This window comes from Photinus pyralis, unplaced genomic scaffold (genome assembly GCF_008802855.1).
Source record: "Photinus pyralis isolate 1611_PpyrPB1 unplaced genomic scaffold, Ppyr1.3 Ppyr1.4_LG4, whole genome shotgun sequence".
NCBI classification, from domain to species: Eukaryota; Metazoa; Arthropoda; class Insecta; order Coleoptera; family Lampyridae; genus Photinus; species Photinus pyralis.
In genome coordinates, this window is record NW_022170511.1 from 19082829 (window position 1) to 19135676 (window position 52848).

Consider the following 52848-nt stretch of genomic DNA (forward strand, 5'->3'; position numbering starts at 1 on the left):
AGAACAAGAGAGGGATAGTAAATAAATAAAAATAATAAAATCAATAAACGCAGCCAATAGCTCTAAATAATTGATGGGAAAGAGGCCTTCAACTGCAGACCAAATCCCCTGGTAGTTCTCCTTATTGTAACCCGTTTTAGAGGCACCGGAAAAAATTTCCAGAGATAAGTCGGAATTTTCAATACCAAGAGAACTACGTTTTCCAACTTATGTTGAATATTGTGGCCACTCTCCCCGTCCGTCCGAGGTCTTAACTACTCCTACAGTTTGCAAGATATTAAGTTCGTTTTCTTTTAATTCGGTAGCTCTGGCACCTCAACCAAGAAAAATCTTGACGATTAATGTGCGCATGCGCAATGTCCATTTTCTTATTTATAAGATGGATTTTTTGAAATGTTAACCATAGATGTTTCTAGTCAAGACAAGCATACCGCATATTGTAAAAATGAGACGTGCGCATGCGTACACTGCGCAATGTCAGCTTTCGTATTTATGGAGATATTTCATTAAAATTTTAACCACAGATGCTTCTAGTAAAGATAAGCGTATTGCATATTGTAAAAATCAGATGTGCGTATGCGCAATGTCCGTTTACTTATTTATGGAGATATTTCTTTGAAATTTTAACCACAGATGCTTCTAGTAAAGTACTGATCAATTCATGGAAAATGCGCTAATGTTACTCGCCTTCTTTTCATTGCTTTATTTTTTAATCCACCACAAAAAGCACGGTCTTATGTGTGGTTTAAGTCGCACTTCGTAAGGCTAATCTCTTTCGAGGAGTTTTAAATGGCTGGCGAGGTCGGTCAGAGGGGCACCTTCGCGGGGGCCTACCTCTTCAGCGGGTAAGTCGAGAAACTTCGCGACTGTAACGGAATAACTTCTCCAATCTTTTTTGGGACGGCTCATCTGAAGAAAAAAACACATCTAGAGAACAACAAATATAAATCACACTGCACTGCACAAAGCAGGAAATAAGAATGTTATAATGCGCAGATCATCTAGTGCAGAGTTTTCACTCTGCTTTTAACACACCTACTGAATTCTATTACCAATGATCATGTAGTGAAAGGGCGGGAAGTATAATATTTAAGCACAAACCTTTTTTGTTTTTTTCTTTTTTGTAAAATTAAATGAATAATTTGGCATTTTTTAAGGGTAGCGTTGCCGTTTTGCCATCCCTAACGGTATCTCCAAAAGTATTGTTATTAAATTTGATGTGAAGGAGAAAAATAAGATTACAAATGAAGAAGTGCTCGTTTGGCATCCTAACGCTATCTTCACTAAGATCACGCCTTTGTTACAAGAACCTGCTTAAAATTATTAAGGATCCTCAGATCCTTTATAGTTTTGTAAAAGTTTTAAAAATTGAGAGGGCATTTGACACGTTACCTAGATCCTTAGTCTTGAGAAAACTCAGAGAATGTGGTTTGACCGAAAATATTTTTTCCTTCGTCAATAACTTTTTAACTAACCGCACTTTTGAAGTGTCAGTCAATGGAAAACTGTCTAAGCTATTTACACAAGAAAATGGTATGCCACAAGGCTCAGTACTGAGCCCAACGCTTTTTAGTCTTGCCGTCTGCTTGAGCCTTGCATCCCCCATAAAATACCTTCTTTATGCGGATGATCTAGTCATATTCTGTCCTGGAAAGGACAGCATAACTACAGGGAACCTAATTCAGGACGCAGTGAACCAACTCTCACGGTGGACCTCAAATAACGGGCTTTAATTTTCTGCTGCCAAATCTAAGGTAATGAAGTTCTCCAAAAGACGTATCAAAACCCCCGATCCAGTGATTTTACTTTACAACAAACGCCTCTCCATTGTAAGTCATCACAAAATATTAGGAATCACTTTCGACTGCAGACTAAACTGGAAATACCACATTCAAAATATCAGAGGAGAGGGCTTAAGTAGACTGAACCTTTTGAAAACACTCGCCCATCATCAGTATAATATATAGGTCACTAATCCGTTCACGCCTAGATTACGGATGCTTCATATACTCCTCAGCGTCAAAAAGTGATCTAAAACAACTAAACATAGTCCACAACACAGCCTTAAGAATATGCCTTGGTGCATTCAGAACCAGCCCTGCTGAAAGCATGTACATTGAGGCTAATGAGCCCCCTCTCTGGCTTAGATGACAACAACTTCTCCTAGCTTACTTTGCCGAAGTATCAGCCAATCCTCAAAATCCACTCTTTCCGATGTTCAATCCTATTCCCCGACTCTCTCATCCATCTCACAACCCAATCCCACTACCTGAAATGCTCCCGCCGCTTCTCGCTAATGTTGACCTTTCTAAAACATTACCCCACCCAGTTGCAATAGACCCTCCATGGAGGAAAACAATTCCTATTATCGACACAACGCTTAGCATACTTCCAAAACTCGAAACACCAAGTGAGATCCTTAAGCAGACATTTACAGAATTAGTTACCAAGAACCGTTACGACAGAGTCCTTTACACTGACGATTCGAAAAGCGAACTTGGCGTCGGTTGTTCAGTTATCAATGGCAATGACATCATTAGGTGCATCTCACTGCCAATCACTACCAGCATCCACACTGGAGAACTATACGGCATCCTAGAAGCCATAAATACGCTAACACCAAGATACACCAAGGTAGCAGTATGTACAGATTCCCTGGCTTCTATACATTCGCTCGAAGATGTATACACCCAAAATCCGCTCGTGCAATCCATTCACGACTCCATCAGACATCTTTCTTCCCAGGGCGTATCCATAACTCTGGTATGGACACCTTCACATGTTGGCATTCCCGGAAATGAGGCAGCAGATCGTGCCGCAAAGAAAGCTTCTCTGAACAGGATTCAAAAAAACACCCAACTTTCCACAGACTTAAAAGCGTTCTATAAGAGCCACATACGCAAAACCTGGCAGACGCACTGGAACAGTGTTCACTCAAAACTTCACGAGATCAATCCAACAGTAAAGCCATTTAAAGCTGCCCCCATGTCCAGGAAAAGTAAAATTATCATCCGAAGACTGCGAATCGGACACACAAGATTGACTCACATGCATCTCTTAACCTCCGATCCACCCGTCTGTAAACACTGCAACAATCCACTGACTATAAAACACATCCTTATCGATTACGAACATCATGCAAATACTCGACGCTTCCACACACTGAAGAACAGCTTAAATGAAATTCTAAACTCTACCGACCAACTCCACCATGTGACCAACTTCCTCCAAAGTATCAATATATATGACAAAATTTAGCGAATATCTCTTAAGTTTAGAAATGTGATTGTTCCTGTGTCAATGACCTTTGATGTTGAGACACATTAATTTTAAATAAAAAAAAAGACCAAGAGCACTATCTCAATGCCCATGACATGAATTTGATGCATTTTTCGACCTCAATATGTATTTTGTAAAATTAAAATGTTGAAAAAGTGATAGTAATACTGAGGATCCTTCGATATTTTGTTGTATCGGCTTATTATATAAAAAATGACGAAGTTAATCATGTCCAATTTATGTAATAACATCTCTATTTACTTCAACGTTACTATATCATTTTTTTAAAATGATAATGCCCCTTTAAATAATATTATTGACTGCCATTTGAAAATACACACTTCAATACTCCACTCATCAATTGACAAAGTTGTTTTAAAGGTGGTGCGCCTTTTGACATGCTCGGGGTAAACTACTCCCACCCATCTTTGACATTATTAATAAAACAAAAAAAATGAACTATTCTCTATTTGGAGTTGATCACTACTGAGCCTAGTCTTGAGAATTTACTGGGATGGATTAAATGCGACGCTTTGCCCGTTACGTAATACTGTTACATTTGCGTCTACATAAAATTGAATCAGAAGTTTGCTGCATTAGTAATGGCTAATCAGTTTACAGACTTGCAGTAGCAGTAGATAATCCCCCCTTTGAATATGAATATGAAGTTGATCAAAACGGGCGTTTATAACACGAGTTTTTTTTCTAAGTTTTGGACTTTTCACTCCTTTACTTAAGGTTTACTAGTTAAAATTAGCCACAAAGTTTCGCACTTAAAGCGGATTATACGCTTTTCCCCCATAGAAAGCCGAGTTTACCGTACATTCGAGATGCAAGGAACTACAGCGCAAAACAGCGAGATAAGAGTAGTAAAGATTTTAAAACTTCAGTGCCTATCATTGTTCCGCTTGGGTGAAAAACGTTCCTACGTGAATTATGGCTTATTATAAATCAGGTTTCTGGGGGATTTAACAAGAACTGAACAATTCCAGTACGGTTGACTAAAAATGCATGGCGGGCACATTACATATATTTAATTACAATAGTTTTTTTGGAAGTAATTCTCAAACTTAAGTTAAAGTTCAGTCCTGGTCCAATTTAGGGGTATTTGGACACCAATTATTTCAAATATTTCGATTGATATTAAATATATACATTTTCTTGTCGTTTTTCGTAGGTACGCGTGACAGACAGGTTAAATTTAGGCGTAGTGTTGGACACATACCAACCCTTAAATATCGCCAATAAAATGTATATGCAGATAGCCCGAGTAAGTCCCTTTTCTGACGTACATGCAGTGGAGATATTTGGACACTAATTGATATTAAATCAACACAGCTTTGTTTTCGAACTTTTAGAAACTACTTTTGGATTTGCTATTTTCAAAATGAAAAAAAGTGCAAAGTTAGACAAGATGGCTCAATTTTATTAAGGATTGCGCAATGTAATATTTCCTATATCGTACTGTAACGTAAATTAATAAATTTATAACAGTAATTATTATCTATCACTTACAATTTTATAACACAACACAAGTGCATCGAAGTTGGATCTGTCTTGAAACGCAATTCGATTTGCTAATAAAGTAAACCTGAGTGTTCGCGAGTCTGTTCGAATTTTCTATAAATAAAAAAGTCATATTCGTTCTTTATCGCCGATATCATATCAATCGAGATTTCTGGAATGTTCGCTACAGTACTATTCCTTTTGTTGATTGCAAAGGCTTTTTGTTGCTGAAAGTCTGGGAAAGTTGGTTTTTTAAAAAAATATGAAAGTATGGTTCTGTGCAGAACCTTCAATTAATATTTTTTTAGTATGTTTTGACGTTTGACACCCAGGAATATTTGGCTTACAGCGATATTTATAATAAAGAAGTTAAAATAATAATGTTACGGTAAATGTGGGAATCGCGGTTAAAAATAAGGCAAAAAAGGTTCATATGCATAACAATACAGAGGTGTGTGTAAAATATGTTACTGCAAGTGCCTAGCTTGCGTGCAGCATGTATCGCCTTGTATTAACACGTAAGTAGTTATTTTACATGTAGTGCATTGTCGGTCGGAAATCTGATGTGGGTAGGATATAAAAATGGTTGCAAACCTTTTGATACGCGAGTTAAATGTAATCGGGAAGTTAATTTTTTTTGTATTTCGGGCGATATGTCATTATCAAACAAACCTTGTTCGTGCTACGGCCACAATTAAAGCGAAACACGGTCGAAGGGTATTTGCCAAACAATGGTGCATAATTTACTACCCCCAAAATCATTACTCAGATTTCCATTCCAAACTAGAACGTGACATGGGCTTCCGTATCGTATGTGATATAGAAAGAACCCCCTTTTGATGAGAGTAACGAAAGCATGCAACATTCGTGTTGTGCGATTATTACTGCGTTCAACAAATATGGTTGGGGTGGTCTCACAAAACACTTTCGCATCTGTATAAAAACGCGACATTTTAAGATATCGATTTCCAAAAGTCAAAAGCATTACGCTACACTGGTAGAGATGGTCTCAGTAACAAGTGTTGTTAATAATCCCAGTTTCGAAGTTGGATTTAGTTTAACATTTGAAAATGAAAAGTTGATTAAGTCTTTCCAACTTTCCGAAAGACAAAGCAAGTTTCGTAAAGTTTGGATAAGTGGTTTTTTGCTTCAATTCATTGACTTTGCTAAACTTTCGGCGAAAAAAAAATATTGCGAACGCTGAAGTGTATTACACGTTTTTTTTCTAGAACGCTTGCACGGTAATCAAATTTGAACTCATTCAATTGAGCCGTAATGAACTTGTTTCGGCAGAAAAAAATGTTTTTATAACAAACGTGTAATTTACTTCCATCCTCGTATCTAAGTCGCATAATGGATTAAATTTGATGTTACATTTCAACTTCACGTCATAAAGTTGACATGCGTAAAGGATATTCACAAACAGCCACAAAAGCAGGTATTAATGCAAATATATTTGGGAATTCATTTGTGGTTCCTCGATTGTCAGTAGTATCCGTGTTAACAGCCGTGGTATCTGAGACTGACAACTGTCAATTATTATGGCAACAAATCTTTTAGAATATTCCGTTTTTCACTATGGAAGCATCTGGAATTCCTCAGCATCTAGGTGTACACCACCTTGGGGTAGGAATTTTGGTAAAATATCAGAAAGGGACGTAGGGACTGCTGGGGGTGTAGCTCCAAAATGAAACATTTATGACATATTTAATTGTTACGCCTTGTACATAGTTCAACCTAAAAGCTAAGGTAGAACAATTACCTATGCGGTAATGGTAGATTGACACCTGAACTAGCAACTCCAGAATCCTAGAGGGATTGATAATTACAAACCATTTCAATACTTAACAAGTTAAAAAGTAATCGTAAACGATTTACATAAAGCGCATTTCCACTTGCATTCATTTCCCATTTGTAAGATGCAACTTCTGTTAAAATCGTAAAATCCGGCCACAAATATGAAAGATAGCGTTGCACATGGGCAATCCATTGTTGACGTGCTACTTCAATTTCAGTTTATGAAAAGAATTTCATTTCAATGCTTTTCTAAATAAGAAAGTTGGAACTGCGCATGCGCAAACCTAAATTTTAAAACTAATTTACTATAACTAACTAATAAACTAAGATTTTCCTTTGTTCCAAGCGCCTATGTATCAAATTTCGTTTAAATTCTTCCATAAATAAAAAAGTTGGCACTGCGCATGCGCAAAACCAAATTTTGAAATTGGCGTTTAATTTTCCTTTATTCGAAGTGCTTATGTATCAAATTTCGTTTAAATTCTTCCATAAATAAAAAAGTTGGCACTGCGCATGCGCAAAACCAAATTTTGAAATTGGGGTTTGATTTTCCTTTATCCCAAGTGCCTATGTATCAAATTTCGTTTAAATTCTTCCATAAATAAAAAAGTTGGCACTGCGCATGCGCAAAACCAAATTTTGAAATTGCCGTTTGATTTTCCTTTATCCCAAGTGCCTATGTATCAAATTTCGTTTAAATTCTTCCATAAATAAAAAAGTTGGCACTGCGCATGCGCAAAACCAAATTTTAAAATTGGCGTTTGATTTTCCTTTATTCGAAGTGCCTATGTATCAAATTTCGTTTAAATTCTTCCATAAATAAAAAAGTTGGCACTGCGCATGCGCAAAACCAAATTTTGAAATTGGCGTTTGATTTTCCTTTATCCCAAGTGCCTATGTATCAAATTTCGTTTAAATTCTTCCATAAATAAAAAAGTTGGCACTGCGCATGCGCAAAACCAAATTTTGAAATTGGCGTTTGATTTTCCTTTATTCCAAGTGCCTATGTATCAAATTTCATTCAAATACTTTTATAAGTAAAAAAGTTTGCAATTCGGTTTATAAATGGTCGAGATGCGAAAAAGGCACTGTGAATTTTGAATCGATTCGATTCAACTTTTGGCATTGCGTATTATATGGCTAAATCTATGCCCATATTGAATTTCATGCAATTCAGTTCATAACTACCTAACGGAGATGTAAAAGCGATCGAACATTTCTAAACAAAGTTATCGTTCACACGGACAGATAGATGGACAGGCAGACAAAGGAACAGACGGAGAGACCAACAGGCAGACGACAGATAGCAATGCAAAATTATAAACGATCTCATCGTTAATAAACGGCAAAAGTGTAAAATTATGGAACATGTAAAAAACGGTTTTTTGTTTTTTTTACAATAACTTTTTTTGTAGCGGTACAGAAAAAATTCCTTCCTTGGTACAAGACTCGACACCATAACGAACCAAATAGCGAAAAAAGTAGAACAATAGCTCTTAAGATAAACAACTAGTAGCGTCGCAAAGTTAGCGGACGGACGGACGGACGGACGGACGGACGGACAAAGTGGCCCCAATAGCGCATTTTTTTTTTTTTTTTGTGGAAATGCGCTAAAAATGATGAAAAATACGCACACGTGCGGACCGCAATAGGGCATTTTTAGCGCATTTCCACAAAAATAAAAAAAAAATGCGCTATTGTGGCCACTTTGTCCGTCCGTCCGTCCGTCCGTCCGCTAACTTTGCGACGCTACTAGTTCTTTATCTTAAGAGCTATTGTTCTATTTTTTTCGCTATTTGGTTCGTTATGGTGTCGAGTCTTGTACCAAGGAAGGAATTTTTTCTGTACCGCTTACAAAAAAAAGTTATTGTAAAAAAAACAAAAAACCGTTTTTTACATGTTCCATAATTTTACACTTTTGCCGTTTATTAACGATCCTAGAGATCGTTTATAATTTTCATTGCTATCTGTCGCCTGCCGGTTGGTCTCTCCGTCTGTTCCTTTGTCTGTCTGTCCATCTATCTGTCCGTGTGAACGATAACTTTGTTTGGAAATGTTCGATCGCTTTTACATCTCCGTTAGTTATGAACCGAATTGCATGAAATTCAATATGGGCATAGCTTTAACCATATAATACGCAATGCCAAAAGTTGAATCGAATCGATTCAAAATTCACAGTGCCCTTTTCGCATCTCGACCATTTATAAACCGAATTGCAAACTTTTTACTTATAAAAGTATTTGAATGAAATTTGATACATAGGCACTTGGAATAAAGGAAAATCAAACGCCAATTTCAAAATTTGGTTTTGCGCATGCGCAGTGCCAACTTTTTTATTTATGGAAGAATTTAAACGAAATTTGATACATAGGCACTTGGGATAAAGGAAAATCAAACGCCAATTTCAAAATTTGGTTTTGCGCATGCGCAGTGCCAACTTTTTTATTTATGGAAGAATTTAAACGAAATTTGATACATAGGCACTTGGGATAAAGGAAAATCAAACGCCAATTTCAAATTTGGTTTTGCGCATGCGCAGTGCCAACTTTTTTATTTATGGAAGAATTTAAACGAAATTTGATACATAGGCACTTGGGATAAAGGGAAATCAAACGCCAATTTCAAAATTTGGTTTTGCGCATGCGCAGTGCCAACTTTTTTATTTATGGAAGAATTTAAACGAAATTTGATACATAAGCACTTGGGATAAAGGAAAATCAAACGCCAATTTCAAAATTTGGTTTTGCGCATGCGCAGTGCCAACTTTTTTATTTATGGAAGAATTTAAACGAAATTTGATACATAAGCACTTCGAATAAAGGAAAATCAAACGCCAATTTCAAAATTTGGTTTTGCGCATGCGCAGTGCCAACTTTTTTATTTATGGAAGAATTTAAATGAAATGTGATACATAGGCACTTGGAATAAAGGAAAATCTAGCGCCAGTTTCAAAATTTTATTTTGCGCATGCGCCGTGCCAACTTTTTTATCTATGGAACTATTTAAGTGAAATTTGATACTTAGGCGCTTGGAACAAAGGAAAATCTAACATTAGTTTTAAAATTTAGGTTTGCGCATGCGCAGTTCCAACTTTCTTATTTAGAAAAGCATTGAAATAAAATTCTTCTCATAAACTGAAATTGAAGTAGCACGTCAACAATGGATTGCCCATGTGCAACGCTATCTTTCATATTTGTGGGCGGATTTTTACGATTTTAACAGAAGTTGCATCTTACAAATGGGAAATGAATGCAAGTGGAAATGCGCTTTATGTAAATCGTTTACGATTACTTTTTAACTTGTTTATTTAGGTTCTAGGTGTTTTTTCCTTTCACTGATTAAAGAAGATTTTACACTATTCACTTAACCAAAAGATGAGAAAATTAAAGATTTTAAAACGTTTTAGGAAAATTTTTGGAAACAATACTGGGCAGAATGGGAACAAAATGAAGCATTGAATAAAGATTCTGATTCTTTATTCAATGCTAGAAGAGAAAAATATCTGATTGAGCGTTACGAACTATTTTGGACAAACATGGGAAAATAATTAAAAAAAGACTGTGACGTAAGTTAAGATGGTACTACTTCTTCCCAAACCCGCCGCATGAACGACTACCTATTGTTCAGAGATTTTATAAGCGCATGAGATACTCCAGACTAGTAGCCAGGAAGTAGGGCATATAAAATCTTCGTGAGCTTCTTCGTCACTTACCATAGAGTTGAACGCCACCCAGTTTCTTTAGATGATGTGTTGAGTGTGTACTACTAGAATTTTTCAAAATATTTGCTTGTCGCTTTTTACATTCAGTAGGTTAAAGACTTTGCATCTGAACTGATAAATATCTTGGCTATAGTCTAAATACGTAAACCACGATCAAAATGTTAAAATGGTTACTGCGATTTCGTCGAGCACTTTCTACATGTGCCGAAACTCCAAAAGTGAATTTTACGTATTTTAGATAACTACTATAGGTATGTGGATTTTGATCAAAAGATTGTTATTTATGCAACAATTCCTATGAAATTCTGTTCTAAATAAAATTCATGAATGCTACACCTATCACTGATGTTGTATTGTAACTTGCTAGATTTGTGGTAAGATAAAATAATAAAGTAAAGACGACCCTACAAAATTTAAATGCTCTGTGAGTCACCACGAATTGAAAATTAACAACTAAACATATGTTCCTTGTTAGTTTAACAAATTATTCAAATGACTTCTAAGAAATTTTGTCATTAATAGTTACATTGGCATGTAAATCGCCATTGAATAATAATAAGGCCGCCGCCGCGTTGACTAAGCTTGCCTGTAGAGAATGTATTATTAACCCATTACTTAATGCAAGTAGGTACTAGGAAGATAATGAAAACACTGATGGGACATTTAATAAAAACGCATTTGATACATTGAATTCGTCATGAAAAAGAAAATTAGAATTAGTTACCTAAGTATACCTATACATTAAAATGTAACCATGATAGGGTATTGTTCTAGTATCCATAAGGAACATGTTAAATTCATAAACTAGAACTCTAAAATTGTTTTAACAGTTACTTTAGACGGCAGTACACAAAAACTGTCCCAAAATAACCATCTGGATATGCAGGATAATTTGTGAGTAGGTATACTAAACAAATGCTCAAGATTATGATTAAGTCAGAGCGGAAACTTCCACGGTCAGAGTAACTAAAATACGAGTGACTTCAGGGATAGGACTGTGTCAATGTCAACGTTTCGTCCACTTTCGTAAAGGTCTTCATCGGAACCAGAAACAAACTAACAATCAAAAATAAATAATATACCAGTGTGTCTCAGATCGCGTGGGATTGCATGGGTAACTTTCTCATTATTAGAGATAGAGAATTGGTTAAATAAGCAATGTTTTGCAGTTTTAGATGTTTATTTAAAATTTCATTGTAGAAATTCAAAATGTCGCATAGGTTTGACGTAAATTCAAAAAAACTAAAATTAGTCATTTTCTTGAATGTCTTATATCTTCGAAAGTATAAGAGATATAAAAAAAGTTTTATACAAAGGGTATTTGATACGCTTAATTTAGAATTGATGTCAAAACAAAATTTTGAAGAACATCTACCAACTTCCTAAGTAAATAGGCGCCATATTGGATTTTTAGATTACTTGATAGATTTTTTAATTCTCTTTTCAACGAGCTATCATAACATAAGGTTGAAAATAAAACACCAGTTATATCCACGGTTTGTATATTTTAATCAAGTAGGCTGTGATGAATTATTATTATTATGGTTATAGCTACTTCCATATATTTTATTGTTTAATGTACAATGTACACAATTCGTGAATTGTGATATGGACAGCTTGTTGGTAGAAGTACCATAAACCAGCCCTCTCTGCGAAACATACGTTGTCTAGAAATCCTTTAAGGAAGTTTATTGGAGAAGTTGTAAATAATGGTGAGCAGTTAAAGTTCCATCGAAGGTTACCGGTACAATTACATAACTTCCCATTATGCCATAAAACACATTAATTTAAAATCTTACTTGATTTCAGCGTGAAACTACAATAGGTAGGTCTTCCTGTGACGAGTAATGTTCATTATGTCAATTTGAACTCCGCAGTTAGAAAAATACGACTCATCTGTCCATATACTCGGACTGGTAAAACTGCAGTTAGTTTCGATATTCTTACGGATAAACCACCTACAAAATGTGACGTGGGACACTGCATCAATGGTAATACATTGTGTAAAATAAAGCGAAGCGAAGTGTTTGTGTTTAACGGGATAATGGCATGACATTTTTTCGAGGGGATAGTTTGTAGTTATACCACCATTTTGTAGGTATTTAAGTATGGATAATAAGATAATCAATAAGTGATGTAATAAAAGTCAAAATTTTGGAGGGAGTTGTGACGCCCAAACCCCCCTCCCATAAGTGCGCCCCTGAGATTTTAAACATCTGTTTTTTTTTTTTTTTAATTCATCACAGACTACTTGATAAAAATACAAAAAACCGTTGATATAACTGGTATCTTATTTTCAATCTTATGCTATGATAGCTCGTTGAAAAGAGAATTAAAAAATCTATCACATAAACTAAAAATCCAATATGGCGCCTATTTAACTTTAGGAAGTTAGTAGATGTTCTTCAAAATTTTTTTTTTGACATCAATTCTAAATTAAGCGAATTTACGTCGAACCTATGCGACATTTTGAATTTCCAGAAGGAAATTTTAAATAAGCATCTAAAACTGCAAAACATTGCCCATTTAACCAATTCTCTATTTTTAATAATAAGAAAGTTACCCATGCAATCCCACGCGATCTAGGAGACACTGTATATGTATTTTATGTTTATTTTTGGTTGTTATTTTGTTTCTTGTCCTGATGAAAACCTTTACGAAAGTGGGTGAAACGTTGACCTTTCGTTCAACATTGATACAGTACTATCTGGAAGTCACTCGTATTTTAGTTACGCCACAGATTTCTTTACGTATATCTGTGGTTACGCTGACCGTGGAAGCCTCCGCCACTGCATAAAAACTCTTTCCAATGAGCCAACAAGAGCAACAAGCACTACTGTACATACTAGAACATTGAGAAGAGAGGGCAAACCTGCATGTTGAATGTGATGGTTATCTGTAATAACTTGATTGGCTAACGTTGTTCGAAGGTCAAATTGCTTTTGGAACTAGGCAGAAAATCTTACTTTTTGTACACTTGTTATAGGTATATGACGCTCAATGTAAAATTTTGCCAAAATCTCGTTTTATTAACTTTCTTGAGGAAAAATGTCACTTATTAACAACTAAACTGAATTGTTTGCATTTATTAAACATATAATACATTGTGAGTTCTAAGCGAGACAATTCTGGATGGAATGTATGAATGAATGAATCGATCAATGGATCTGTGACCTGCAATGAGAAAAAAATACATATCGGAATGCATGTGTATTATGGCCGCTACGGTGTGGTCTGTGAAGGCAGCTTCTGAACACATTTGTTATTCCTCCGTACGAGGTGTTCACTTAAAGTGCGGGTGTCACGTAGACGGCCTCTTATACAAATCGCCATCAAGGTCAATAAAATCTGCAGCATCAGCATATCCTGAATCGTCATACCTAGGCTTATCAGGGGTACGTGTATACCTGCTTCCTAGCGTGGGGCTCCTCGACGTCAGTCGCAAGACGGGATCGTCGTATCTCCGAGAGACGACCGTGAACTCGTGATGGGCGTCGACTAACTTTTGCAAACGCGAGATTAATTCGTAATCGGGCATCGGCAGTATGACGCCCAGTATTTTCGCAACGGAACCCTTGAAGCTCTGCAACTGTGCCTCTCTACGGCTAACTTCAGACAGATGGTCCTTAACACGGGCCAATTCGTCACGCAAAATATGAAGGGAGTGCTCACTGATGTGTCGCTCTTGGTCAACCGTTTGACCGGTGGTTCGCACTTGATCCTTCAACAATGTTACCTTACGATTACATCGGGTCCGTAGCGACTCCGAATCGATCAATCGTTTTTGCAGATCTTCGACTTTACGGCCTCGTTCCAAAGCCGTGATCTGAAAACAGCAACAATTAATTCTGGCTCGTTTCCGGTTCTTTTACCTTATAGTCCGCTGCTACTGTTAATTGGGTATTTAAATCACGTATCTGATCTTTAGCGTCAGATAACTGCAAGTGTAATCGATCAATTTGCTTGTTTAACTTTTTAATGCGTAGGTTAGCTTCATCTCGCTCGCCTTGCAACAGGAACTTTGTCTTCGTGTTATCCTCCTGCAAGGACAGTTTACGCCGCAGCAAATCTAAATGAAGATCCTTCCTTTGAAGTTGCTCGCGAAGGGTTCGCACTTTCCTCTGTAGCTGGTACACGACGGCAGTCTGTTGAATAATTAATGACACATTAACATTAAGCAAAAACGATCTCGGAACAGTTACTTTGGTGCAGTGAAATATTACAAATAATAATATTTGGAGGTACAGTTACTTTGTAAATTAAAAACAATGAGCAACTATTTGAATTATTTGCCGTAGTTCCATGGGTGGAAAGTGGTACAGCTTACATATACAAATTATAAACAAGCGATGAGAATGTATAAACTTATCAATGAATTTTAAATGAATAAAAGTAGGTCTCCAAATTAGGGAACTACAATTTCAACCATTTGGGTTACCTACGCGAAACCAAATCATGTATGTGAAGTGACCTCTATTATAAAAAGTGCAAGTGCTTTCTCACTTTTGTTTAAGTAAAATTGTTCTGAAGAAGGGAAATTTATTGGTCTATTGACTGTAGGAAGCTGGTTAACTTTTAAATACCACGTAATTATCCAAACCACAGTCCAACATATAATATGCACTTTGTCCAAAATTCATCCCATAAGCTATGAGAGATACTGATGAAGGAGCGATACATCGCTGATATATAATACTAAAAGTTGGAGCTCCATTTGTCATTCGAGAAGAAGAGACCGTAACTAAAGTCACTAAAATTAAACGGAGTTCCATTGGATTAAAAAGTCGGCTCGAAACGAATTTCGATTTAACTTTTAGGTACAAAACCTACGACTGGTCGCATTGTGTTCCTTGAAATAGAAAATACGGTAGGTGAAAGGGAGGAGGAGGGGCTAATATTTAAAGCAAAATGGGTAAAGATTGGAAATCAAGAGATAAAGAGTGCACCAAAGAGGAGAAGTGTTACTGGAATTATCAGAAAAGAGAATTTTAAACGGAAATGTGAAAGGGAGTAAGGACGGTCAATTCAGATATATTGGAGGACCAAAGATCGAATCGGATCACCAACCTATGGAAGTGAGTCTAAAAGCGAAGATAGGAAGATAAAAAATGAAAAGACGATAAAACGAAAGAAGATACAGTTACGGATAAGAAACACGGTGGAGCTGTATGGAGGGTGAATAGAGAAACAAGGAAAACGAATAAGAGAGAATACAGAGGAGTAGAATAATGTAAAGGAGAGTATTTTAATACTCATTATTAACGTGGAAATAAGTAACCGAAGGGGAGGGGAGAGGAAAAAGAAAGGAGTGGTGGAACAAACAGTATACTGAAGAAAGAAATAAATATAGAGAAATGATGGAGAAAGAAAGAAGAGGGGAAATAATAAGTACCCACAAAAGAAAATGTGAAGAAAAAAACATGGAGAAACAGAAAGGATACTAAGGACAAATCAGGGAAATAAAAACACAAAAAGATTTTTGGAGGGTGATAAATAGAGGAACAAAGAAAAATAGGGGAGGGAAATACAATTAGAGATGGAAACATAACAGTTTGTTAAATGACTACAAGGAAAGCAGGAGAAAAAGGAAGCTATGGAAGAGGTAGGAAGAGAGTAGGTTAAAGGAGATGAGATAACAAGAGAGGCATTCTTAATATTATTACTGTATAGCAGTTCGTTTTATTTTTGTTGTAGAGGGTGTTTATAAAAATATAATTAATGTTCTTTTAGCCATTCATTATACATTTCATTTATAAATAAAGTTTAATATTTCCAATCAATGCGAAGTATCTTTTTTCCATATGAATGTTATTTAACCATTTGCCTATCAGGGTTGTTTCGCCTCAACCACATTTACTAAAATGTTATTCTCTTACAGAAATAGACGATATTTTATAAGAAAATAAGAACCATTTGAAGTTTGAATAAATTAAACAAATATAGCAATCGAGCTCCTGGGTATGGCTATAGTATGTGCAAAACTAAATTTTATGTATGAAATTTCATTTAATTGCTTCGATAAATAAGAAAATTGGCACTGCACATACTACACAAAACCAAATTTGGAAAATGGTGCTAAATTTGCTTTTATTCCAAGTGGCTATGTATCAAATTTCATTTGAATGTCTCCATAAATAAGAAAGTTGGCTCTGCGCATGCGCAAAACCAAATTTTGAAACTGGTGTTAAATTTTCTTTTATTCCAAGTGGCTATGTATCAAATTTCATTTAAATCCCTCCATAAATAAGAAAGTTTGCAATTCGGTCTGTAAATGGTCGAGATGCGCAAAGGGCGTTGTGAATGCTGATCGATTAGGCTCAACTTTTGGAATTGTATTTTATATGGCTAAAGCTATGCGCATATTGAATTTCATGCAATTCGGGTCATAACTAACGGAGATGTCAAAAGGACCTACTTTATTTTTTGGGTTACATTGCCAATTCACGAACTCCGATCTACAAATTTGATAAAGAATCCACCTACAAAATTTAATCGTAATCGGTCTATTCGTTTATGAGTTATCGTGTTAACGGACGGACGGACGGACGGACAGACACCGCAAAACTATAAACTCGCTAGGAGCTCGTTAATAAAGATTATTGACTTAGTATTTATCCTTTACCCCTTTGCATAGGTCCAGAAGAGGATTAGTAACCGACGAGCAGCCGAGGCGTGTTAATATAAATACATAACAAGAACCACCTCCCAATTTAAAGAAGTAAATTTGTAACATCCGGCACATGTTGTATCTTTTTCTGACTGTTCCATCACACAGATTCATTACACATTCCTTTTGTAAGATCGCTCTTCCGATCTGGTTCGAAGAACTGACTGCGGTCATTTAAGCGTGGAGGCCTATGCGTGAGATAACTAGGTGTTGGGACAAATGGCGTTCGGGACCACTGGACATCGTGACTGCTGAGGCCGCGATGACTGGGCGCGGAGGTCACAAAATATAGTTCACGATCAGTGGCCCTATAGTGGCCGTTTATATTCACGTGATCCGATTGAGAGCTTCGCAATTAGTCTGAATTGAAATACAACCAAGTGGTGCCTAGAAAAACATCCTTCTGAGTGCAAACCTCGAGACTACATACACAGACAGAATAGAAAAGAGAGTACCTAGTTAGTAGTTACGTTGATAGATTTTTACAGGAAGATCTAATAGCGTCACAGTTAACCAGACTTGCGGATTTGTGAAATAGCTAATTTTTTTATTCTTGGAAATGCGTTAAAAATACTGCCCCCACAGTGGGAGAATAAACAAATTTTAGAGATTGCAGCCACAGCGCTAAGGGATGAAAAAGTTACAAGGTTTTGTCGTAAAACAATTCCCCTTTTATCGTTTTAGTGTTTTTCAAAAATTCACGTTTGATTAAACTTCTAAAGTTATTTTTCCTTTTTAAAGCTACACCCAGTATAGGCAACTCAGCTTACACTTTTTGCCTTTTCTCATGCAATAATTGTAATAGTTTTTCTTTATAATTTCAGATCGTTGGTATGTGTGGTAGCCGGCATAGGAAATAAAACAGTTTCTGACGAGGAGGAGGTGCCACTGACGACTATGACCTTGAAGGGCGCCTGGAAGTAAGCGTGTCCCCGAAAGCGACAACGGGTAGCCGGAGGCGGTTTTTGTAAATCTTCGGAACGAAAACCAACTTACCGGCATCTTACGCAAGATACGGTAGATGGATATGGACGGGGTAGTTACAAAAACCGAGGGCATCAGTCAAATGAGAGCTGATGACTGGCTGCTCAGAATTGAGAAGTGTGTCGGAAAAGCAAACCCCTTGTTAAATAATCATGCGTCTGGAAAATAACAAAACTGGACGCCTCGACCACCACGGAGAAGGTGTTGGGTGAAATCCTAAGATTATATCCTGAGGTCTTCATCTGTGGGATGGAAAGAATGTAAATTTGAACGGGGACAATATATCGTGGATCGCGGCGCCGCCGATAAATTCGAAGAAAGGGGTTATCTTAGAGTGGGGCTCATTTCCTGTGGAGTGAGGGTGAAACAGGACATTCTGAGATGCAGGCGATGCTGAGAGACCGAACATATAGCCAACGATTGTAAGGGGAATGATTTCAGCAGCAGATGCTACAACTGTGGCAAAATGGGGCACTAAGCAAACAAATGTAGCTTGCTACATGACATTGTGTGAGAGATTGAGCAGGGACGAGGGAACCGGGAAATTGATCTTACTTGTGCGTGTAACTACAAAAATTTGGGAGAAGAAAAAGATTTTAATGCTACAGATAAATTTGAACAATAGACGGGTGGCTCTGGATCTTGCGGATCGGACGGCCAGACATTGTTCGGCTGACATTATATTAAGATCTGAGTTGGGGAAAGGGATGGTGAGGGCAGGACTTTGTATGGATCTAACGGGAAAAGCGGCCATTATGTTGTGGGGACAGAATTGTGAACTCAGGGAGGGCGACTTGTGGATCTAGATGGAGGGGAAGCACATTTATAGCGTGTATTACCCACAAAACGACACGGTGGCTCAGTTTAAAGAGACTGTAGACAACCTAGCTAAAACCATAAGGATGAATGGAGTTCGGGAATCTATAGTGGCGGGGGTCATCGCCGACCTGGGGGGCCACCACCACGCACCACAGGAGAAACCTGGTGGAAGAATGAGCAGCGGAGTTAGACCTTACCGCGGTACATAAAGGAAGTAAGTCCACGGTAAGGGAGCACGGAATTCCGTTATAGACGTGACTTTTGTTACAGATACAAGGGCCATGTGAAGGATTGGAATCTTTTGGAGGACGAATCCCTAAGTGACCACCGTTATATTTTGTGGAAGTTCGAGGATTGCCAAAAAAGAAGATCGAGATCGCTGGCTAAAGGGTGGAACACTAAAAAGCTAGATCCAGTGGCGCTTGACAAGCTAGCAAGGGATACAAGATGGGAAACCCCCAAATGACCGACATGTAAAATAATACCTTCATGAGCATACGTGACAAGACGATGCCGCAGAGGAAGAAGAGCGGATCACCAGCAGGGGCGCCATGTGAAGGGGGCAGGAGAGGGCCCCCCCTCCCAAGTAATAATCAAACTACGCCAGGAACTACGCACATATAGTAAAAATGTAATGTATGCCGCATGGAGCGTAGTAATATACCAAAGGCCTGCATTGCTTAGCGCTGCCCCCCCCCCCCCCCTATGTGAAGGTAAAACGGCGTCACTGATTACCAGGGGTGTACTGGCGGGTCGATGATATTGCCCACCAACGTGCAACGCCTGCATTGCGGTAAGGAGGAGATTAGAACACAAGTTACAAATCGGGATGTGTGTGGCAGAGAAGGCGGTTCTGAAAACAGAAAGAGACCAATTGAAGTACCTGATCGGTGCCAGCAAGAGGGCGTGTTGGAAATGGTTGTGCGACGAGCTAGACAAAGACATCTGGGGGAAGGCGTACCAGCCAGATAGTGGTGTGTAAGATTAGGGCAAGAACGGCGGTGGTTGGATGGCACAACGCAATTTTCTACGCTACGATAAGGAAACTTTTCCCAATCCCTATTGAGGCCGGTTGATGGTGAGCAACTAAGGACAAGAAGAGCTAGTGAAAGTTGAGGAAATTGTAGCTGCTGTCAACGGAACTGCCGATAAATAAAACACCGGGCCCGGACAACACCCCGCGGTAGTGGTTAAAATCCCCAAAACCGTATGGATTTGTGAAGGGGCGATCAACGACCAACATAGTCCAAGAAGTGAAGCTGGCAAACGTAGGGACGTTGGAGGACACGTGAGGTCCGTCTAGTGGCGTCACTGGACGTGAAAGATACCTTACCTTCAACGCGGCCTCCAGACAGGCGATAATCGATGCGTTAAGGGAGAGGGAAGTACCCGCGTATCTCCAGAAAACTAGATATGGATACAGAAGGATTACAGTCAACAAACTATGGACGGTAAAGAAATAATATTTCAGACCACAGTGGGGATTCCACAGGTTTCGGTCCTAGGGCCTGTCCTACGGAATATACCTACTGTATGACGGGGTGCTCGAGTCAACATTTCTACGAGATAGACGGGGTCGTGGTAATCGCTTTGCCGACGACCTGACGCTGATAGTTCGTGACAGGAAATTGGACTCGACAATTACCAAGATAGAGGAACCGGTTAACCGAGTCAATAGCTGGGTGATCAATCGTAGGCTGTCTGGCGCCGGAAACGACTAGTGTAGCAATCTTGCTTGACAGAAGAAGAGGTAAATATCCAAATATTGGGGACGACAATTTAATTTAATTTAAGTTTTGTCGAGCACGTCAAAATGATCTGCGAAAAGGCCAGGAAAAGTTTAATGGTGATCAACAGCATTTTCCAAAATGTGGGAGGCGCAGGCGCCATGGCTTCGAAGAGGAGGGTGATGGGCACCGCTGTAATCGATAGCGAATTGTGCGTCAGAAGAGTGACGTGGTGGAAGACTGTAGTTAACAGATTAAAAGGGGTTACCCCGTTACTCGCTTACTGGCAGTCAGGGTAACGAGCGCGTATAGGAATGTGGCGCGCGAAGATCCCGGGGCTAGTATCACTACACGTGACCATCAAGGCGAAGGGCCGTTGGGTGGGGATAAAGTGGAAGCGATGCGAATGTGGCAACAGGAATGGGACAAGGGGCTATCGTGGACGAAGTAACTGATCCCCAGTGTAGAAGATTGGATTAAAGGCCAGCATGGGGAATAAGTTATATTATCTCACCCAATTGCTCTGCGCACATACATTAAAACAATGTGTGGTAGCAAGCGAAGAAGGAAGATGAGACCACAACTATGTGTCATGACTCATGATTTACCGACTGTGTAACTTAGTGAGGCTACATAGCCGAGACAGAGATTGGAAGTTCCTTTCGATCAGTAAATAAATAAATAAATAAGTAAATGGTTTACAGAACGAGAGAGATGCAAGGTAGGAGTAGAGAAGAGGCGAGACGAGAGCAAAATAAGACAGGAATACACATTGGCTTACATATCTAGGCGGTGAACAACCACCGCCGAGGCGCGCAGGTCGGAAGATATGCCCTCGGGCGGTACCCAGCTTGTGTAATCACTGGGCATGGTTTTAGTGGGTAAACCTTACCTGGATAGAAGGGCGAGTCAGTCCCACACAGACCCACCCGCTATAGAGCGGGTAATTTGATCATAGTATACAAATCCATTAAAACGAATGTAATGCATAATGAAGATCAATGACCGTTACGTCTATTTTACACTGTAAGTTTTTTTTATGAAAGTACTGTTGCAGTTCAAAAACGTATAGCGTAAGACGAATTCGCCGACTTCCGCGGCCGGTAAACAGGTTACCTACTTTCACTGGACTACCAGGCAGTTCTACTTAGGTGGTTGTTTATACGTAGGACGTGCTAGTACCTACTAGTTTCTTATCTTAGTCATCAGTGGATGATGAGTTTTTATTGGTTGAAACGAGTCTGATTAATGAAAACCTTAGTAGACGTTGGCTGTTGTATTTTATCTTTATATGTTTAGAAGTCAAATTCCGTTTTTGTTCATTTATGTACATTTTATATTAAATAAACGTTAACCGAAATATGGTTACACAATATCCTATCTATTTGTTCTGATAAAAGAAGAACTTAATACCTGCAGCAACAAGTAAATAAAATAATCTATAACGTCCTGATATAGAATTACTGTCAACCTACTTTCAAGGAACATAAATAGAATATACCGAAATTGGTAGGTACCGACTAGCACCAAATCAGAACGACACCAATTTTTCCAATACAAAATTGACATTCTGACCTATTGTTGGAAGCGAAACAATAAGAAATAATAGAACCACTACTAAAGGCCTTACTTCGCGATACCGCGGAAGATCGCAGCACGATCGCTCACGCCGAAGCAGACGTGGTAACGTTCCATATCCGCAACACAGCAGCTGAGCATATCAAAAACGTTACCAAAACAAGCAGTCGTCACTATACGTACTCAGACCTACCTTGTCAACTAATTTCTCGTTTTCCAATCGGGCCAATTGTTCGGCCCTTAAAAGCAAAGATTCGGTGTGAAGATCGACGCCCACCTCTTGAGAAATTTCGTCCATATTCAACGCTCGTCCCAAACGCTCTAAAAACGTGACGAACTACCAAAAAGCGATTAATTTAAAACAAACTTGACCCACATACTTACCGTGGATTTATCCCTCTTGAGACCCTCACGAGAGACCTCGCAAGTGTTCAATTCAGTGTCGACCTTGTAGATCTTGTGCTCTAGATGTGCCTTGTCCTCCTCGAGGCTTTTTATTCTAATGTTAGCTTGGTCGTTGAGCGAAATTTGGCGGATTAATTGTTGAGATTCGTGTGTTAACTTCTCTTTTAACGACTCAATGTGCTATTAACAAGAGATGAGTAAAGCGTACATTACACAAATCACGCACCGTGCTCTTGTCTCGGTTGTCGGCCAATAAGTCGCGTATTCGATCTTTAATTGCCTCCTCGATCGAGTCCACAAAACGCGTTGGGGTACTCAGAAGTAGAGCAACGTCTTCCAAAGTACTTTGGTGTTCGAGATGAAGACGCTGAATTTTTTCATCTTGTATTTTTAGGTCATCTAAAAGAGGCAAGGTTTAAAGCATAGGTCGGTCGACAGTTCTTTAGTTACCGCGTAATTGGCACACTGTCGCCTCTAACTGTGCTACGTTGCTACTGGCGGATCCTAAATTTCTAGTGGTGGAAGACAATTTTTCCCTGAGATCGATACCTTCGCGTTCTGAAACTCGAAATTGCATTTCTAGCGACTCCTTCTCTTGTCGCAGTCTGTCTATTTCGAGTAGTTGAGAAGCAGTCTGTCTTTGCAGGCATTCTTTATCGGTCACGGCTCTGTCTAATGCATCCCGCAAAGATCTCACGTCCAATTCTGAAGTTGCTAAGCTATCCTGGATATTACTGGCACGATTTCTCAGGCGCCCAGTTTCCTGGAAGAACCTGTTACCTTACAAATGGGCAAATGGAGAGCAAATTACCTGAACTAACTCTGATGCCTTATGTACCAGAGCTTCGGTTGAGAGATGCGTGCCTTCCGTAATATCCGCACCTAAGGCAATCGATAGCCTTCTGACCAAGTCGTGAAACGCCGTTCTCGCCGTATCCTTCTTTTGCTCTTCGGAGCTCAAGTCCAACTCCAAGCTTCTCAACTTTTTCTCCAAATCTTTCGCTTTCTCTTCCGTATATCGATAATCGCGTTGAATGGTCTGCAAGGCTATTTCTCCTCGTCCATGGGCGGCGTGCAGGTCCCGTTCCTTCTCTTCCAACTCGTGTATTCGCTTTTTTAGTGATGATATGATGGCGTTTTGTCTCGCCGATTGTTCCCTTAAGTGGTCCGTTTCCGCTTGTAATTCGACGCATCGTTGGTCCCTGGTTCGTATTTGTCCCCTCATCTCGTTTACCTCATCTGTGAGCCTGTCCCGTTTGTACTGAAGCGCGGCCACTTCGCTCCTCAACGTCGTTGTTATGTCTACATCTTCGCCGTCCTTCTACAAATTTAAAACCAAAGAGACAATTACAATGTTCCAATTTATTTGTTCTAAAAATAGTTCAGTAATCGAACGGAGCCTTGACATGGAAGCACAAAATTGACTGATGAAACGTAAAATGATGTAGATGGGGGGCTGTTCGTGCGTTTTTCGAATTCTTTGTTTGAATCTGCGCATTGTCGATGTGTGGGTTTCGACATGTTTGATAGTTTAATTAATCGGAATTGGACTAATTTGCTACTTTTGTATGAGACTTGCAAATTACGTACGTGCACTTGCATCGATTTGATTTAGGTCAACATGAAACAGGTGTGTGCGTTAATGTGTTGCTAATTAAATCGATATTACGTTAGCCAAAAAGCGTGTAATTGCCCATGCATTAATCTTTAAGCGCACTTCGGCGTGTAATGGAAACTGTATTTCTTTACCTCCATGTCTTTACAAATTATTTCGAAAATTCGCCAATCTTCCTCTGTATTTCCAGAGGTCACGGATCCCTGCACATCAGACATCTCGTTGGAGTTTTGTTAATATGGACGTCCATGGATGACACCTTTAAATGCTCATTTTGCAGAATAATTATGCACCAGTTTTAGAGTTTTTCGTTTAATCAGTGAAAAATGTAAATAAGGAAATCGCGCCATCTACTTTCGTATAATCAATATATCCAAGGAGTTTGAATTTAGGGGAACGCCTGATTGATATTAATGGACTAACAATATCTACCTGTTGATGGGTGTAATTCGACTTGTTAAAACATCATTAACAGTAAACAGAGCCGGATTAAGTAACTTTAAAATCACCTTGATTCCCTCTCCTAAATTGCCAATGTTGGTATTTATAATAGCGTACCAAATTGTGTGAGCGAAGTATATAGCTATATACCTTTTTAATATATCAGTACTAGCATATTTACTAATAAAAAATTGCTCGATTTAGATTACGTTTCTATTGAACACAACATTGGTTGAAGAAATGGGTTAAAACTACAATTTGTAATAATTTCTTTTTTCCCCATGAAGCGAAAGCTTTCGATGACCTTGATGGATGCTTGGAAATAAAGAAAATTGACCGAGGACGCGCCGGAAGGAGAAATTTTAAATTGATTACAGTTTCCTATGGCCCTTTTCTTCCTGCTGAATAAGCCAAATGTAACATTACCATTATACAGGCTGATTCAAATTTGAGGGCCACCATGGGGATTTCGGGAACAGTAAGAGATAGGTAGTTCAAATTTGGCAAAGTGGCGTATTTTGATGCTCAACCAAATGCCCTTTTGTATATTGCAGGAGATCCTGAAAAAAACAAAATTTTGCAAAATCGTTTTTATTTTTTACCGGTTATTTAAAAAGATGTTTCAAAGTAAATGACACATTATTATGGCCACTTTTGTCCCTCTACAAGATGCTAGTTTTAAATGTTAAGTATGACGTTTCGTTTTCGGTTAACCACCATCAACTTTGTTATTTAAATTTTTGTATCATTTGATAGAGCATTTTTCTGATTTCAAAAATGTAAACATCAATTTTTTTTAGGATATCTCGAAAGTAGTCGGAATTTTTTCAGTTTCAAAACGGTATTTTGTTCAAGCCCACCGTTTGACCTGCAGTGGGGTTTTAGTTTGGACAACAACTACGATCGAATGGCCTTCAGTGACATTAAATATAATAATTAAATAAATAAAGAAAATTTGACGAAAGCGCACCGTTAGGTTAAGACCGTACGTAAAGACAAACGAATTGTTCACGATGATTTAAAATAGAAAATCGACTGGGAGTGCTCCGCCATATGAAGGCCGTAAAGGAAACTTAATTTTCCGCAATGCTTAAATATTTAAAAAAATGACCGAGAGCGCACCGTCAAGACCGTATAAAGAAATAATAGATTATTTTATCTTGAGGATAAGTATTACTTTTCATAGCACTGACAGTGTAGTAAACAACCTTACTATAGATTCAGTGGAAAGTTAAATTGTCTTGTCGTGTTTCCATAATCACACTTTTCCCTCTGAAGGCAAGAAAAGGAAAAGTAAAATCAGCTCTAGCGATAATATCTACATAATCTTTAGCATCTACGACGCAGTCGACGTTTGAAGAAAAAATCAATTTTTCGCGAAGTGCCCCAGAGCGCACAGTCGAGATAAAAACCGTAAAGAAAACTTCGGTTTTCGCGATGCTTGCGAATAAAGAAAACTGCCTAAGAGTACACGTCAAGACTGTAAACAAAAATTAGATTTTTGCTGCATTACAAAAAACGGCGCACAATTTAAGTGATCCCCATTACGAAGCATTATTATTGTTTACGGTTTGTTACTTGTTGAAAACCCCCGTAACTTTTGAAGCGATTTGATAGATGGCTGCATATATATTGCTGAAATTTAATCACGCAATATTGCCGCGCAGATTGCCAATGCCCTGATTTTTGGGTGCTCACTTTCATCTTCCTTTTTCCTTCGTAAACCGTATTGAAGTACACGTTGATTAAAAAACAAGCTGAAAGCTGTAACAGTATAATGACCATCCTGTATGTGAGAACGGTTATCGCAACGAATGAACGTAAAGTTATCAATACAAACAAATGCAGACGATGACATTGATGCTCAAGCTGTGAGAGCGTATTAAAGCATGCAAAACGAATTTTTAAAATTTATAAATTATAAATTACTTAATATTTACCCTTCAGGGGATTTGTTTAATTAAAAGTGTCTCTTTGTAAACGTAAGTTTCAACGAGCCAAATGTAATGATTCTGCACTTATTTGCATTTCAGTAATCAGTTGTACGTCCGCTAAATTTATTTGGAAATTATAGCAGTCGTCATTACCAATTATAATTGAGAATTATATACTTTATAAGTGCATTATTGGCACACAATATTGTCAGGAAGTCCGCATACGGACGTGAGTATGCTTACTCATAAAACTTTAAATGCGCTACTATTATCATTTTAGTCTTGAGTAACGGAGTCAGAGACCGTCAGTAAAGCTCCAAATAGGTTGGGAACCCTAAGAAACGACATTCTGCAGTGGCCGATAAAACAGCGCCAAAATCAAGGGAGTTTTCGTCAACAAAGATAAGTCAACTTACCAGTACCAGCCTCATATGTCCGTCATTTACTTACCTTCATATATCGTTCCTGTTTAATACTACTGTTTTCCGATACCTATACAGTAAATTGATAATGTCTTTATTGTGTACCGATACCGACCGGTAAATGTTGTATCATAATTAAACTCAAATCATTGAGGTGACCGGTCGAAGCACTTTGAATTGTCCCTTCTCAAGTACATGCGTCAAAGGTGTTTTATTATTGCTGCCAAGAGATTGCCATACTTTGGCCTCCATCCTCCAAACCGAATCCCAATCCCTTAATAAAATTAGTTGTACCACGTTTGCATTTAGTAGACGATGCCACCCTGTAAACATTATCTCGCTTGCGTGGTTACAAAGCGTAGAACGCGTGGAATTCTAACTGCCATCTTCCGAATATATTGATCTCTGGCGATTGGATTCACAATTTGGGACTTCAGAAGTAACTAGTTTGCACGGGATTCACTTGTGCTCCCAGTGAGCTTATACATTTGCGTCTTCCCCTTTTATAGTAAGTGCCGCCATGTGCCTTGCGCTTGTTTAGAGTGTACCTTCTTTAGGTTTCGGCAGTAATTTGTTGTACTGTACTTTCCAATTACGAAATTTACAACACAAAGTGACTCACGATAATTCAAACGCTATAATCAAAGCCGAGTACGCTTACGAACGTTGATAGATACCTACTACCTATACTATTGTTGTTACTGTTCATATTTCGAAAGGTACCTACGTGTTTTATCTTTCGATCTGCCGGACAATTAAGACCACTTTGAAGACCAGACAGTTTAGCACCTGAGGAACCCACCAGGAGGTAGACATCCTTGTCACTGCAATATGAAGAAGATTGGACATCTTGTTAAGGGAATCGATCATGCTACTTTGAATGTTTGTGAGTGCACTCCATGTTTATTAGGTAAGATCCCTGGTTTACCATTTAATAATTTTGGTTCTTACTACACTAGTATATTTTACTAATCTATGGGGAAGATCTAGGAATTGTTTTATGTAACCCAAATCTTGAAAATGAAAGAGTCCAGGCTGAGAAGAAATTAAAAATTTTAGTAACAAATAATGAACGCAACGATAACATATAACAGAATATTCCTTTAAACGCCTTTGTCTTTCATCCTTGATAAAAAATGCTATGAAAATACTAGACACAATTTTTGTGAGTTAATCAATGTACCTACATGTCATGGATATGGAGTATAGTTATATACCTACTAGTTTACCTTGTTAATTAATTTAGGTGTGTATGCAAAATTAGTTTTTTATTGAAAAAAGGCAACCAATAGTCTGAAATTTTCACCATTCATTGATGAGCATAGGACGCCATAGGTTCGTTATGTACCGATGCACACGTTACTTCCATATATTTCGGAAATAGTCGATTTGCTAACAGGAAATCAGAAACTAAAAGAGAGAAAAGTATGTATCTCTACTGGTGTGATAGCTAATGAAGGATATTGCTGAATCCCATTCTTGCCTTTCATTTTTCATGCTACTACAAATACAAAACAAAATTTATGTTAATCCATTCAATTCAATATTCAATAATCACGGGTGGATGAGTATCAGCGTTTCCTTGAGAGTTTATTTTGCGTCACCTTACCTTAGCGCCATCTATTGTCACGTCATGTGTTCCATGATTTCATTTGTTTGCTAAATGACCTCTTCTACTTGCTGTTGTACTGATGACTCTCATTTTCGGGATATACACAACGGTGTGAGGACAGTGTCCTCGTAGTCTATACTCTGTTAAGTTTTTCCAATGGTTTTTCAAAGTACATTGGAACAGATTACGGAATAAGAATAATAATTGAATATTTATCCAGTGACAGTACGAAGTATAAAAAGTAATAACTGTGACATAAATTCCATTTTATAAACCTATTAATTTGAAATTTACTTTTCTCAAATAATAATTTTGTTTCAAATTAGCTAGGAAAATGGTTGACAATATTACACGCTTAGTAGCCTCCTCTTCCTCATCTTGCTAATATCAAAGAATACTTACTCTTTGCTAATATTTTAATCGGCTTATGGCTAAGATTGTGTAAAGTGTAATACACCAACAGCTATTATTTGCATGCACGGTACGGCGAAGACCCTTGTATGCGTCTGCTGCGTCGTTCTAGCGTGTCTCGCGGAGTGACTTTCTTTTCATACAAGAACCAATAAAATAGGGGTCGTGTAATGGGGGTGCGGGGACAAGACAAGCCATTCCAAATGCGGAGTATGTATAAGCAAAGAAGCCTTCAACACCATAAAAATAAGTTGTTTATAAAGGCCTGTTTAGAGTTTGCAAGTTTTATTGCGGGCAATAAAAATTGCGGCAATATTTATTGCACGCATGCGCGCAAGTGTACTTTTCGATCAGCTGTTGCAATTTTTATTGCGTTGCCAGAAGTAGATCCGGAGCGATTTTTATTGCATTGCAATTGCAATTCTGGTGACTATTTTAGGGGAATTTTTAATGCCAACATCTAGAATTACTATGGCACCAAGGATGTGAAGTGTGTTGAATGTGTTGATATCTCTGTTGTTCATCTTGATTGAAATGCATGTAGTAACTAAGATTTGAATTTTGAAATTACGCACCTTTAGTTTAAGTTGGTACTTATGTATAGTTGGTAGAATGTATTTTTAAGTTGCATGCACAGGAGATTGACTATATATTCAGTTTGATGGAATTGTGTTGTATCAGTCACATTGTGTGGTTCAGTTCCCCGCATTTTATTTGATAAACATTATTGAATATTGTTATTGATTATTGTATTAGTAAGCAGGACCCCCTACATGCACAATAGATAAGCAAAGAACAATTTAAATGCAAATGACAAATCGAAGATATTTTGTACACACTTATTTGAAGTTATAGGGTTGGTACTATGCAATGAAAATTGCAGACTGTAAACACTTGCTATTTGTTGTATATTTATTGCTGCAATAAATACTGCAGCAATTTTTATTGCCCGCAATAAAACTTGAAAACTCTAAACAGGCCTTTAAGGAGCTCCTAGCGAGTTCACGATTTTGGACTTTCTGTCTATCCGTCCGTCTGAGGACAAGATAACTCCCGATCGGTTTCCAATTTTTCAATTCTGTTTTTAGTATATTGTTTATCATCACCCAAGGGAGAACTGATTAAATGTTCAGTGACCCAGGAGTCTGTTTGGTATATTTAAGTAGAAGTAGTAAGTACCTACTATGCGATTATTTGTATATCTTTGTTTATTCATTTTAAATAAACAAAGGTTATATGTATCTGTATGTAACCCTCCTCCTTCCTTAGTCTTTTATTTCAATGGTATGTCTATGCCGATTTATGCATATCCATCACACAATGAAATAAATAAGGAAAAAGAAATATGAAATAACAAATAAGGAATAAGAAATAAGGCATAACAATTTTCAATCTACTGATCTTTATGAATTTGCACACAACACTGAAATATGAAATAAACCTAGGAAATAAGAAATAATAATTTCGTTCTGTCGAATTTTTATTCCTTATTCCTATTGTGAATTAATGACATTAGAAGAGGCGCGCGCGCGTATTCTGTAATTATTATTTTATCTTGTTAACTTAAAATAAAACAAGTATGAGGTGTGGTTTTTGTGAAGTTATTAACTTGGAATTATACGTATTTGAGGTCGGTGCAGTATAGTAGTTATATCGTATTTGTGTTTTGTTTGCCGCATTTTATTTTTTTTTGTGTGTTTCAATATTTGTTTTTGAAATTTACTTGGTTTAACCGCAATGCAATCATATGTGTGATACCGTTATGCTATTGTTTGTAATTGTTTACGTTTTTGGTGTAATGTTTGCTTAATTTATGTTTATTGATGTTGATTACTTGGTCTTGTCCCTGAAGTTACATTCATGTAAGTTTTCATTTTATTTTAATATGTGGAAATTGCTGATTCGTTTGATGTATGTACTGACTTGTTGTTTGTTACTAACAATTTTCTCCGTGAATGAAGCAGTCACGGGAGGTGGAAAAAGAAACTGTAGTATATAATTATGTGTTAGGGGACCTAATTCCGTGCACTGTCTTCGACATCCAACTGTAGGTTCGAAACCCCGAAACCAGGGGCGGACTACCCATCTTGTAGGAGCGAGATTACGCTAATCAAAGCTCTTCAGTTTAGAATCTATGTGCGTTAAATGAGTGGCGATTCAATAATTTCCACATATTTTGTTTTTAGTCAAATTTGCCTACAAGGCCATGTAGTTTTCCATCTTGCTTTCAACAAAAAGACTTTATTGCATCAAAGATGAGTCACATCCTGTACTTTTAACCCTTTCTCAGAATCTTGGTACCTGCTTCTACCTGACCCATTGTCCCCAAAAACTTGCTTTAACCTTGAGTGTAACCAACATTGTGTACCTATATGCATTTACTATCTTTGTTAACTACTGCTTAAACTTTTACAAAATATTTTGTTAATTAACTTTTGGACTGTTTTAATCAAACTGCAAGGTTTTTCTTACGTCGTACTCTTTTTACCCTTGGCAGTGACTTTTGCGAGAGTAGGTACGACACCTTTTGGCTTTGTTTGTTTTGTTTATATTTATGTACATCAACTAAATTTCCGGGTTTTCGCAATCATAATAATTACGATCATTATTAAACAAACTTTTCACAATTTCAGTGTTTTATTTAACGTTCCTTCCCTACTGTGCTTCAGGTCAAAGCGTTATCTATAACTAACGTAAGGGGGCCCTGCCTTAGATGTTTGATTATGTGCCACTTTTCAAATTTAAGAGTCATCTTGTTTAGTTTTGGAGGGAATAGTCATTCGGGTGGCCATTTTTTTAAACGTTGCCGGGTTTATTTTATTTCCGTGTTCTTGTAGTGTGAAGTTAGCGTAGAACCTGGGGGTTAAGTACACTACAAGTCTGTTGCTATTTCTTTGTTGTGTTTTGCGTGTACGGCGTCACTATTTCTTATTCCTTATTTTTTTGATTGTATGATGGGCTTCCCCTCGTCAAAAAAGGCTTTAATAAACCATAGATATAATGTGTCCCAACCAATTCCTAAAATGACAGTACAGTAGTCTGTTGTTTACAATTGTAGGGTTAGGTTTGATGTTTATTTTCTTTTCTGAGGTTTTACATATTATGTATATCCAGAGACTTGTTACAACATCACGATCACCCTTACAAAGTTGCCCATAATTCGCCTTTGTTGATTGAAATAATTAAAAACAGTGTGTCAGTAAACTGTAAACGTCTTCCACCGAATATCATTTCTGAATGTACATTCTTACATTTCCAGACCAGTGATCCACAAGGTGTCACATTCTGGTTACTTCTAGAAGGACCTGTTCACCATTGTAACTATTTTCTATGTGATGATGGCTGCGTTTGTAAAAGTTGAAATCAAACAAGAAGAAGAAATAATTGCTTCTGTGGATGAGAAAGTTTTACTTAGCAATGGACCTGTTCCAATCAAGCATGAAGTAATAAATGATCCGATGATTAATGCTGGTTATTCTAATGTGTGGTGTGATTGGAAAGATGAAAATAAGGTTCAGCAGGAAACTAATTTAGTGACTGAACATTCTGAAGAATTGTCATATGGTGGACGATCGCAAATTTTAAGAAATTTTAATTGTGCTCAGTGTGATTTTACAAGTAATTATAAATCTAGTTTGAGGGTACATTTACTAACACACACGACTAGCAAGGATTTCAAATGCTTTCATTGTGACTATGCAACCAATAACAAATGCTATTTTAACAGACATTTGTTAAAACATAAAACTGACAAGGATTTTAAATGCTTTCATTGTGATTATGCTACGAGTATTAAATGGCATATTAAAAGACATCTGTTAACGCACAAAACTGCAAAGGATCTCAAATGCGCACAGTGTAATTATGCAACGAATGACAAATACCGTTTTAAATTACATCTCATAAGACACATGGGTGCTAAGGATTTAAAATGTGCACACTGTTATTACACAACTAACAATAAATCTCATCTTAAATTACATCTGTTAAGACACATGACTGCCAAGGACTTACAGTGTGCACAGTGTGATTATGCCACCAACAACAAAGTTCTTCTTAGAGGACATATGTTAATACACAAGGCTGTCAAAGATTTTAAATGTGCCCAGTGTGATTACGCAACCAACAATAAAAGTCATATTAAAGGACATTTGTTAATACACAAGACTGTCAAGGCTTTAAAATGCCCTCATTGTGTTTATGGAACCAATAGCATATGCCTTTTTAAAAAACATCTGTTAACACACAAGACTGCCAAAGATTTTAAATGTGACCAGTGTGATTACGCGACCAATAATAAAACTCATCTTAAAGGACATTTGTTAATACACAAGACTGTCAAGGATTTAAAATGTGCACAGTGTGATTATGCAACCAATATAAAGTCAAACTTTAAAACACATTTGTTAACGCACAAAACTCCCAAGGATTTAAAATGTGTACAGTGTGTTTACCTAACCAATAACAGATGCAATTTTAAAAGACATTTGTTAACACATAAGCAGTGAATTGGTTATGCAATCAATAACAAATTTTATTTAAAAAGACAAGATTCCCAAGTTTGTATAATGTGGTCAGTGTAATTATGTAACAAATAATTATCATAAACACTTGCAAACAAGTGCATATGATGTTGAGACATAAGATTTATGTATGATGATGAGAAGAATTGCTGACAGGGAGACGCCAATGACCTGCTCGAGTAAAGCACCATTGATGATGACAGAGTTGGGTATTTCAACTAAATATTTGTATTTAAAATACGAAATGGAAAATAAGTATTTCAGATAAGTAGCTGTTATGTTGAGGGTTATTATTATAATATATAGAAAGCAAGAACATTAAAAAATCGTTTGGCATGATTTTACCCTTTGTTTTAAATAAAAGCAGTTTTTCAAGATGTGCGTCTCTTGAACATCTTTTTGGCTGTATAATCATTCCTGCACAGGAAAACAAGCGTTAAAATAGATTCATTTGAAATAATTACCCAGCTTTGGATGAAGATTTAATTGGTAGAAATAAATAAAATGAAATTAGGGTAATAAATGATTGATTTCCCAACTAGTTAGTACGTTACTTGCAGACGGAAAGAGTCCCATATATACAGGGACTTCGCTTTACACCTTTCATCTATTGAATGCGCTCTAAATTCTGGCCGACTAAATTGCGTAAGGCGTTTGTTGAGACACTATTTAATATTTTGACGAAACCGAACCACTACAATTTTATTTATTTACAATATTTTAGGTTAGGTTTGGAACTTTCATCATGAATTCAAAAAATGCCAGTTTTTATCCTATAATCCGCTCCATTCAAAAGATCGCCCTATATGAAACGAAAGCTGTAAGGTCCAGCAATTTTTTAACCTTTTCTAATAAATATCCCATAGCGTTTCTATTTGGTAGGCTCGAACAACACCGAAACCAGGTTTCGTGTTCTTAAAATTGATCGAATGGAACCGAGAGATTTGATCATCACGGACGATAAAGTCGAGTATTCTAGGGACGAAATTATCGGCCTTCTTAATACTATCGATGCAGGAAACAGACAGAGGTCTAATTTGGCCAAAAATAATATATCCGCTTTCGGGATAATGGGTAAAGATGCGTAAATATTAAGGGTGTTAAGATGTATATGTCGTTGCAGGTTTCATAAGATTCTTGGAAGGTTACTACATAATACTAATTACAAAGAGAAGAAAGGTTGCTGTTATTGGTCACCATACAATTTATAAAATTGAAGATACGTCTATTTTGTACATACCGCACGATACTGTTCGGCTATTACATCCTGACGAGCCGAGGTATCTGAAGATGTTTCAAAGTATTGACTTGTGGAGCAACTTTTATTTCAGGTAGGTATGTTTTAATTAGATCTGGTAATCAAGTTGGCTCCCTATCCAATTTCACTCAGTATGACTAGATGTTTACAATTATTAATGTGCCAGCTTTATTTTTCATTGTACACCCAGTTTAAGAAACGTCATGCACAAGTCGATCGAATGGCTGGATTTACTACCTACCCACTTTGAAAAGTACTAAGGCTAATCTAATCTATCTTTACCAAACAGAAAATATCTTTATGTTAACTATATATTTCAGTTCAATTTTGTCTGTTGACTGTCTGCAGTGTTTTTAACTCAATGGTATCGATTATTCACTGCATTACAGGAGTGTGGGTTGTGTTTGTGTTGTATGGGCGTAATCAGTAGGTAACTGTGCATTCTCTCCTCTCGCAGAACAAAAAGAAAGCCAATACCGTAAAAATCCGAATTGTATCATAATTTTGTAAGCGTCATCTAGTAGAGCTATAAAAGGTGCAATGAGAAAGTGTCTTTTATTTCTGTGTTTCTCTTAAAGTAAGTAATCTCAAAAAAAATAACGAAAACACGATATTTCGTGTTTTTTTGAATACCTCGGGAATTTTACAACTTTTTGGCATTAAACCGGATTTGTAACTTTTGTGGTTTCCGAGATCCCCATTGTGTTCGTTTTCATCTTGTACACAATATGGTGTGTGCAGGAAGTGTACAATGAAAATTTTAGTCGTGATGTAGTTTCTTTATTATTGGAGATGCAGGTATAGACATGCAAGACAAAATATGTAAAATGAAGCAAGAAAGTTTTTTTACTAAAACATTTTTTCGATCAGATAAACCCGAGAATAAGAGGTTAAAGATTCATTAAAAATGCCACACGAGCGACAGCGAGCCCACCAGCTCTCAACAACACCGACCAACGACCGCTTTTATTAACATGCACGCTGTTGCATAAATCCATCTCAGTCACACTCTCACACACCTGTTTTATTTTTTACGACCCGTACGTTAAGGTGGACCTATTTGACAGTGTTTTATTCAGATGACGCCACTAGTCAAATAAGGTGATTAAATGAGTCATTATAATGAAATATCCGCATGAGGGTCTGTTCAAATGCTGAATCCGAAGCTCAAACTAACTAAAGCTTGTAAAAGAGCTGCGCAAACCTTATCAACGTTTCATCGTAGTAGGATAAACGGACCTTAATTACAATAGATACTAAGAGAGATGGTATAAATACAAGTGCATTCGTGTTTGAAAGTAATTAGAAGAGCCAAATTACGCCGAGAACAGAGTGTAGTCTCCATAGACCGCGCAGCAGCGCCCGGACGAAATTTCCAGCCGTATTTTTGGGAAAAGCGGCAATGTTGCGTCGACTGTCAAACGCCTGCCGGTTTGACGTAGACATGTGACGTTGCTGTATAATCGCTACATACCTAATACAGTATGATCCTTCGCTGTATCCGCTACTATACAGTGCGTAAGCTATACGAGAATTATCTTTTCTTCTACTACATGTTACTTCTGCGATGATGGACTTTAACATGAATGTTTATCTTACAAGTACTTTTCGTCTGAAATGGTGGTGGACGAGACTGGAGTAGAGCCACGCTATTTTGTGTACAGTGTGTCCTATTTTGTTTGAGACTGCAGTCTATCTTAGCCGTTTTTAAGGACAGAGGCTTGCGGTTTTTGCGACCCTGGGCCACTTTTTTGTGAGACATTTAATACCACAAACGTAATCCATCTAACTACAGGCGGCGCGCTATAGCATGATGAATAACGGCCCAGACCTAATATGACATCACCTATTGCCGGGAAAACTTCTCGATTGAGTTTCCTACTAGAATAGCGTACAGTTCAGCGGACCTTACTATATTATAGTATCATGCTGTTTCTGAAATACAGAGTGAAAACGAAGAGTTTGACTTTTTGGAATAATACCATACCTTTACTACCTATGTAAGATAGAAAAAAAGATAAAAATTGCCTATTTTAGATATTTTTAAATAGATTCCTGTGTCGTAATCAAAAAATTTTTGGACCGCCGTTTCTGAGACTTGATTCAAAGTTGTTATTTTTTTTAATGTACCACCCTGCATATTTTAACGTCAATTTTTTGCATGCATTTTCCTGATTACAGTTTCTGTATATTATAATTATATTATATCATATTTTTCAAAATTTTGAAAAGACAAGTTCTACCGTCAGCTATTTTTATTGATTGGTATCAGCTGCCTTAATTACCCCTTGATACAATAAACAAAACAAAGTCTCCATGAATCCATGGCCTACTATTTAATAACAGTAAAAAAGAAGGTCTTCATGGCTAAAATTAAAAAAATATATAAGTAGGTTGTGATACATCAATGTAATCATGAAAAACAAGTGACGTTATGTACAGGGTGCTGCATTAAAAAAATACCAACATTGGGTCAAATCTCAGAAACTGTGATTTTGACTACGTCACTGGTTTCTAACTAAAAAATCTAACATGAAACATTTTTACATATTTTCTAAGATGAGTGGTACGATGATAACTTCTCAAAAAGTCAAACTTTTCGTTTTCACCTTGTATTTCAGAAGCAAACGTAGCTAGATTGATTCTGTTTGTGGTATTAAAAGTTTCACAGAATAGTGACAGGGTCGCGAAAACCTCAAGTCTTTATCTTTAAAAACACTTGAGATACACTGCAGTCTCAACCAACCACTGTATATGTGGTTTACTATTTTATGAGTTGTTTTATTTTAATTGATCGTACATGTGTTTTTGTGCTAAACTGATTTATCATGTTTTCCACTTGCATTTATGTCTTGTGTGCTTTGTTTTTACGAGTTGTTTAACTGCATTTGATTCGATTATCTATTTTTCTCTTATAATTTGAGAAGTTTTATTTGTGTATTTTCTTTTGTATATATTTTGTTTCTGTACTTGATTTTTTCATGTACCTATTTGTATGGGCTATGCTGGGGTTTTTGTCCCTTCCCTAGTATCGCCTTTCCGATCGGGCGGACTTATGCTACAGCGTGCTTGTTAATAAAGGTGAGCGTTACATAGCTATAAAGGTAATCGAAAGTGCTATTAATTACAGGGTGCTACTTTTTCTGGTCCATATAAAAATATGAGGTTAATTATGATTTCTCAAAGATGAAACGGCATAATGAAAATCTGTAGAATGATCTTGTAGAGCCTAAAAAGTGCCTATGAGGAGCGTTATTTGTTTTTTTGATATCAAACATCCTTAACTCCATTTACACTTTTCGTTTGCCACACTGTTTTCGTTCATGGAACACTCGTCTAAAATCTTAAAAATAAAGAAATTTTCCACAAAGAAACACCTGCGAATTTTATCAACTTAGAATGTCGTATCAAATTAAATAAAAGCAATAAATTAAACTAAGTTTAACCATGTTACACAGCAAGATTTAGCTGTAACACAAAATTCCACAACCATTAATACTTTTCGGTAACCAACTCCTAAATTCTAATATTGTTTAATTCAATGTGTAAATTAGTAATACATTCCTTTGTGTTAATAGTTACAGTTACGACATCACGCACACTCTTCAATACAATTTGAGTATTCCAAGGGAAGTAGTGCCCGCCGATGTGGATTGTGTAATATCGACAGACGAGATTTTGAAGTCGCCACAGTTTTTACAGCACAACACTAAGATGGAAACCGCAAAGTACGGGATTCGTACCAAACCTTATCGGAAATTTGTCTGGAATACGCATCTGCTAAGCGAGGTGGAAAACGAGCTGCACCCCGAGTGGATACTCTACATTACCCATGGATTTGTCGATCAGTCAAACGTGAACGTCTTCGGCCGTTCCATATACGTAACGCTGATTGCGAGACGTTCGTCCAAGTACGCGGGCACTCGGTTTTTAAAACGCGGTGCGAATTTCGAGGGAGATGTCGCGAACGAGGTCGAAACCGAGCAGATGGTTTTCGATTCGGGCGTTTCGTCCTTAAGCCAGGGACACTTCACGTCCTTCGTTCAAATGCGCGGCTCCATTCCGGGACATTGGAGTCAGGATATGGGAAAGATTGTTGCAAAACCTTCGATTTCGATCGACTTGTACGATCCGTATGCTGAAACCGCGGCGGCGCACTTCAACGAGCTTCTGAAACGATACGGTTCGCCTATTATTATATTAAACTTGGTGAAGAAGCACGAGAAGAAACCACAGGAAAAGTTGCTGAGTGAAGAGTTGTATTCCGCCGTGAAGTATTTAAATCAGTTTTTGGCCGCCGATCACCAGATTGTGTACAAAGCGTTCGATATGGCAAGGAAGAATAAAAGCAAAGCCGATGTCATGGGTGGGTTGGCTAATATCGCTAAGAGCGCCGTGGCGAAAGTCGGAATTTTTAATAACAAAAACCCGTTCTCAGCCCAGAAGAGTAGCACAATGGTTGGTCAGAATAAAATTGCGAATAGTAGTTGGAGCGTGCAGACTGGCATAATTAGAACTAATTGCGTAGATTGCTTAGATCGTACCAACACTGCACAATTTGCAATCGGCAAATGTGTGCTGGGTTACCAGCTATGCGCGTTGGGTATTTTAGACTCCCCCAAGTTGGAATTCGACACCGACTGTGTTCGTATGTTAGAAAGTCTGTACGAAGACCACGGTGATACTTTAGCACTCCAATACGGTGGATCACAATTGGTTCACCGCATCAAAACATACAGAAAAACTGCCCCATGGACCTCCCAAGGCAACGACATCATGCAAACTCTCAGTCGATATTACAGCAACACGTTTTCTGATGCCGAAAAACAGAACACCATAAATTTATTTTTGGGACTATTCACACCCGACGAATATAAACCTCCCATTTGGGATTACATTACGGATTACCACTTCCACCATAAGATTCATTTGTCGAAATCGGACCGCCCGCTAACCAGATGGTGGGATCCTGAAGTTATCAAGTGTCTGCCGTACTCTTACAACCACCTCACAAAAACTTGCTCGGAAATGATACAAGTCGAGTCTAGGGATGTAGAGATGATCGACGCGTACACCGACTATTACAGGCCATACGAGTTCAGTATGCTGAGTGAGTTATTTAGTTATAAGATTAGCAACTCGATTCGAGATTTCATGCCAAACTTTACCATAAATTATAGTCCGTTCACGATTAGGGTGCGGCCAGGCAAAGGAAGAGAGGAGAGTTCGAGTAAAGGGGGAAATATGAAGAATCCCTCGTTGACTGGTCTGAGTTCTACCGGATCTACCGCATCTAGCGACAGGTATTTAAAGTTATTTTTATCGTATTTAACACAAAAAAGAGTATGATGCCTACACTAAATAAACAGTTTTATATACATGAAAAACTCTTATATAATCTTGCTAAAAATTAAAAAGGGAATTAGGCATTAAATACGAAGTAAGTATAGCGTTCCATTTCAATTTTAAAGTAACTTAAGGGGTTCTGCAAATATAAACAAACAACTAACTTGGTCCGTGTAACAGTTTAGTTACATTTACAAGGGTTGAAGACCTCACTTGAAATAAAATTCAACTTCTGCGGCACTGGCAAAAATTTCAGGACAATTAATTTTTATTTTACCCACGGCCCATCTCATGATCACGTGTGAATACTTCTGAGATAATCCGTATCTAAAATTCATCTTTACCACATAATAAATTACTGGTACATTCTCCTGTTCAAAATATACATACCTCTCAATGCTAAACAAAATTTTAATCCAACCAAAAGAATGGTATCACTGAAATTAAATGCAAATGTTCCAATCAATGAAACAAAATAAGCAACATTCTTTGTTTGGTTTCGATTGTTATCCATAAATACAGTACAAAATCTGTTCATCTAAATAATTTTTCCGCAGGTTGATTTTTTTAGGAATATTAAAATTACTTCGAATAAAATACCTTATACAAATTCTTAAAAATAATCAACATTATACAAATAAAAAAATTCTCTTCTGGTAACAAATTGATATTGCTTATCCTTCCTTGGAAAATCCTGCTTCCTTTAGAAACATGGAAACAGATCACTTCTGTGGTATAGTTGACTTTCTGCCTCGTCCTGGAACGTTATCTTCGTGATGAATGCAAAACTTGGCGGAAGAAAAGTTCGTATAAATCGCGAATCGAAGCAAACTGGCAACAATTTCTCGAAACTAATACTCGAGATCGTGATTACGCCCAGGAATAAAATGGCAATGTTCTACTGTCTTTAGATTAATTTTGCGCAATTAATTAATTAGATTTTGTTGCAGGCAAATGCATCAATGAATTGTGTTTAAATTCCCTACCGTATGCCATTGTATACAAAATTTGATTTATCGCCATAAGGCGAGGTCCCATGACGTCACTCAACTTTGAGGAACTTAACCAGCTGTTATTGTTAGTGATCCGAAAAAACTTCTTTGTTTATCTCAGTTTATTTATTTATTATTTATTTATTATTTAGTATCCCTCTCTTGTTCTGGGCCCTCAACAGGCTTGCGCCCAATTACAGAGTGACCCGCATAATGCTTGTTAGAGGTGCCTCTGCAGAAGGTCTTCAGTTGTACTATCGGAGTAGCCAGTAGAATGCTCGGAACTGGTGTAAGGTAATTTCCATCTTTGTCACAGATGAAAAATTCACCTCAACCCAGGTTCGGACACCCGACCTCCGGATTTATAGCTCAAAGCTCTACCACTGAGCCATAAATCCAGTTTACTCGCGGTTTGGTTTCAAAAGCGTTCCTAGTGCTTGGAATTGTTTATTTGCGTAGATTTTTATCATTCGAAAATAAACGGCACATAGACCACTATGAATAAGTTATTTATGTATTTTTTGCCACAACTTTGAATGAGTCCATCAATTATACCCACCAAGAGGTTAGATGTAGACTCATGCCAGTCTGTCTAAATGAAACTGACATTTATTATTCTACAGTCACAATTTGACCAGATAAGGTATATTGATCCTACAATCAATTTTTTAGCTCCAATATGGCGGATTATGATAATAGTCCAGGCGCTAATATAGGTATTGAGCATGCACTGGAAGTCTAACGCAGTTTGACTTTTGATTATTGTTGGGGGCATATAGTGGATGAAAAATATCGATGTCGTCGCATTTCCGCGGTGGGCATACATGAGGGGGAGGGGGCAAAGTCGCGCGCGTTGCGTTTCACTTTATCGCTTCTAACTCAAAGATGGTAATAGTTAGAGCAATGATTGAAGCGGCTATTTACAGCTACTGATATTGGCTAAAAAAAAATGTCCTACGGATAAAAGTCGTACTTCTAAGCGTTTCGTTACAAATAAATTATTTCGGAATATATCCAAATCCACTGAAAATCATATTTGCCACATATTTCTTGAATCTGTAAGACAATTTTAATAGTGTCGTTTAGATGTCATAAGAGTAATTACAAAAGTACATAAGTATTGTCATAATATTTTAATTGGCATAATGTAGGAATCAAATTTAAATCTTCAAAAGATTGACCGATCACAAAAGAGCCATAATAAATAAATAAATAAAATGTTTAATCATCATCAGCATCAGTTTTGGTAATGTCCCCTCGAATTAGTTCCAATGTCTGCATATCCATCGGGAAGTAATTTTGGTAATCTTCAGAGTGATGATTCATCAATGGCGACCTGGCGTATTCCGAACAATTTATGAACGTAAAGGGTAAAAATGGTACTCATGCAATGCTCGCCAGCATTGATGTTATGCAAATCTCGAAGCAGTTCAGCCCTGCAAATGCAAAAACTGCTCCAAAAAAACATGTAACTGTTTATCAAATAATTCTTCTTGTTGTTCTTATTGCAAATGTGTTGATAAATGCAGAAACCCATTACAAACTAAAGAGTCTGACGAAGAGAGAGAAGGCGAGAAAGATTTGACTGGGTGCCCAAGTACGTGCTGGAAAATTGTAAAATTGACTGTATAAAATTATATATTTATCTAATAACATACATTATTAAATTTATCTTACACATAGGTATATGAAATGTGCATTAAATATGATTTCTGATCGAATTTAGATATATTCTAAAATAATTTATTTGTAACAAAACGGTTAGAGGTACAACTTTTATCCTTAGGGTCTTTTTTGTAGGCAATATAAGTAGCTGTAAATAGCCGTTTCAAGCAGTGATCTAACTATTACCGTCTTTGAGTTAGAAACGATAAAGTGAATCGCCACGCGCGGGACTTTGCTCCCTCCCCCCGCATGTGATGCCCACCGCGGAAATGCGACGACAACGATATTTTTCATCTACTTGATGCTCCCAACAATAATCAAAAGTCAAACTGCGTTAGACTTTCAATGCATGCTCAAACCCTTTAGCGCCCGGCCTATAAGTTGTCGCCACTGAGTTGTTACTGGGTATTAGCGTCCTCTATTGGGCAGTAGTATAAATATGTACTTTTCAAAACTTTTAATGAGGTTCAGTAAAATTACCCTTACGAATTGTGCAAACTGTAGTGGTTTAAATTTTTTGCAGCGACAATTTCTTGGTTATCTGGAGATTTTTATTAGTTCCAAATATTTTTAATTTCAAATTGACACAATAAACAACGAAGATGAATACTTTTGTGAACAAAACAAAAAGTAATATACTTAACATAAATAAATAGGTAATACAGATTAAGATTATAAGAAATTGTCGTTTTAAACAAACCTGCCATTTTTTGTTCCTCATGGCAACCTAATAGATGTCTGCAATAAAAATATTTTAATATGCAATATTGCAAATAATATTTAATATAAATATAAGTGACATCAAAATTTAGGAAATTTTACGCTTTGCTCTTGTCTGTCATAAACTCCAAACTATATAGGGTGGTCCATGTAAATAAATGTAATTTAGGGTCGTATAAAAAAACCAAACACACTGTATTGTCCTTGATAAGATTTTGTCAAAATCAATTATCTTTAATAATAAGAAAGTAATGAGCCGTTAAATACATTGACTAAATTCGCGCAACGCCCCCTAGTGGGCAAACGATTAGAGTTTGCTGAATTCTGTTTACGCTAGTGATTTTCTCTTTAAAATTGAGCTCCAGACACCTGGTTCCTTTTTTTATATCTTTTAAAAGTTAAAATAATGAGCGTTTCCATAAGAAATTATTGAATTTGGACCACCCTGTACTTTAATTTTGTGTATTATTTTTTCTATTGCTAAAAAAAGTTGGAAGGATCTTTCAACAATTTGTTTAGACTGCCTTGTTAATCTTGTTATTGAACATCAATAAAATAAACTTTTATTACTTCTTTTGAAAAAACAAGAGTGTAATCTCTTTCTCTATAATAGATTAATATTGTTCTAGTGAAAGCGCTGGTACCGATACTTCAAATGATGAAAGTAGCATATATACAAATGAATCTCAAATGACCGCATCAAGGGACAGTGGATCCAAAATAACATTTGACCTGCTGTTTCCATCGATGAAGCAAATGTACGGAACAGATGTGAACGACCCAAAACGAGCTGATCTGTTACTTTACACGAAGTAAGTCTTGCAAGGTGACAGTTCACAATTAATGTTTGTCTTACAGGTACATACATATTGGACGTAAAGCAAATGGTACAATTAGAAGTCTGTCTCTGGCTGGAATGCAGTTAATCCAACAAAAAAGTGTATTTTTAAATGATACCTCAATTAATGTTACTCCTCCACAGGTGCCACAGAATTCCATAAATATTTATCAAGATTATATTAACCTAGGTATTAGTGGAGGTGTAGTACCTAAGGCTCGTGATCTAGATATGTATAGGGATTATGTAAACTTGCAAGGAAAATTTAAGTGATTCTGTCATAGATATAATTCAAATTGTGATATTTGTTTTTTTAAGTACTTATAGGAAATAATGTATTCAACAAAATATATTATTTGTTGTAAAAATCCTTTAGCTCAGATGATATGTTATACTGGGTATAAACCCCTCACCCATGTGATCCATTGGCAGAATTGGTGGTATGAATATAAAATGTTGGTAGGCGTTATGAATTAAAATTTGGAAAAGTACGCGGCAAAATTATGTGTGATATTGGAAAGACAATTCAACTCATGTATAAAAAATCGCATAAGCCGCAGTGCAATTGTCACTTTGACAGCGGCAAAAGTTACCTGCATCTTTTCCAGCGACAAATGCACTAGTGGTTTTTTCACTATTCATTTTCGAACCAATTATCGCATTATCCTTACCCATATGACTAGTTTGACGTCTGTCAATAATTGATTAGTTTCGTGAATTTCTTGTTCGTTTAATTGTCCTGCCGAATTACACTCGAGGTTTGTATTTAAACCGAGTAAATTTGAGTTGTTGCAACTCAAATCTGTTTCCTTTTAGCAATTGAACTCGAAAAACTGTCAACCTAAAAATTTATTAGTTGACAGTTTTTCACGTCTAATTGCTAGGCAACGGATTTTCATTACCTAAACAACCCCAATTTACTCAGTAAAATACAAACCTCTTGTGCAATTATAAGTGATAAAATCATAATTTTATGAAAAAATCTAGTATAAGTAAATTCTATTCCTTGTGTTCTAAACTCAATTTAGACATTGTATTTTTGAGCGAGTTTAAAAAAGTGTAACATCTAAATTGAGCTTTAGGCCGCAATGTTTTTTTCTCTGCAGACACATTTATAAAAGTTGTCCTAAAAAACCTGAAAGCCTGGCTAAGAGCCCTTTTTCCGGCAGGTGTTCTCAAATTTTCCTCAAGCATGAGCGACAAACGAGTTAAAACTTTGGATGCTTTTTTCTAAATTTAAACGCTCCATTTTCTTCAGAAGATATTTGATAAAGTAGTGTCTGCAATTTTGCACCAAATGACTACTAATTCTATTACTATGTATCTTCCAATCTATTAAATAACCATTACAACAGGTTTCATGTACATAACTCGAATAGGTATCTGTTACAAAACGTGCCACACTTTGTAAAAACACAAGCAAAGTTTACTCTGAAGGTATTTTATTTAAAAGTAAATATAATTCAGCAATTCCAAGTCATCAAAATTATTGAAATCCTCGACCTGCAAGAAACAGTCTACTTTAGCTTCTTCTTTGGGCGCAAGTTATTGGTGTGTCCACATTTAGTTTTACGACAGTTGGTGGCTCTCGGATGTAATCTCGCGTAACATTTACGGCAAATCATCTTGTCACAGTTGTACTTTTGCGCTAAAATTCTGAGAGACGGTTCGATGATACCACCTCTGAGACGTAGCACCAAGTGAAGGGTCGATTCCTTCTGGATGTTGTAGTCGGACAAGGTACGTCCATCTTCCAACTGCTTTCCTGCGAAAATCAGACGTTGTTGGTCCGGAGGAATGCCCTCTTTATCTTGGATCTTCGCCTTGACATTTTCAATAGTGTCAGAGGGTTCAACCTCGAGGGTAATTGTTTTACCAGTAAGTGTTTTTACGAAAATTTGCATGGCGACTTATCTGGAACATAAGTGAATGTAAGAACATAACCTCAACGTATTGCATATCAATTACAACGAAATGTTAGACGAAGTATATTTTTAGAAATAGGAAATGCACAAAATTTTTACTAAATTAGAAAATTTATAATTAGAGTAAAAGTTACAGTATAATAAATACCTTGATCCAACGTGGTAGCCGCAACTTGACATAAAATAAAATCGAAAGACAAAAGACGACTACTTTATCGACAACTACTTGGATATCCGGTGGTGGCACTCGCATGCTTTTGTAAACGCGCCAATTTTGAAATCGGTGGATAATTTTGCGTTTTCTATACCTAGACCTACTGATGAGGCGCGTATGGAAAATGAAACAGAACTGCTTTGGAAAAGTTCAAATTTTTTGACCAAACAGACGGACGCGACAACGTAGTAGAAAGCTAGAAACACAAAAAACAGAGTCAGGAAAGCAAAATAAACGTTTTTTAGCGGTTTTTTTAAACAAAAATAAAAAAACGCGCTATACGTCCGTCTGTTCGTCGGTACGGCTGTTTCGCTTTTTCCGCTATTTGGTTTGTTAGGGTTTCGAGGTTGCATTTTGTATTGCTGTCTATCTGTTTGCCTATCTGCAAGTCTGTCTGTCCGTTTACACGATAAAGTTGTGTAGATACGCCCAATCGTTTTGAAAAATGGCACACATGTTCTTAAGGATAAAAGAAAGGTCTCTAGTTCAGCTTCGTAGACTATCGGGTCAAAAAGTTACAGCCCAAAAACTGCCCAGACCTCCAAAAAAAGGGTTTCTCTCATAATTCTTGTAAGGAATGTCCGGTGTTCTGTGCTAATAAATTTTCCTTAAACCTCAAGCAACTATGCAGATGGCAAAAAAATTGTACATGCGCATTCGAACTTTTGTACGAGGACTGATCAAAATAAACGGGATTTTATTTTTTTATTTAAATTCACTTATTGACAAACACAAGGCAATGACAAATTATTTTTCCACACAGTTTCCTGCTTTGGAAATGCATTTGTCCCAGCGTATGGACAGATTTTTGATGCCCTTATCGTAATCGGTAATCGGCCAGTTGCGCAGAACTACTTCCCATTGCTGTCCTTGCCTTTCTAAAGCTTCTTTAAGCGGCCCGAACAAGTAGAAATCGCAAACCCAGATCGCGATTAAGGGAGGATGATCAATTGAAGTTCAGTGCATTTCCTGTAGCTTGGAGACAGTGAGATCGCAGCAAGCGGCACCTGTCGAATCGGTTGGTCTGATATTTTGCGGCGATGTGTAACCCTCGTCTTGTTCAGCAGATCGCAGTAGTAAAGCAGCATATATTGTTTGTCGCTCATGCAAAAAATAAATCGGCAAAATGCCTCACTCATGGAAAAATCATTGCCATTCTGCCTCCGTCGAGTAGGTACCTAATACAGTTCGTCGATATTTGCCCACTCGTCTCGTGCGGATTGCAGTTCTTAGCAATGCGAGATATTTAGGGACCTTCTCATTAACATTTAAAATATGTTCTGATTGAGCGATAATCGATTTTCACATGAATAGGTACTTGCTATTGGCATTCTCACATGTACTTTTCGTGTTAAATTAATTTATGTTAACTGAAGGCTGGAGTAGAGCCACGCCATTTACATGTTTCCTATGTACCTACATGCCATTTATTATTTTACGAGTTGTGTTATCTCAATTGATTGTACATGTAGGTATTTTGATGTGTTTTTGTGCTGAATTGATTTATCAGTTTTTCCACTGCATTTATGATGTCTTGTGTATTTTGTTTTTATGAACTTGTTTAATTGCATTTGATTTGATTGTCTGATTTTTATCATACAATTTGAGATGTTTTATTGATGTGTATTTTCTCTTGCATTTTAGTGCTATAGGTGATTTACTTCATGTATTTGTGTGGCCTATGCCGGCGTTTTTGTCCCGTAGAAGGTTTCCCTGGTATATGGTCTTGTTGTGTGCGTAATATATTTATTTGCTCTTGTCATTTTTTACGCACAAAAGTTCTGTCTTTTATTTAATTCCCTTCCCGATTATGTCTTACGTCCCACCACATACAAGCAGGGTCGGACCTACCATTTTTTCTAGGAGGGGCAAGCTTCATTTTTGGCACCCCCCCCCCTCGATCCCAAACGATTTACAAAAAGGCATACTACTATATGAGTCGTATATGAAGTTGAAGTAAAACTTAAGGTTGAATTAGAAAGTGTTATTTTAATGAAATAAAAAAATTTCCCATTTTACATTAATTCAAACCAATACAAACAATAAAAAGGACCTAATTCTGGGGAGCGTGGTCGGGGGTGGCGACTTGCCCGTTGCGCCGTAGAAAATGTTGCCAACCCACGCCCCAAGTAGCACGCAATATATGGAAGCAATAATGGCTATAAACTGGCGCAACATTGATTTCATATTGTATTTTTATATTGCGCCAACATAGAATGTGAACGCTTTTAAAAATTGGGCCAATATAGTAAACAATATTGGTTCAATGTCATTTACAATATAAAACCAATACTGTTATACTACATTGGTCCGATCTCATAGTTACAATATCGGGGAAATATTGCAGCCTACATGGGACCAATATAGGATGTAAATGCTTTGTAAATGGGCCAATATTGTTGAACTATATTACCCCAATATAGAATGGAAATATTGGGCGAATAATGTAATCTATGTTGTACCAACATAGATTTTGAAAGCGGTGAAACCTTGATTCAATATTTTCCCATAAGGCCGAATCAATACTGTTGGACGATATTAAACCAGAGTGGTTCTACGTATGTACAACATAATAAAATAGCAGGTAAATTGAAAAGCGTAGGAAAACGAAATATCGAATTTATTCTGTAAAAAAAGAAAATGATGTAAAACTAAGATGTTACAATTAACGATTTATACTTTTCCCTTTCCATGTGACCCCCGTCCTATTCTGCAGCAGATGCCAAGATGTACTGAATTTAGAATTTTCACTCACGTAGACGGTGCTTGACATTAAAAACGATAAATGCTTATAAAGTTTTTATTTATCTTTATTTAAAAAATGGCGGCCCCATCCCATCATTTGGCGGCTGGCGCCCCCCTAACTCCGGCGCCCGGGGCACATGCCCCCTCTGCCCCCCCCCCTAGATCCGGCCCTGCATACAAGAACCGATTACACAACGTAGGAGTTCATTCGTGCCACCCATATTGATCCGACTGCCATCCAAATTCAAGTGTCGCAAAACGTCCATCGTTTCGACTTGAAAGGTAGGTGGCTCTGCTCGTAGTTTTTTGCCAGAGTTGCCAACGGTAAGTATAGGGTCAACGTTTTCAGTGTCTGCTTGATTGACCCCTTGGATCATTACATTATTGAATTTGTAAAGCAAAGAAAGGTTTATTGAATAATTGATCAAAGGTGTAAAATGAATCAAAATGCCAAAATTGTGCTGAAGGCAATAGGTACAATTTACAATAAAGCGAAGAATTATAATTAAAATTAAGATATAAAAATTGCGACCCTGTTGTGAAATGACAGCATTGTATTTAAATCTCCGGCTGTGCCTCTATATACGCCAACGGTACTTGTCGTTTGAAATTTTGAAAGCCGACATCTCAGAATCTTTATAAAAAAATAATTTTTCATTCAAAGGAGTCGAACTTGAGCCGCCCGAGTTCTATTCGCGTATCCTTGTCACAATTGTGGCATCCATTACATCGTGACTGAATTGAGTTCGCATTCCGAAATAGGTGAGGGGAAACGAAAACCCCTTGATTATCACGCCAAATTGTCTAGAAAGTGTCACAACTCGGAAAATAAGTCATAATTGCCTTCAAATACAGCGCTGATGTTGCGGCTGATTATCCGTTGTTTAGTCGCCTTCTACAACACGGGGGGAGGGGGGGGGGTATTTGTTAAAACACAGAGTAGGTTTTTTTGAAATAATGTGTATAGAAGTAGTGAAGTAGTCTTAATAAAAAAATTGTTATCATCCAATGAAGTTTGTGGAAAGTTTTTTTAACGGTTTGTCGGTATTAAAAAAAAACGAGTCAACAAAGCGCCGTTTGTGCTTAGTGAAAGTTTTTATTTTTAAGACAAAGTGAAGTGAAGCCAGTGTTTTGTGTGTTTTTGATAAGTGCGCCCGAATATCTCAAACCACTCACGACCAAATTATTTAGATCTTTTAAAAGAGAAAAAAAAACTTAAGGAATTCTAAGATTTTCTTAATTTGTAATTAACGAACGCCTGAATGCGGAGTAATTTGCTTTATTCGCTTCTCTTTAGTCAGGGTTTTTTAATTTAATTTTTGCATTTAATGTGTTTCGGAATAAATTTTTGTTAATGCAAATCAATTAATTGTGTGTTTAGTTGAACCTATTGTGCGACCCGGATGCGTAATGGCATTGTTTACTACGGTGCAACGCACTACCAGGTTGCACTGCAGTAAGGTATGGCAAAATGTACGCTGCGTTTGCTTTGGCAATCCTTACTGCTTTACAACGCTGTCGGCTGTAGTGTAGTAAGCTTTGGCCGCAAAGAAGGCGATAGTTAGTAAGACCTTTGAATATAAAATTCAAAGGTAAGACATTGTTTACTGCACTGCAACAGAAATGATCTATGCAGATGCGAGCGCTTATTTCGCAAATAATTAAAATTGTTTAGTTTTAACTTGTTGGGGCGCAGGTTTTTTGTTTGGAAAAAATTATTTACGCATCTATCTAGTACACGGTGGAGGGAAGGTACCAATATGGTTCTTTTGTTTTATTTTATAGCTATTAGTAGGTAGCATATATACCTACTTTAATTGGCTCTTGTATTTCCAATATTACCTACAACTATAGCTTGACCGAACCGATTCAGCACCTACATGGAGTTGAAGAGTGATTTAAACATTTCGAAAAACTTAGAGACGTTGCAAAAAATTGCAGAACACCCGAGATGGCAAACGGCATGTTGAAATTAAACAAAGTCCTTAGACAAATTTCGACTCCGATGCAAATATTAAATTAGGTACATTCACAGCGTTAAACAATCCCAAGGAACCCGTAAAATAGGAGTTCAGGCCATTGCATTCAGCCGAAGAAAATTACGTCCTTCTGCGTTTGAAAACAATCAAACAAAAAAACGACGCCACAATCTGGGGCTGAACATAACACATACTATGTAATAGACCAAATGCAAAATGGCATTAACATTTTTTCGTGTTTTAAATTTGTGAATGCATTCAGTTATTAAAGGTAATTAATTTTTCTTATTCTCATTGTTTATTCTTTCTTAACCCACTACTCTTCAGTCGTCACTTGTATATGGTTACAATAAATCAAGCACATTGTTTACAGCGTAGTAAATAATGTCCTACAAAACATCGCCTTCTTAGGGGTCAAAGCTTACTACACTACAGCTTACAGCAGCGTTGTAAAGCAGTAATGATTGCCAAAGCAAACGCAGCGTACATTTTGCCATACCTTACTGCAGTGCAATCTGGTACTGCGTTGCACCGTAGTAAACAATGTCTTTACGCGACCCGGATAGTGTTCAATTTTTCTTTTTGTATCTAAAATTTCCTTCAGGTGTTGATGAAAATTGGTGTAGTAAATTCTTTAGAATTTTGGAAGTTGATCACCCACTGAGTCTCCCAAATCATTAATTTACGTCAATATTAGGACTTTTTTTGTAGCATATGCCGGAAGTGTAGAAAAATTATAAGTTTCAATTTTGATTTGTTTGAGATAGCTGGGCAGGCGTTTTGAGGGTACGTGTTGTAGTTGACCGCATACCAGTGCACATAGCAATATCAATAAAGATCTAACGAAAATTTAAAAAATCGAATTGAGGAAAATACGACTAGCTCCCGTTACACTGGTTGGTCAGTTATTTCTCACACAGCATACAAAGTGTTCAAATGTCACGCAGAAGTTTCGGTCTACTAGTTATCAATTAAATAAATGTGACTGGCACCCCACTATTCGTCACTAAAAATGTAAAATTAAATGTTGTTGGATTGAGATTTTAATAATAATAAAACAAAATAGTATAACGAATGGCATAATACAATATAGTTATATCAAGGGTAGTTGATACTCGACTCCCATGTTGAATACCTACCTATAGGGAATAAATTAAGTGTTCTTGCTAATACATTGTCAATATGCACAAATTCCACACGAATTGAATTCTGCTGAAGTTCAGCTTGAAGTACGAAATTATGTGCGAACGCGCTGTCGATCGGCCAACGTTAATTAGAACTATTCCATGTCAATGGTTCAATTGGAAAATACCTACTTCGTCGGTATTTACATCACTGAAATCGCGATGATTGTATTTTCCGGGAAAATTTAATGAGGCGGCTCGATCTAGAGAAGATGCGTTGCCGTGGTTACGGTCAAGGATGCGCCTCAAACAAAAAAAAGGCCGTTGTGTGCAGACAATGTTCGAAACTCAATCATTAAAAACGGAGAGCAAACACTTTATTGTCAAGTCCAATACATGCGTGCGGTACACATTGGAAGTGGTGTATATCTGCAGGTATTTTCCCTTAATCTAAATGATTATGGACACAAGAAATGGGTCCAATAATTGCCACTTGGTGACTAAATACTTAAAATTAAGCGCTTAAAAAGCATATCACAATGAGTATTACCAACAATTTTCAGTATAATAGCAACAATAGGATAACACCGTAATGAATCAA

At 37.2% G+C, this 52848-nt stretch overlaps 5 protein-coding genes and 1 long non-coding RNA gene across 10 annotated transcripts in view; 3 read left to right on the forward strand and 3 right to left on the reverse strand.

Annotated features, from left to right (window-relative positions):
- Positions 1 to 13387: 13387 nt before the first annotated feature.
- LOC116169799 (coiled-coil domain-containing protein 170) lies at positions 13388 to 24446 on the reverse strand. 3 transcript variants are annotated; one of them, XM_031485975.1, is made up of 10 exons: positions 24233 to 24446; positions 23295 to 23804; positions 22934 to 23246; positions 22710 to 22882; positions 22463 to 22663; positions 22272 to 22415; positions 22131 to 22211; positions 14176 to 14448; positions 13711 to 14129; positions 13388 to 13651 (listed from the first exon to the last, which is right to left on the reverse strand). In XM_031485975.1, exons 1-10 carry the CDS (start codon positions 24314 to 24316, stop codon positions 13642 to 13644), a joined length of 2208 nt encoding a protein of 735 aa, XP_031341835.1. In that variant the 5' UTR covers positions 24317 to 24446; the 3' UTR covers positions 13388 to 13641. The 3 variants fall into 3 exon arrangements, with proteins under 3 accessions (XP_031341835.1, XP_031341833.1, XP_031341834.1); XM_031485973.1 differs by having other exon boundaries at positions 13388 to 14129; XM_031485974.1 differs by lacking the exon at positions 22131 to 22211 and having other exon boundaries at positions 13388 to 14129.
- A 1990-nt stretch (positions 24447 to 26436) lies between these two features.
- Positions 26437 to 27072, forward strand: LOC116167644. Its single transcript, XR_004144591.1, has 3 exons — positions 26437 to 26521; positions 26573 to 26702; positions 26754 to 27072. It is a non-coding gene; the product is annotated as an uncharacterized LOC116167644 (long non-coding RNA).
- Positions 27073 to 31926: 4854 nt separating this feature from the next.
- LOC116168533 (zinc finger protein 888-like) lies at positions 31927 to 33764 on the forward strand. Its single transcript, XM_031484432.1, has 2 exons — positions 31927 to 32124; positions 32178 to 33764. Exon 2 carries the CDS (start codon positions 32254 to 32256, stop codon positions 33424 to 33426), a length of 1173 nt encoding a protein of 390 aa, XP_031340292.1. The 5' UTR covers positions 31927 to 32124; positions 32178 to 32253; the 3' UTR covers positions 33427 to 33764.
- A 358-nt stretch (positions 33765 to 34122) lies between these two features.
- On the forward strand, positions 34123 to 44631 carry LOC116168532 (polyphosphoinositide phosphatase). Of its 2 annotated transcripts, none has more exons than XM_031484430.1 (6): positions 34123 to 34261; positions 34308 to 34515; positions 34565 to 34772; positions 38278 to 40002; positions 44052 to 44234; positions 44281 to 44631. In XM_031484430.1, exons 1-6 carry the CDS (start codon positions 34187 to 34189, stop codon positions 44531 to 44533), a joined length of 2652 nt encoding a protein of 883 aa, XP_031340290.1. In that variant the 5' UTR covers positions 34123 to 34186; the 3' UTR covers positions 44534 to 44631. The 2 variants fall into 2 exon arrangements, with proteins under 2 accessions (XP_031340290.1, XP_031340291.1); XM_031484431.1 differs by having other exon boundaries at positions 34136 to 34261; positions 34324 to 34515.
- A 1054-nt stretch (positions 44632 to 45685) lies between these two features.
- LOC116168279 (ubiquitin-60S ribosomal protein L40) lies at positions 45686 to 46425 on the reverse strand. The gene is made up of 2 exons (XM_031484010.1): positions 46334 to 46425; positions 45686 to 46174 (listed from the first exon to the last, which is right to left on the reverse strand). The coding sequence occupies exon 2, from the start codon at positions 46162 to 46164 to the stop codon at positions 45778 to 45780; it is 387 nt and encodes a 128-aa protein (XP_031339870.1). The 5' UTR covers positions 46165 to 46174; positions 46334 to 46425; the 3' UTR covers positions 45686 to 45777.
- A 6177-nt stretch (positions 46426 to 52602) lies between these two features.
- Positions 52603 to 52848, reverse strand: part of LOC116168864 (dopamine N-acetyltransferase-like) — a 7982-nt gene continuing 7736 nt past the window's right edge. For both annotated transcript variants that reach the window (XM_031484860.1, XM_031484861.1), the window contains exon 4: positions 52603 to 52848. This exon is cut by the window's right edge and continues 263 nt beyond it. The gene's annotated coding sequence lies outside the window, so the exon portion shown is untranslated.

Excerpts from the sequence above, each read along its gene's own strand:
- LOC116169799 (XM_031485973.1), bottom strand. The coding sequence starts at position 24,316 with ATGTCTGATGTGCAGGGATCCGTGACCTCTGGAAATACAGAGGAAGAT. Across the intron at positions 22,416-22,462 it reads TCAAGAGGGATAAATCCACG|TTCGTCACGTTTTTAGAGCG; the intron begins GTAAGTATGTGG and ends GCTTTTTGGTAG. Across the intron at positions 14,449-22,130 it reads ATCTTCCGCGGTATCGCGAA|ACTGCCGTCGTGTACCAGCT; the intron begins GTAAGGCCTTTA and ends ATTATTCAACAG.
- LOC116168533 (XM_031484432.1), top strand. The coding sequence starts at position 32,254 with ATGATGGCTGCGTTTGTAAAAGTTGAAATCAAACAAGAAGAAGAAATA.
- LOC116168532 (XM_031484430.1), top strand. The coding sequence starts at position 34,187 with ATGAATTCAAAAAATGCCAGTTTTTATCCTATAATCCGCTCCATTCAA. Across the intron at positions 34,262-34,307 it reads CCCTATATGAAACGAAAGCT|CGTTTCTATTTGGTAGGCTC; the intron begins GTAAGGTCCAGC and ends AATATCCCATAG. Across the intron at positions 34,516-34,564 it reads ATCCGCTTTCGGGATAATGG|GTTTCATAAGATTCTTGGAA; the intron begins GTAAAGATGCGT and ends ATGTCGTTGCAG.
- LOC116168279 (XM_031484010.1), bottom strand. The coding sequence starts at position 46,164 with ATGCAAATTTTCGTAAAAACACTTACTGGTAAAACAATTACCCTCGAG.